The sequence below is a fragment of the Pararge aegeria genome (assembly GCF_905163445.1).
Source record: "Pararge aegeria chromosome W unlocalized genomic scaffold, ilParAegt1.1 SUPER_W_unloc_1, whole genome shotgun sequence".
In the NCBI taxonomy this organism is placed as follows: domain Eukaryota; kingdom Metazoa; phylum Arthropoda; class Insecta; order Lepidoptera; family Nymphalidae; genus Pararge; species Pararge aegeria.
Window position 1 is genome coordinate 257,980 of NW_024396987.1, and position 72,089 is coordinate 330,068.

The window sequence follows — 72,089 nt, forward strand, 5'->3', positions numbered from 1 at the left end:
TTAAGTTAGCCAGGAAAGAATATGGAACGCCATCTTCCCCTGGAGCTGTATCTTTCAGACCATTGAGAGCAATTTGAAGCTCAGAAAAGGAAAAGGGGGCATCCATTTCATCCGTAGCTGGAGCTGGCGTAGTAGTTAGAAATGAGTCCACATAGGGAACATAAGGTGGAGCTAATTTGTCTGCAAAGTTGTTAAGCCAGTCAGAAGGATTATTTGAGGAAGGATCAACGTGGCTCAGGGAGCGACGGAATCTCCTCATATTTTCCCACACAATGGTGGAGGGTGAACGAGGGCTAAGCGATTCACAGAACTGCGTCCAACTTGCTCTTTTCTTTTTGAAGACTAATCTTTTAATTTTAGCATCCAGTTTTTGGTAACTATTAAAGTTATCCTGAGTCATGCAGGCGGAGTATAATTCTTCTGCAGCAGATCTTTTACCAAATAAATCGCTGCATTCATCATCCCACCAAGGAGAGGAAAGCAGCGGATTTTTCACAGGGTGTTTTTTTGGAATATGGGAATCAGCCGAAGATATAAGAGATTTTAAAAAGAGATCATAGCATACCAGAATGTTTCCATCACTTTCCAAATCGGGCAGAGTGTCTACAATGCAATCAACGGATAGGGCATAATCTTCCCAATTTGCTTTTTTAAGTTTATACTTTAAAAGGGGATCATAGTTAGGGGTAGGTAAGGATTTATTATTTAATGTAACAATTATAGGAAAATGATCACTGCCACAGGTTGACTGTAGCACGTTCCAAGTCAGGCGCGATGCTAGGTTAGCGGAACATAGGGTGAGATCAACCGCTGATTTAGGGTTCTGATTGGGGTATACCCTTCGAGTAGGAGAACCGTCATTGAGGATGCAAAGACTGACATCATCAAGTAAATCAATCAGCAATGGAGAAAACCCGTCACTAGCATGGCACCCCCACATAGTGTGGTGGGTGTTAAAATCACCCATGGCTATGATAGGGCTGGGAAGGGACGACAAGATTGCTTGTAATTCGGGAATAATAGAAGATGAGGGATGAGGAATATACAGAGATACAAAAGATATGTCTAGGGTACGGACAGCAACAGCATTGATCTGTTGGCTGTGGGAAGGAAGAGCGATTTGGGTGTAGGGGAGGGAGTGCCGTAGAAATACAGCACTGCCTGCATACCCATCACTCCTGTCATCCCTCAAACAGGAGAAGCCCGGCACCCGTAATCGTGAACCAGGCCTCAACCATGTCTCCGAGATGGCAAGAATGGTGGGATTATGAAGGTTAATCAGAGAGATTAACTCATGTTTCTTGGGACGTAAACTTTTACAGTTCCACTGTAGCAGGGTTATTGGGCCCATTTTGGAGTAGTTTAAAAAGTTGGCTTAAGTTTTTGGCAACGTTGGGCTGTAAGGGAATTTCACTACATGGAGCGACAATACTAAGTAGAAATTCGGAGATAAATTCAAGCATTTTACCTTGGGAGGGAGGGTTCTCAACATTGTTGTTGAGAGCGCATCCATTAGGAAGGGATGAGGAGTAATCACCGACAATAGTCTGAACAGCTTTTTTGTCGTAGCCCTTTGCTAGAGGAGCTCGGGGACGAGGAGAGCGGAAAACTGTTTGCCGGTAGGAGGTTTTGGTGGAAGTTACATTAGTAGGAGTAAACATATCTTTTGTTATCTCAGCATATGACCTTCGGACAGGAGGAAACTGAGATGATGCTTTAATGTAAGATTTATTATTCTGAGACATGACCATTTTAATAGATTGCTGCCTGGAGAATTCTGGGCAGTCTTTATCAGTAGCAAAATGACTACCAGAGCAGTGTAAACATGTAGATAATTCCTTGATGACCAAACATGAGCCACCTGTATGGGGCTGAGCACATCTGTAGCATCTGGGCTTAGATCTGCAGATTGTTTTAATGTGGCCAAAACGGCAGCAGTTCTGGCACTGTATTGTTGGAAGTTTCTTTGTTTCCACTGGCAGTGAGGTGTGGTATGAATATACCTTAGCAGGAAGCATTTGCCCCCTGAAGGTTAGGACAACAGATTGGGTAGGCACCCAAGTGATGACACCCTCTGTGACAGATTTTCTGTTCAGTCGCCTTGATTTCAGAACCTCACCACAGCCAGGCGGGAGCTCTAGCGAATCAACAAGCTCGTCCATCGACCAGTTCACGGGAACTCCTTTCACCAGCCCCATTCTGGTTATGTTGTATGTGGGAATTATAGCTCTATATTTGCATAACTTCAAAACTGGACTAACCAGAAAGTTGTTGGCAGCTTGGGCAGAAGTAAACTCTACAGTAATTTTGTTGCGGCCTATATTTTTGACGCCGTCGTGGATAATTGAACCAATTTTGTGTTTGTGCAAGAATTGACCGAAATTTATAGCCCGTAATGACGCTCCAGAGGATGGGTCCTCCACTTCCCGTGAGACTTGGACGATAAAAGGCCCATTATCATCGTCATAGTATGACTTGGCGCCTTCGGTGAAGGAAGGATGTATGTAAAGGCTTTGAACGGACGGGTTTACCTGAGTAGGATCAGTTATAGTTTTTTTGGCCGCATATACGTTGGTATCCTCTCCTTGTCGTTTGCGAGACGAGGCTGATGCCCCCGGGTCGGGCGGCTCAGGAGGTGTATCTAGATCCATTTTACTGGAAACACTATAACTACAGACACATAATAAATATTTAACCAACACCAAATAGGGTTAGATTTATACGAATATCACCAATGACAACTATTTCTGCTGCTGTGTAAATTCACATAAAACACCGAAATTACACCGGAATCTCACTAACACGTGTGCACAAATTGACAGGCCGTTTCTCCCTTTCCAACAATCGGCGTAAATCTTGCAATCACTGCTGTCAAACGTCACTTTTCCATACAATAAGTAAACAAAGTGTCACTGTCGCAAGATACGTAATCACCCTGCAGATCGTTCTCTAACTTTTCGAAACTATACAACTTAGCAATAAAATATCGAATAGTAACCGTGTATTCAATGAAAAAGCACACTTCATGAGATGGAAAAGTAGATTTTGATAAGGTCTATTTAAAATTGATTGACAGAATCTACATTGGTAAAATGTTAAATCGTGCGCCCTGAATTTAAGGGCGCACGATTTAACATGAAATGAATATTTCGGCAGAGCAGGTCGAGAGCCCACATTTTATACCCATGGACTCTGAATCTACCCACCGTGGCACTAAGCGAACTATTCCTTTAAATGACACTTATAAAACGGGTTCTCTCCCTAAAAAAACTATTACAGATCCTGGCTCAACAGCTCCCTCTATGCAATCTGTTTACCTGCATCCCTCTCTCTCTGATTGTCCAAAAAAATACTTTAATGATGATAAAGGCCCATATATAGTATACGTCTCGCGTGAAGTCGCTGACCCTTCAGCCAGCGCTTCTATGAGAGCAATTAAATTTGGTCAGTTTCTACACAAGAACAAAATCACGTCAGTACTCAATGATGGTGTGAAAAGTGTTGGAAGAAATAAAATATCAGTGGAGTTCTCATCTGGGCAGGCGGCCAATGAATTTATAGATAACCCTATACTTGATACTTCTAACTTTACAGCTTTTATCCCCACATTTAATATTACCCGTATGGGATTAGTAAGAGGAGTTCCCACTGATTGGCACCTGGATGAGTTTATTGACTCTCTAGAACTCCCCGCAGGTTGTGGGGAGATTCTTAAAGCTCGTCGTCTTAATCGTAAGGTAACAACCGATAGCGTGGTGACCTGGATTCCAACACAGTCTGTCGTTCTGACTTTTAGAGGGCAAACCCTCCCACCCAAGATTTTTTCTTATCACACTTCTCTCCCTATCCATACTTACAGACTCCCTACTATCCAATGTTTAAATTGCTGTCGATTTGGGCACATCAAGGACCAATGTAGATCGAAACCGCGTTGTTTCAAATGCTCCCAAACCCACTCAGGTGAATCTTGTGAGATAGAAACTGAAAACTCGACTTGCCTTCTGTGCTCTGGCAAACATATGGCCACAAACAAAAGCTGCCCAGAACACTCCCGGCAGCAATCAATAAAAATGTTAATGTCAGAGGAAAACTTATCGTATCAGGATGCCTCTGCTAGATTCCCTCCAGTGCGACGCTCTTATGCTGACATGACAAAAGAGTTATTCACTAAACCCACTTACTTCCCAGTCTTTTCTATTCCCAATTCTAATAGGGTACACTATCCCCAAACGCCAAGAAATTCTTACAGGCAAACAATTTTCCGTACTCCTCGTCCCAGGCTTCAACCAACAAAGGGCTACGATCGTCAAGCACACCATGACATCATCCGGAACTGCCCCACATCTTTTCCCAATGGTAGTGCTTTAAATATTGAGCACGACTACGCTTTGCCACCCGATGATAGAAGTATACCTTCCCTCACCAATTCATTAAACAACATTCTTGAAAATATAAATCAACATCCCCTACCGCCCAACGTTGCACAAATTATTATCAAAATCGCATCTCTTCTCAACAATGGCGTCCATGGAGATAATTCAATGGAATAGTCAAAGTATACGCCGCAAAAAACATGAGCTTTTTCATATTATCAATGAACATAAACCCGCTGTACTTGCAATCTCTGAGACATGGCTCTTGCCGGATTCTCGCTTCAGAGTTCCAGGTTATGCTTGCCTTAGGGATGACAGAGATGATGGATATGCAGGTAGTACCCTCTTTCTTAAGCGCTCTCTTGCATATACCTGTCTTACCTTACCGGCTCACTCACGTCAGTTTAACGCTGTGGCTGTGAGAGCACTTGAAGTATCTTTTCTATCAATTTATATCCCTCACCCTAATCATTCTATTATTTCTGAACTTAAATCAGTTATTTCTTCTCTTCCTCCTCCAATACTCGTGATGGGGGATTTCAACTCCCATCACACAATCTGGGGTTCCCACTTCTCAGATAACTTTTCGACTCTCTTGTTAGATATTCTGGATGAATTAAGTTTGTGTATACTCAATGACGGTTCTCCAACAAGGAGAGTATACCCTCACCAAAATCCTAAGTCTGCCGTCGATCTAACTCTCTGTTCTCCCTCTTTAGCATCTCTTACTTCCTGGAGAACTCTCCCAAGTTGCCATGGAAGTGATCATTTCCCAGTAACAATATCTATAGCCCAAAAAACTATTCCTCTGTTCAACCCCAATCCGCTCCTCAAACACAAACTTAACAGAGCGAACTGGTCTTCATTCGCAGCATCGGTTGATATTAAAATTGATAGTTTACCAGAATCTGTAGACGAAGAGAATATAGTGTTTTATTATGAGAACTTTATAAAAATTTTAAAAGATACAGCCGACGTCCACATACCTCTCAAAAGGGCTAAACGTGATTTTATATTATCCCCTCCTTGGTGGGACGAGGAGTGTACCAACATAATACATAAACGTAAAGATGCAGAAATGTCTTATAAGATCTCGATGACACACGAAAATTTCCTGGAATACCAACGAGCAGATGCTAAGGTCAAAAGGGTGACTTCCAAAAAGAAAAAAACAGGGTGGACAACTTTTTGTGAATCTTTGGATCCTCGATCCCCATCTACCCTGGTATGGGATAGAATGAAAAGATTCCGGCAATCGGTATCCTCCAACGACCCAACTTCAAACAACCCTGCCGTTTGGCTAGAGGCCTTTGCAGATAAACTTGCCCCTCCCTTTGTTCCTTGTGAAAACATTCATTCTTATCCTAGTTTACTTCTTCTTCAGATCCTATGGATGCTCCATTTAGTTTCTCCGAGCTACAGTGTGCTCTTTCAGACCTGAAGGACTCTTCCCCAGGGGGAGAAGGGATCCCATATTCTTTCATTGTTAAGCTTAATGATAAAGCAAAAATCTGCTTTCTCAACATGTTAAACTGGTTTCTAAATACAGGAATCATCCCAGGACCTTGGAAAACTCAAATAATAATTCCCATAAGGAAACCCGGTAAAGACCCGTTAGATCCTAATTCGTATCGCCCCATCGCTCTTTCCTCCTCTTTGACTAAAATTATGGAGCATTTGATAAAAAACCGTCTTGAATGGATTTTGGAAAGCAAAGGGTTGCTTGCCAAATCCCAGTTTGGTTTTCGCAACTTGGCACAACCGACAGCCTTGGTATCCTCTCTACAGATATTCAATTAGCCCTATCTAAGCGAGAGTACCTTGTGGGTGTATTCCTGGATATTTCAGCAGCTTATGATAACGTTCTTCTCCCGATACTCAGGCAAAAATTGCAACAGCTGAGCATCCCGCCGAGACTGACACAGATCATATTTAATCTGCTTTCATCCAGAACTATTCTGGTACGAACACATTCCCTAAATCTTTCCCCTAGAGTTGTTTGGAAAGGCTTACCTCAGGGTTCGGTTCTGAGCCCACTTCTCTACAATATCTATACCGTCGATCTCGAACTGTCAGTGGAGAGTTTTTGCAAAGTCTTGCAATATGCTGATGACATTGCTATTTACGCCAACGGCTCATCCGTGGATGAAATTTCTCCTCGCTTGAATTCGGCTTTGCATTATCTAAGTCAGTGGTTGTCAGATCATGGGCTTTCATTATCTATCGATAAGTGCAAGACCGTCATTTTTTCTAGAAAAAGACAAATTCCAGTTCCAAATATCTTCTTCGATGATCATCGCATTGCTCTTGCTCACAAAACCAAATTTCTCGGAGTAATTTTTGACTCTAGACTCAATGGCGTAGCTCACTCTGAACATATTATCCGTAAGTGTGAAAGCTCCCTAAACATCCTTAGAGCTCTATCAGGAGTCTGGTGGGGTGGTCATCCTTATACGCTAAAGCTCTTATATAATGCTATAGTCCGCAGCCATATGGACTACGGGCTGTTTATATTGGGTCCCTTAAATAAATCTGCCACTGAAAAACTCAACAAATTACAATTTAAATGCCTGAGGATTATCCTCGGTGCAATAAAATCTTCTCCCACCAATGTACTACAGGTTGAATGTGTTGACCCACCTATTCTTATACGTACACAATATCTCAGTGATCGTTTTATTTGCAGGACTTTGCAACTCTCCTCCCATCCTCTCCTTGATTGCCTACAAAAACTGTCTTCTGTCCTAAGATCCGATCAAAATCTCCCCTGTCTTCTAATGAGTTACCGTAAGTTCACTCGTTTACCACATCCATTCCACTCTTCTCCTAAGCTTCCATTATACTCAACCCCCTTCCCAGGGCTGACCTACGTTCCACAGATTGAAAGTTTAGGATTAAGTAAAGATACGGTCGAAGCTGATGCTAAGTTTAACGAAATTTTCCAAAATAATTGGTCTGATTGTTTGGCGATATTCACAGATGCTTCAAAATTGTCTATTAACGGTTTTGTTGGTATAGCATGCTGGATCCCAAAGTATAAAATATGTCTACAATACAAGTGCCCCCCAGAAACATCGGTATTCACTGGAGAATCTATTGCTATTTTGGAAGCCATCCTTTTTATAGAGTCCCACAATATACAAAACTCCATTATATTGACTGACTCCTTAAGTTGCCTTCAAGCACTCAAAGGAAATCCTTTCCGTAGTAGAGCACTTGTTTCTTCAGTCTTCAAAATCCGGGAAACCTTATTCCTTTGCCATAAAAAAGGACTCTCTATCAAATTGGCTTGGATCCCCGGTCACACTGGAATTAAAGGAAATGAAAGAGCGGACGCTTTCGCAAAACTTGCTATTGAGTCAGGCTCCCTAACCCAATTTAAGAACCACACCCAAGATCTTTGCGCTCTTGCTAAAATTTATCTTTCTGACTCTTGGAAATCAAGTTGGAACCTATCAAATTCGGTCAAAGGTAAATACTACGCTACGTTGCAACCGGAAATCCCCCGTCGACCCTGGTTTTTCTATCACCGAAATATGGTTCGGTGGGTTGCCTCAACTATAACTCGTCTGCGGATCGGACACGCTTGCACTCCAGTACACTTAGCTAAATTAAGAATTGGAGATCACTCAATGTGTGAATGCGGTCTGGATGAAGGTTCAACCTCTCATATACTCTTCTCTTGCCCTAAACTCCTACATACACTTTATGATGTTCTTCCCCCCAAGATCCCTCGTCCTATAAGTGTACAATGTCTATTAATCCTTGTGTTTAGTCCGTATGTTAAATTCTTATGCAGATACATTAAACGTAACAACATTAAACTGTAAATACACTAATCTATTACATTCAGTACATTTTATGCATAACAACACATATATTTTTTGTCTATAATTTAAAAAAAAAGAAAAAAAAAAAATATATATATATATAAATATCTATAGTATATTGTAATGTTAGATATTAACAGTTACTAAAACGCTACCCTGCTATTGTTTTGCGAACTAAAATAGTCTCAAGACATTTTCACCATCCTCCTTTGTGTTTTCTTCAAGCTACCCTCCCGTCATTGGCGAAGTAAACTGTGCCGTTCCGGCATGACAAAAAGCCATTAACTCAAAGAAGAAGAAGATATCCACCGTGGATATATTGTCCACCCGTGTGCCCATGCTCGGGGGGTGGATATAAATGCGTGAGGGGATAAACGTTATATCCTTTCCCCGTGGAGAAGTGTCCCCCGCCCATGCTAGCCCTGCAGGCTTTAATAATTACAATCTTTCTTCACCTTTTTTAGAGCCAAACTGATACAAAATTGTAAACAATATTTACAAATCAAATGCGTATTACGTGTGAATTATGGGTGAATATTACAAGCAGTGAGTACAGATTTTGGTCCATAGATATAGACGGCATGAGCATGACCTAAAAAAGCAATGCAATGCATTATTTTGTACTCTTTTTACTTATGGGTTTGATATGTTGCCAGAAAGAGACACTAGCACAATGTTGTTTTCGTAATTATGTAGGTTTTCATACGGTTCGATGTTGCTAGGGATGGGTGGGAGTCGATGAGGTTTGTCAAATGAAATCTAAACACGGTCGATGGGTAGTTTGCTGTATTTTTTCTGTAGGGATTAATCTCGAAACATTCTCTTCTGTTTACTCTTCATCACATAATTCCTAAGAAACCTGCATGATCATCTACATTAACAAACCAAAAGCGGCCCGCTATAGATAGGTACATGTCACCCTTAGAAGGGCTCAGGCCGTAGTCCATCACGCTGGCCATGTGCGGATTGGTAGACTTCACATACTTTTGAGGATATTGTGAAGAACTCAGAGGCACGCCGGTTTTCACAGGATCTAATCCGTTGTTTATAACAGCTATTCTTTTAATACTTAAAAAGGTTATAAGTAACAAAAACCATCCAATTGTTATAATCGATAGTGCTGATATCAAAATAGCAAATAACACAATGGCCTTTCAAAACATATTAGACATTTTAAAATAAAAACTTAACTAAACCATGAAAACAGTAAAGAATGGACTGAAATTCATAGAGAACTTGAAGAATGGAACGGTAGTCACCGTGCGGACTTAAATATTTTTGAAAGTATAATAAAACAATTGAAAACGGCACTGTATGAAATGTATCCAGAAACTGCGCAAAAATTAAAAGAAAACATAAATATAATTTTATCCTCAATACGATAAATCATAATCTTTTTTTCATTTTTGTACCTTTAACGAAAAAGCGCGGACGGAGGAGTATGAAATTTCCCACACTTGTAGTTTATATGGAGGAGTGCAGAATGCTAATATTTTGTTTAAATTATTAATAAAAATAGGCATTGAGTTGATAAAAAAACATTACACACTACCATGTATTTGATACATACATAATATATACACACATATACTCTTTTTAAACCATTTTTTGGATTATAGTTTGTATGAAAAAAGGAGATAAACAGTTTAGCCTTAGCAGAATCTGTCATTTAAAGAAGAAATAATGTTTAAAAATAGAACCTAATGTTCAAACTTATAATTTAAATTAATTATAGATGAATTTTGACTAATGGGTCAATAGGTGGACCACTTGTATAAATAAAAAAGAATCGGCAAAATATATATACGCGCATAACTTCCGAACGACTGGAATATTTTTTTTAATTCTTTTATTTATATCCAGTATTTATTGTCATTACAAGGTTTATATAAAAGAAACATGAGCAAGTGGATAAGAGAGAACAATGATAATTGTGTTGATCCATGCTAATATGTTTTTTGCACTAATATGTCTGTTTGTTTGTTTGTTACCTATGTAATGGTATATGGTATACCATTTTGCATACATGTAGCATGTTGCATCCTGGAGATGTCTTTAATATTTATAAGTTTAAAATTTAAAGATTTTTAACTAATTTCATGTAACGATTTTATGAATTCGCACGTTAAAATGGATTTCACTCGCATCAACTTACATCTTAAGGGTCTACTTTACCCGTCTTTGTGGGTAGTTAGGGTAAGGTACTAAAGAGCTGATCTTATATTGCAAGTAGGAACTTGTAAACTGTTTAAAAAATACTTAATTTTGTCTTGGAAAAACACAACATACACAACAACAAATTAGTTCAGCCGAATAAATATAGTTTTTATATCCTCTCTGAGCGTCTACGTTATATTAATCTGGCAACATAGTTATTTGGAGGCAAAAGTTTTCCAACAATGTGGCATTTGAAATAGGGATTCGAATCTGTCTGAAAAGTTAAATTTGAAATCGATTCAAATTGATCTTTTCGAGTTTTATTTCGAATTTAAATAACAAAGTAAACCACAATAGATACTATAATAATCTATTTAATCATTTGCAACTTAATAATGTATTACATTTACAGTATCAGGTTAAAAAAAAAATCCAGACGCTAGAATTCTGGATTGTGTTTTTAGGCTTTGTTTGTCCAAGATCCTAAACACGGTGGTTTCTTTCTGTACAATTTACTTTGATTTACACTGCAATATGTAGCTTACTTCATTATACGGTTCCTTTTTTTGTTATTATAATATATAGCAGAGTATAAACTATTTGTACGTATCAAACAGATTCTTTGTGGTTTTAATATTTCCTTTATTTATACTTTATTACATAGATATTGACAACTTTTATTTTTGCTATAAACATAAAATTATGTAATTGCTTGCATTTTTTTCCGACCGACACGCTTGCTTGATTATAAGAAAAAAAACTTTTTTCCAATATATAAGTCAATCTATCAAAATATATATGTCTGGCATCGCATAAAACACAAATTGAATGATGAAACAATATCAACCAGTGCAATACTTCGCAGAAGATTAGCAGGAACTAGACATCCTCCACAAGGAAAAAGCCCAATTTTCGCAGCCACTACGGGACACTTTTTATATTTCCGATCGTATCAGAATCGTATCTCTATTTTATAGGTGTATCATAAATGATAGATGAATTCACTGAATCGAAATTTGTCGTCTCTTCGTCAAGAAGCCGATTCTTCGATTAATCGATCTCAGGGCCCTCATCCCTATTTTGTGATTTATCTTATGTTAGAAATTTAGTTTGCAAAATGGCAACATTGTTTATGGCGTCTAAGCGGCAACTTGTTCTATGTTTGTGATAATTTACTTTAGTTAATGAGAAAATGGATGGTTTCACCAATTCCAAAATAGAGAAACAGACGATATACGAGATATACCGAGCATGTCGGCTTTGCGGCGCGGGTGCTGGCTACAAAATGCCAATAATAAAAAATGTCGTGGACTTGGATAGCGGGGAAGTGGAGTTGAAGCAAAAAGTCCGTGAGTGTGTTCAAATCGAGGTGATTATCACGTTTTTAACTAAATATTACCGGCTTAAGTGCTTCAAGACTTTTGAATAACATTACGTTTACAACTTGGTTCATAGCGAAAACTACCAAAGCAATATTTGTTTTGATACGCTGCGAGTGTCTTATTTTTAACCTCATCTCCTTGGTTTCCGAAAATCCATAGCGAGGATTACAGAGCAGTGTGTGGTGAAATAAGATTACTGGTTCCCGTTTTGTAATTACTTCAATAAAAATTCCAATAGGTTATAGGAGTAACATTGTGTTGGGGGTTCATCGTCATTATTATCAACTCATTATAGGACCACTGCAGGGCATCGGTCACTCAGTATGAGAAGGGCTTGCCAGTAGTCCAGTACGCCGGCCAAGTGCAGATCGGTATTCACACTCCCTCGATAACGTTACGAAAATATCTTAGGCATTTCGTCGCGATGTTTTCCTTCTTATATATACATCTAAAAATTACAGAATTAGAGAAGAAAAGGAAATAATTAACACTAGACAATATCAAATTAAAATGCAATACAATTAAGATGGCATGTCATAAATATTAAGAAAATAAATACAATAAATAATGGTGATAGCAGGACTTCGACTTCACTTTCGAAGGGCCCAGCCTCAGCACGCACCTCTAACTTTTCTAACTTACGTGCGGTTTCAGTAAAAATATCACTTGATTCAACAGGAAACATAAATTGTGGGGAAACCTTCATACCTGAGAGTTAGCCATAATTTTTTCGAAAGTGTGCGTAGTCCACCAATCCGCACTGGGCCAGCGTGGTGGACTAGTCTGAACCCCTTCTCATTGTGGGAGGAGACCCGTGCCCTGTAGTGGGCTGGTAATGGGTTGATATGATGATGACTTTTCGCTTTATGTTTGTATATGTAAAACCACTTGGTGTTTCCAAAATGGGTTATTTAACTTCCTAGCAATTGTTTGCAAAACACTGTTGCTGGAGATTGCTGCTGTAGCACATCCTGCACATCAAAGATCTCCCTTCCTTATTATACCATAAAAGTCATTTACTTGAGCATGCAAACCTCTGTGATGCACTGCACCAGCCTAGCAGGTTAACAAATGTGTTATAGAAACTTTACAGTAATATAAGTAAAATTAAATGTACTACGACAATGCACACATCTGGACCTAAAGTGAGCATATCTTGTGTTATAAATACTAAGGTGAGTAAATGGATAAACACCCAGGCATTGAAAAACTTTCATGTTCATCACACAAACATTTTCCAGTTGTGGGAATCGTACCCACAACCATGGACTCAGAAAGCAGGGTGTGCACTTTTCCAACTGCCGTCAATATGTACAATATAACACTTTTATTAAATTCATAATCAGTGTTATTTATGGCCGGTTAACAGGTTTGATTGATGTGCCCCTGCTTATAAAACTGTAACATAAACCTTATAAAATATTAACCCACACTACCTATATTTGTGTTCTTGTTGTTGTAGCTATAGCTAACAAAGGAAAAGTCTCTCCAAAATGTTATAAAAGTAATACAAAGCGCAGCCGAACCAACACTACACTGTTTTTTCTACTACTCGGACACTGGCAGAATTACTGTGGTCAAACCCACAGTACAAAGAGCCATAAAAATAGAAGAAGAAGGGAGGTATTCAAAAGTGACAGTAGAATTTTTTTTTTCATCGTTTCAGGTGCATCAAGATGACAAAATGCCCCCGCTAATATGCGAGCTGTGCGTGGACAAGGTCAATGACTTCTACGAGTTTCTGGAGATGTGCCGACAAACTAACAAACGGACTAGGCTCCGTCTTGGCTTGCCACCTCAGACATTGCCTAGAGGAGCGGTAAGATTTTTTTAAATTATAATCCATATTTCAAATTCAAATATTCTTAATTCACAGGTGCATGGTGTCAACAGTTATAAATATTATAGATATATATAATAGAAGAAGGATTATCATTTCGATAATATCTTAAAAAGAAACCCATGCTTCTTTATTAAATATTTTTTTTTTCTTATTTTCACTATTCTCTCTCTCTATGGTCGTTCCTTCATCACTGAAGATCGTGGTCCTGGTGAGATCTCAACTTCGTGTTGGTAAACTGTCTCCATCGACTTATGTTGGAGGCCATTTTTGCGATTTGATAGAAGCGGCCTGAATTTGATTTTTTCAGCTGGTCTGCCCATCTGGTTGGGGACCGGCCTCTAGGTCTTTTGCCTTCGGTGTTGCCCGTAACTATAATTTTTTCCAGGCTATCATTCCCCCGCCGCATTATGTGCCCGAAATAGGAAAGCAAACGTTGGTAACATATAGACGAAAGTCGAACACGAACTCCTAGCTGCGCCAGGATAGACACATTTGTGCGCTTGGCTGTCCAGGGTATTCTCAACATGCGCCTCCAACACCACATCTCGAACGCGTCTATCCTTTGCCTTTCTCTTGCTTTGATGGTCCACGTTTCAACACCGTACATGAATATAGGGAAAATCAAGGCACGGACCAAGCGGCTCTTAGTGTTGAATGTTATGCCTCGATTTTTCCATATACTGCCAAGCCGTATCATAGCACTTTTCGCCATTGCTATGCGTCTCTTTATCTCCGGCACACAACTACCATCGTTGCATATTTGGGAGCCTAGATAGATGTAATCCTCCACGATGTCTACGGATGGTATAGTGTCGAGTAGATTTCCGGAGCGGTCAACTATCATTAACTTGGGGAGTAAGGGGAAGAGTGACGATAACACCTAAAATAAAATAAAATAAAATAAAAATAGCCTTTATTCTCTGACTAAATACATTTTTGCTTATACACTACTAGTTACTAAATCTATTATTTAATTAAGTTCTATTTATTCCTAAAAAAAATTGTAACACCAGCGCGCTTAGTCAGGCTGTCCTTGGACATAGGCCTCCTCTAGAATACTCCAGTGTGTTCTGTCTCTGGCTATTCTGCGCCATCCTTTTGGCAGGTCATCTTCCCACCTTTTTTGTGGCCGTCCTTTTTTCCTCTTGCCATCTCTAGGGTACTAAGATATAATTTCTTTAGTCCATTTTTCTTTCGAGGATCTAACTACATGGCCAGTCCAGCGCCATTTTAGCCTCTTAATCTTTCTGGGGACATCCGTTACTCCTGTGGCCTTCCTAATTTTCCTTATGCTCCACTTGTCTTTCAGCTTAATATTCAACATGCTCCTTTCCATTCTATGTTGGCATACTTTGAGCTTCTGTTGGTGAGCTTTCGTTAATCCCCAGGTTTGACATCCATAAGTGAGGATTGGGAGAATACACATGTTATATGTATATAACTATATGTTATGTACCTTGGATTTGGTTGGCATTGGAATATCTTTGCTTTTTAGTACTTCTTTGAGTGACCAGTATCGAGCCCAGCTGTTGTTCACTCGCCTTTGCAATTCCTTGTCCATCTGCATGTTTGGTGAGATTATTTGTCCTATATAGACATATTCGTCCACATATTCTATCTCTTGGTTGTTTACTTTTATAGTTTGTTTATGCCTATTTGTCATAACCTTCGTTTTGGAAGTGTTGATGGTGAGACCTGCTTTCCGGCTTTCTGATGCTAGTTGGTTTAGCCTTTCTTGTAGAGTGTCTGGGTCATCGGTAAATAGCACTAAGTCGTCTGCGAATCTCAGGTGTGTCAGTTTGCATCCATTTATATTAATTCCTAACTCTTCCCACTGTAGATTTCTAAAAATTTCTTCTAGCACAGCTAAGAAGAGTTTAGGAGACAAAGGATCTCCTTGCCTTACTCCTTTCTTTATTTTGAACTCCTCTCCAATTCTTTCCAACTTCACTTTTGCTGTGCTGTTGCTGTATATATTTCTAATGAGTCTGATATATTTATTTTCTATTCCTTGACTGGCAAGGGCTTTATATATGTAGTTGTGAGAAAGGGAATCGAATGCCTTATTGTAGTCTATAAATGATATATAGTATGATTTACCATACTCATTATATTTTTCAACAACTTGTTTCACTACATGTATGTGGTCTACTGTTGAAAAATCAGCTCTAAAACCCGCCTGTTCTCTAGGCTGTTCTTCGTCTAACCTTTTAGTGAGCCGGTCTAAGATGATTTTAGAAAATATTTTATAAATTGTTGTCATTAGCCTTATTGGTCTATAGTTGTCCATATTGTCTCTGTCCCCTTTTTTGTGAATTAGCACTACAGTTGACCTGGTCCATTGTTCTGGAACAACTTCCTTGTCCAAGATGTTATTGAATAGGTTAGTCAGTGGGCCAAGCAAAATGTCTAATATCCCCTTTAGCAGCTCGCCGGTCACTCCGTCCTCACCAGGGGCTTTATAGTTTTTTTGAGATAGAATGGCTTTCATGGTTTCGCCTTCTAATATGTGTGGGACTTCCTCCACGTTTGGGCCCTGGGCCGATATTGATAACTCTGTTGAGTTATAAAGATCCCTGAAGAAGTCGGTGGCGATTTTGCAGATCAATGCTCTTTTTGACGTTTCCATTTCCTTGTTTCCTTTGTCTTTACCCTTCATTTTTGGTATCCAAGACGAATGATTTTTAAGTTTATTCATTGCTCTCTTGATTCCTCCTGTTTTTTCGATTTCAAAATGAATTCTGTTGAGACGTGTCTTTTTTTTTATGGTGTCTTATACTTGATGTGATCTTTTTACTAATTTCTTCTATCTTTTTGATGTTCTTTTTTCTATCTGTTAACAATTTTGTTCTTTCGTTTATTAATATCCTTGCGTTATGTCCTATTCTGTCCTTATTTGTCCGTTTCATGTTATGTGTTAATTCAATTCTTAGTTTGGTTAGTATTTTTTCAAGTTCATTGTATTTTTCTTGGATGGAATAGTTCGATTTAAGGTTGTCTAGTTGTTCTTTAGCTTTATTTCGTATATTTTCTGGGATTGGAATAGGTATTTGATCCGATATGTTTTTTATGTGTTTTCTTGTTTTCCGCTTGTTAGTAATTTTTAAGATGGCTCTAACCATCCTATGATTTGTACTAAAATTGAGTTGATTTATAATGCTAACATCATTAAATAAATTAGGCTTGTTAGTTAATATAAAATCTATTTCATTTTTATGTTTTCCATCCGGTGAGATCCATGTCCATTTCCTGTTTATTTTTTTCTTGTAGTAGGTGTTCATTATTCTTAGATTTGATTCCAGAGCAAGATCGATTAATTTTTGTCCGTTTTTATTACGCTTGCCTTGGCTATAGAGACCAATGACATTGTTTTCTCCTTCTTGCTGGCAACCTATTTGGCTGTTGAAATCTCCCATTATAATTTTGTTTTTGTTGCTTTCTTCAATGGTGTCCAGTAGCGATGCATAAAATAAATCTTTATCTTCTTCCTTGGCTTGTTCTGTGGGTGCACACACTTGTATAATAGACCATGGATCTTTTCCTTCTTGTAAAGCAAGATCTAAAACGGCAATTCTTTCTGATTTACTTCTAAATTGTATAATTGATTCTTTTAGTTCCTTTTTGACCATAAAACCTACTCCATGTAGTCCTTTAGTTTCCCCTTTATAGTAAAATATATAATCCTTATACTCTCGCACTTCTTCTCCTAACCGTCGAAGTTCGCTCAATCCTAATATATCCCAGTTTATTTTTTCTAGTGCATTCTCTAGTTCTGCAAGTTTGTGATCTGTTCGAAGAGTTCTTGTATTTAAAGTTGCTATAATTAGTTTAGTTTTATCTTTTCCTTTTATGGCGTTCAATATAAAATTGGGTAAAAGTTTAGGTTTAAATGAATTTTCAAATTTTCCTAATTTTTGTAAGCATTCCAGAGGGTGTTGGTCGGAAATCCCAAGGTGACCAGCCTGATTGGGATCATTTATTGTTGTTTTGTTTTTTGACGTGACAACGTCTTATAAATTGGTTTGCCGGGTGACACTTCAAGAAACTGCGTTACGCTCCGCTCACGTTATGCGCTCACAATGAGAGCGAGTGAGAGGCACGCGTCCCTTCCACTCGGGCATGGTTAGCCCGCCTAAGAGCGAGAGAGACAGACATAAAAAGTGAAAGGCACGCGTCCCTTTGTAGTAAACGCTGTTTCATTGTACGCAAATGTATTGCAAGTTATTGTATGTATATTTGTATATAAATACGTATGTATGTGTAAAGGTAAAAATAAAATTTTGTTAATATGAAATTCAGTGCGAGATTCTTTGTATAAATTAATGTTTTAAATATAATTCTTTGTATAAATAAATGTTTTAAATTGTTACTATTATTTCATCCTTCTTCCTACTATACGAATGAATATTCACATTAAAATTATTTTACCACTCAAAGTCGTTGTCACGTAAAACTTTCGCCCGTATACCGACTTTACAGGCAACCAATTTTTTTTCTTCTGTTTCTGACTTTTTAGTTTTCCGTTTGCGGTTGGTGTTACTTAGTTGCTAATTCTTGCTGCTGGTTCCACTAAATGAGAGCGATCTCGCTTTGTCAAAATAGTGAACTCTGCCCATTTTAGTCTTGTTGATGTTCAGTTTCTCTTCATTAGGTAAGTTTGGCGATGTTGTAGGTGGCCTTTTCCGTTTTTCTTTGTTTTCTTTTATTATTAGTCGATCGTAGGAGATAAACCCTTCTTTGCCTTTTTCTAGTTCTTCTTTTAGTTTATTCTTTAATTCTTTCCTTTTTAATAGTACTTCTTTGGGATAATCTTCTGTTACATATATATTTTCTGGAAGATGCTTTTTATTCCTTAGAAGTTCCATTTTCCGCCAGTACAATGTGAGTGACATGCATATAGGACGTGTTTTACCATCATTCTTTTTCCCTATTCTTTGAACGTTACTTATCTCCCACTTATTCCAAGCTTCTATCCCTGTCTTCTCACTAACAACGTTCAGGGTTGTTATGACACAATTTAGTAGGTCAGTTAAAGTAGTTTCGGTTTCTTTAACACCATGGATAATTACATAAATTAAATTAAACATTAGAAGTAAGAATAAACTTACAGTGCAATATACTAGGTTACATAAAATTCATAATTCGTTTAAAGGAAATTGCATACAATTCTACAATAAACTACCAATTGACATCTTGGAGATGTCTCTTAAAAAGTTCAAAGTTTGTATTAAACGTAAGCTTATAGAAAAGTCCTATTATAGTATAAAGGACTACGTAAACGATAAAAAAGCTTGGGTGTAAATTATTGCTCTAACCAGGTTGCTCTTCTAATAATTTAAAATTACATTGTGAGATGGCGATAACAAAAAAAAAAAAAAAAAAAAACACCCGGCTAAGTTTGTTGTGGGCTTCTTCTTAGACCGGGACGCGTTTGGAACCCTCGTAGCTTTAGTTTTAAGTTTACGAATGTGGTTATCGCCATCATCTCACTACCGTGTAATTCTTATGTACGCATCAAAAGTGCCACCTGTGGGCCTACTTGAATAAAGATATTTTTGACTTTGACTTTGACTTTGACATTATTTTTCCTTGATTGTCTTTCCAAGTGCTGTGTTTTGGCTTTCAGTGTTTCTACCTCCAGTTTCAACCCAACTATGTCTTTCACAAGAGGTTTTAGTTTTTCATCCATGGTTACATTCATACATTGATTTATATTAGCCGTTTGTTGACTCATCTCCTCCTTCATTTTATTCCATAATAGTTGAAATTGGGGGTCCATTGCTAATTAAAAACTACCAAATTAGTAGTAGTTTATTTATATCTGAGCAATGGCAACACTACCTCTGGATGTCAAGTGTCGTGTTATGTCACTGTCAGAAATGTCAAGTAAGTGTATTCAAAATGAAATTGCCGGTAAAATGGATTCTAACCTCGGAATTGTTTGACGATAACACCTAGTCAACCCCAAATGTCAACCTCACCTGCTCGTGGTGCTCCCTGCTAGACAACAGACGAGGCTCTGGCGACCGATCAGTGGCGGGATATCCATACTCCCGTCCGGGAAACTGGATGGAAGAGGCTGCAGTGGCCTTGGAGCTATAAATAACTCCTAAAATGTCTGGTGCAGAAGGCAACGGGAAACCACTGCACTATGTTCCCAAGAGAGAAATGGTAGATCGAGACTCAATGGTGATTTTGTCGGACGATCCGGCTAACGCCCGGCGCCACCTACCCGGGATAGGTGGTGTGAAATATGCTACCGGCCACGTAGGTGTGACTCACCAGGCACCACATGGAAATTATGCACCTGGTGCAGATAGCTCTGATAAGATCCTAGCCAGACACCCACAACGCATTGGAACATGGAATGTCCGGGGTCTTAATCAAGATGGAAAGCTACAAATCATAGAAAGAGAAATGAAGAGGAAGGGAATACATCTGCTTGGCTTAAGCGAGACTAAATGGAAAAAATCTGGCCATTTCGTATCCGATCTGGGAAACAAAATATACTTCTCGGGGCCTGAAGAGGAAAGTTCTAGAGGGGTTGCTTTTAGTGTACCTCAGAAATTAGACAGGTGTGTAATGGGATATAAAGCAGTTAACGACCGGGTAATCACTCTCAAGCTAAAGGCATCCCCATGCCATATTAACATTGTACAGGTATACGCTCCAACTGCACAGTCTTCTGAAGAAGACATCGAACAATTTTACATCTCACTGGTTCAGACTTTGGAGAATATTCCCCAGAGAGAGGTGACACTGGTTATAGGAGATTTAAATGCCAAGGTCGGTAGAACGAGTGATGATGCCCATCTCAGACATCTTGTTGGAAGGTTTGGAATAGGCGAAAGAAACGAAAGAGGAGAGCGTTTGTTACAATTTTGCAATGAACAGAACCTTGTTATCACAAACACATGTTTCGAGCACCACATTCGCCGACTGTACACGTGGATTTCTCCGGGTAACAGATATAGAAATCAAATAGAACTACATCTTGATACAAAAACGATGGCGGTCGTCAATAGTCAACACAACCACTTTTCCGGGAGCAGACTGTGGAAGTGACCATCAGCTTCTTGTAACCACACTAAAATTACGGTTTAAAAGAGTGCAAAAACCAACTCGAGTATCGGATCTCCGAAGAGTGAATACGATTGGGTTCAAACAAGCCGTAAGTAATAAAATCATGAACCTTCCACAAGATGATATGCTCAACCCAAATCTCTCATGGAATCGTCTGAAAAAAGTGATAGTAGAATGTGCAGCGTTTTTGTCGAAGGGATAAGACTAACCAAATCAATAAAATATGTGCAGAGTTGGAACGACATTCTGTGAAGAACGAAACCAAAGACCTTTTTCAGAAAGTGAAAGACCTAACAAGAACTCGCACGGTCAAAATATCCGCGGTTAGGGATGAGGGGGGTGTTTTGGTAACGGAGACCAAACAAGTTTTGGAGCGTTGGAAGCAATACTGTTCAGCTTTGTATGAACATGACTTCGCAGATGAACGAACACAAGACTGGAATTCGGAAGATCTGGAACCGGACATATTACGATCGGAGGTAGAACTGGCAATGTCATCGCTGAAGATAGGCAAATCCCCAGGAAACGACGCCATTCCAGCGGAGCTTATTAAAAGCATAGGTTCAGCAGGCATTAATATCATCACTGCCATCTGTAACTCAGTTTGGAGGACATTGGCCTCGGGATTGGACCGAATCCGTCTTTGTGCCGCTGCACAAGAAAGGTTCAACTACTGAGTGTAGTAACTATAGGACGATAGCTTTAATTTCACATGCAAGCAAGATCCTTCTACATGTGATCAACAAGCGCCTCAAAACCTTTTTAGATCGACAGATTCCGGAGGAACAGGCAGGATTTGTAAAAGGGAAAGGCAATAGAGAACAAATCCTTAATATACGTTAGATCATAGAAAAAAGTCGGGAGTTTAATAACCCCGTTGTATTCTGTTTCATAGATTATGCGAAGGCTTTTGACTGCGTCATATGGAGTAAATTGTGGTCAGTGCTGGAAAAGATGGGAGTACCAAAACACCTTATCATTCTTATTCGAAATCTCTACTGCAACAACCGTTCTTTTGTGAGAATTGATACTGAATGTTCGGATGTATTCTCTACAAAAAAAGGCGTACGACAGGGCTGCATTCTTTCTCCAATGCTATTTAACGTGTACGGTGAATATATCATCCGTAAAGCACTGGAAACGTGGAAAGGGGGTTTCCCACTGGGTGGGAAGCGAATATGTAACCTTAGGTACGCTGATGATACAATTCTCGTTACCACCTCAATGAAGGATATGAAAGAGCTCTTGCAAAGACTTGAAGTGGAGAGTTTGGAGCTTGGTCTGTGCATCAATAAGAGCAAGACCAAGTTAATTTTCACTATTATTCATTTATTATTAGAATTTTTTTCCCAAAAAAAACGTCTCTTTTAGTTTTTTTTTATCTATTATATATATTTATTTACTTATTGCAGTCAAGGGCTCACTTTCTATTTAAACTTTATCCTTCACTTTCCAGCCTGATGCAGGTGACTGCATATTAGGAGTTACTGAGCCAATCTTCGTAGATAACGAGGACTCCAATGAGCCTATTCTGAGGTCCAAAAGTAAATCTGTAAAGAGTGTCAAAGTCAAGAAGGAACCAGAGAGCCGAGAATCCCGAAATAAGGTACTATTTTGGAAGCCCGATTGGTGCAACGGGCAGCGACCCTGCTTTCTAACTCCAAGGCTGTGGGTGCGATTGCCCACAACTAGAAAGTGTTTTTGCGAAATCCATTCTCTGGGTGTTTATATAAAACGTGTAATTTAAAACCGAAATAGTACTTCAGAGACTTTAGAGGTACATTATTTACTGCCTAAACAGACTTATATGTGAAACCGAAATGTAAATAGGTTTTGAGTAAACCATTGCCATCGTTTTTAATGGTAGAAATCAGATACAGCCTGAACATCACATGTATAAGTAATATCAAGTGACTCCTGACACTTTCTTAGGTACGCGTCGCGTAGCGTGGGTACAATGCCCCTTTCGGTCGATTATCTTCAATAGGGTTGTCACTTAAAATGCTTTGATGAAAAAAAAATATAGTGATTGTTTATCGACCACAACATAACAACAATGTTAAACGTCTCCTCCTGCCTGATGCTCTGTTCCCGTGCCCATTCATTTTTATATTTATTGTATAGTAATAATTGATGGACCGAGTGAAGGGGCAACAAGGCAACATTAATCAGGGCGTTCAAGGTGAAACTTCAGCTTTGCGACTTGTGGAAGGTGCCTCTACGGAATCTCGTAGCAGTTAACGCAGCGTTTGTAGACGCCCGAAGAAGTGGATGGATGACATCAACCGAGTCGCTAGAAGCCTCTGGCCCAAGCGGCACAAGACCATTGTTCCTGGAACTGTCTACAAAAGACCTATGTCCAGATTATACCGAGATGAAGCCGGCAAGAAACTCAGCAGTTGCTCTTTTCCAACATCAACTATTTCCAACATTAACATAACTATATCAGGAAGTCCTAGGTTCAAATCCGTGTAGCAATTTTGGGAATTTATTATTTCTGAAATTTCCCTGGTCTGGTCTGGTGGGAGGGCCGTGGCTGGTTATCACCCTAGCGACAAAGACAAACTAACATACTCCCTAACAGGTTAGCCCGCTACCATCTTAGACTGCATCATCACTACCAGATTGCTGTCAAGGGCTAACCTGTAGTGGAAAAAAAAAAACAAAGTTCGTTGGCAGCTTTGTCGATGCTCCTAAACTATCTCCCATGAGGCATGCATTAAAATTGGTTGGCGATGATGATAAGCGCCGTGCACGTATATGCGCGAAAGCATTACCTACCCAAATTTTTTATGTTACTCGTATAGTAGGAGGAATCTTCAGTTTTATGTCATATTCCTGCTTTATGCGTATGCGTTATGCGATATTAAGTTCTTTTTTTTTATTGTATGATATTTCTATTTTCATGTTTTGCGGAAGAAGGATGGAAAAGAGCATAAGAGTGAGAAGGAAAAGGTGAGCGATTTTTTATATTTACACATTAGTCATTATGCGAAAGAAAGAAAGAGAAAGGGTTTATTTAAAAACCACATAGACTTTATAAATTTAAAATGCATATAAAAATTTTCGGAACCGACAGGATTTGAACCTGCGACTTTCGGGCAATCGCGGCCTGAGCGCTTTCACCAATTAAGCTACGCCTCTCCTACCATCGATGCCGAAATTAGTATATGCCTTTCACATCAGTCTTATAGCGACTGTAGCGTCATCTAGTAGGAAACGTTGCAGTTTCGATCTACATTTCAAAGGTCCATATTACAATGAGACACGTTTGAAACAAGAGATGACACATTGCTTTTTTTTTTTTTTTACCAATGTAGGTAAAAACACTAATAAAAATTATAAAAACCACATAGACATTACCAGACGGCCGCTTGGCGCAGTGGACAGCAACCCTGCTTTCTGAGTCGAAAGGCCGTGGGTTCGATTCCCACTACTGGAAAATGTTTGTGTGATGAACAGGAATTTTGTACAGTGCCTGGGTGTTTTTATGTATTTTATAGGTATTTATGAATATTATTCATTAAAAAAAAATTCATCAGCTATCTCAGTACCCATAACACAAGCTACGCTTACTTTGGGGCTAGATGGCGATGTGTGTATTGTCGTAGTATATTTATTTATTTTTACTACAAAAAGGAAACGTAGATTAATAATTGCGTGTGTGGTCCCAAAATGGTATACACTCAGCATTTACTACACCTGTGTTATTTCAAGCTTCCACCAAGAAGCAGTCGTGGCCGAGCGGTTAAGGCGTCTGACTAGAAATCAGATTCCCTCTGGGAGCGTAGGTTCGAATCCTACCGACTGCGTTTGTTTTTCAATTTATTCTGTAACGGGAAAAAAATTTAATAAAGTATACTACACAACTAGCATGGGGCAGGAGACAATTATCTCTCCGGGGAAAGGATAAAAAATTATCTTCTCCCACAGCTTTATCAACTCTCAGAGCACTGGAAATAATATCCAAATAATATATGTCTAATAATAAACGGGGGTAAACTTGTCCTATAACAAATAAAAAAAAAAAAAACATAAGTCGCATCCCTTCTCCTTTTTTTAAGTCGGTTAGAATGTATGTTACGGACACGGTGCACTTTTTTTTTACTCCCAGGTTTTTTTTTTTGTATTACACTACAAGTTAAACCGTGACTGCAATTTCACCTGGTGTTAAGTGATGATGCGGTCTAAGATAGTAGCGGGCTAACCTGTTAGGGAGTATGGTAGTGACCAATCGGTGGACCGACCAAATAGTGATAAATCGGCCCAATCGGTCTCTACACGACATCGCACCGGAACACTAAATCGCTTAGCGCGTCTTTGTAGGTCCCTGGTTTTCCCACTTCCTGGATTTTTACATCATTAACAATGACACTGTTTCTTTTTATGCGCTCTGGAAGGAGAGAGATGAACGTAGGAGTGAAAGAGACAAGGTTAGTAGTTAAATGAAATACACTTATGCCAGTTTTGACTAAACCTAGGAATCGTCTAAATCGAATGCCCAATGATTAAGGCGATGCCTATCCCTACTAATATTATAAATGTGAATGTAAGTTTGTTTGTTACGCTTTCACGCAAAAACTACTTAACCAATCCTCATGAAACTTTGTACACATATTCTTGGAAGTGTTAGAAGTAATATAGGATACTTTTTATCCCGACTTTTAGCTCGGTTCCTTTGGGAGAGGGGATGAAGTGTTTTACGATTTTACCCCACAACTCCGACAAATTATAACCGATTTAAATAATTATTTTTGTACTATAGAGTTATAATGTGTTTAATTTTGCCCAAACTTTCTGCACATCTGATGAATGTGGTTGGAGATAGAGGACAAAACTCCTCAGCGGACAGCAGCAAACCCCTCATTTAAGGCTTAGCGATACTGAATACTTTAATTTTTTTTAGAACTACAACTAAATTGAATGCCACATCAAAAAACAAAATCAAACGCAGACGAAGTCGCGGGCAACAGCTAGTACTATATATAAGTAGATTTTAACATAATTTACAAGCATAATAAAGAAGCTACTTCAAATGCCATCACTCAAAGACAGGTAGTAGTCCTTCACACAACTCTTTAATTTCGGAAGGGAATTACTTACAAGGATTTCAGCAGGCGGATTGTTCCAGAGCATAATTGTCTTAAAGGTGAAAGAAATACCGAAGAACTTCGTTCGTCGTAGAAATAAGTTAGATCAATTCATACTGATAAACTGATTTTATGTTGTTTTAAATGAGTCGGGAGTTTTCATTCGCAAGTGTACTTCGGAAATTATCTGGTGTAACTGTTTCTTTTACAGTTCCTGCATAGTAGAGTCATAAAGAAGGAGGGTGGTCATGACAGCATAGAGCCCCGGACCCTTCGCCGCAGGGCCGCGAGTCCGCCTTCCATCCCACCAGACAGTCCCGCGCGTTTGCTGAGAGGCACAAAGCGACATCACGATGATGACGTTTCACTTAGCAGCATACAGGTTTGTTAAATACAAAAACTCAGTATGGGACCTACGATGACACAGACAAACATACACTTTTGTTTTAATTTCACTACAAGTTAAACCTTGACTGCAATCTAACGCACTAATTCGCTTCACACGCTCGCACGTACGCACGCACGCACGCACGCACGCACGCACGCACGCACGCGCGCACTTCCATTGTAAGAAATCCGGAGGTATCTTTGCATCTCATACAAGATTGAGGTGATATTCATGACATAGTAGTTCGATACACCTCAATCTTTTGGCTGTGAATCAAATATAATTCTAATTATTTCTTGAAAATCATTAATTAATTAAATAAGAATTATTTGCATATGCGTTCAAATGCTAATAAATTTAGGTTAATATCTTGAACATATGAAGTTATAGTCAAAAGTTTCATTATTATTTACCCACGTTATAAAACTACTGTAACACTTATTTTTATCCCAGTAGCCTTAGTACAATATTTGCTCGCTTCCAATCGAGGAGGTTTTCGAGTGCGGAAATACTTAAAAATCAGAGTAAAATGGATCTTATTAGCATTGCATTGAAGCTCAAATTTAAAAATTTGCGTACAATACTTTAGCTCGAGCTTTGACAGAACGTTTGTTAAATAAAAATCAGAAGTACAGGATTTGCGACTCTAAAACGAGTGGCATTAGGTCCATTTTACTTTGACGCTGCAGAGTTTAATACTCAAAAACGACCCATCGTTTCATCACATCAACCCATTACACCGGCCCAATACAGAAGGTATCCTCCTACAATGAGAAGGCGTTAAGGCCGTCGTCCACCACGCTGGACTCCACGCTCCATTGAGGACATTATGTAGAACTCTGAGGCATGCAGGATTCCTCACGATGTTTCCCTTCACCATTGAAGCATGTGATATTTGAATTACTTAAAACGCACATTTGGGGGATCGCCCAAATCCCCCAAAAGTGAAGTCGAGCACCTACCCAATGCGCTATCACCGCTTTGCTCCTCATTTGCGAGCAGGCAAATATTGTACTAAGGCTGCAGGAAAGAAAAGAGTTCCGACGGGATTCGTAAAAAAACCGTAACAAACGCGGACGAAAACCGCGGGCGGCAACTAGTTGATAACAATGCACAATTCAAAAATTAATTTATTTCAAGTAGACCTAGGTTTTATAAGCACTTTCGAAACGTCAAGTCAGTCTGTTTGTTGTGACTCTACCACCGGTTCGGAAGGCAGATTCCACTGAGAAGAGCCGGCAAGAAACTCAGCAGATTGCTCTTTTCCAACACACTGTCATTAAAATTGTTTTTTTTTTCATTTGTCTTTTTACAGAAATCTAAAAGATCCGATGAAACAACTCCCAGGTCCATATTGAAGCGAGACAGAGAATCTGTTAAGGTAATTTTTTTATTTACTATTGGTCCAGTCCAGTCCAGTCCAGTTAAGTCCAGTCCAGTCCAGCCCATTCCAGTCCAGTCCAGTCCAGTCCAGTCTTAGTACAAGAGTAACTCGCGCAAACGATGATTCGTTTTCGAGTTTGGAATTACTTGAACATGGGAGTAAAATGGATCTTACGTGGTACAGTCCACGGGTGTGAAGTGACACTTGCGCGGGGCGTTTTCAATGTTCTTGGGACACAATGCACTGCTTGCCTCCCTCATTGCTGAATGAGGGTTCTGTATGTTTCCAATTCTGTGGTGTATTGTATTTAAGCTTTAATTTGCCTAAAATTCGTTACCTCGGATTTATTATAGAACGTTTGTAAAACAAAAATCTAAAGTACAGGATTTGCGACTCTAAAGCGAGTGGCATTAGGTCCATTTTTCTTTGACGATGAAAAGATTGATATGCGAAAACGACTACGATTGCGAGGGTACAAATCTTTTGATATTGGTTTTGCCGAGTGGCGCAGTTGGTAGCGACCCTGCTTTCTGAGTCCAAGGCCGTGGGTTTGATTCCCACAACTGGAAAATGTTTGTGTGATGAACATGAATGTTTTTCAGTGTCTGGGTGTTTATCTTTATATTATAAGTATTTATGTATATTTTTCATAAAAATATTCATCAGTTATCTTAGTACCCATAACACAAGCTACGCTTACTTTGGGGCTAGATGGCGATGTGTGCGTTGCCGTAGTATATATATTTATTTATTTATTTATTTAATGGTACTGTAATGAGCCGGTTATCGGTTCATATGATGATGAAGATCTGATTGATGGTGTCCATTTATTTGTTACAGTCCGTAGACTCAACAAAAGTGACAAGGTCGCGCGAGAAAGAAAACGAGAAATTGTTCAACAGCAAGAAAGTCAAGTGAGCTGCCATATTTCTTTTACCCTTATTTATTTATTTAGTACGATGAATTTTTTAATGACAAGGTTGCTTGGAAGCATCCGGCTCCGCTTTCAGCTCTCACAAGATAGAAAGATGAATGTTAAAATGCAAAATGTAAATTGTTGATGTTGGAAAAGAGCAACTGCTGAGTTTCTTGCCAGCTTCTTCTCGGTAGAATCTGCCTTCCGAACCGGTGATAGAATCACTACAAACAGACAGACTTGACGTTTCAAAAGCGCTTATATTAGGCCTACTTGAAATAAATGAATTTTGAATTTGAAATTTGAAAAATTTACAATTAACCCACAAAGGACAGGACGTGCACAAAGACAACTTATCTCTAAATAAATTTCTTCAAGACATCCTCTAATGTGAGCAAAAAATGAAAAGCTGAGTAGGTACTTAAAGAAACTACTGATACGAATAGAATACATAGATACAATGCATACTATATGTATGAAATACAGAATGAAAAATATACTAATAAACCAACAGAGAGAGATAGCCGGTGGTAGAGTCACTACAAACATACATACTTGCCGTTTCAAAAGTGCTTATAAAGTAGGCCTACTTTATATAAATGTTTTTTTTTTAATTTTGAATTATACAACGTGTAACCGAATTGCGAAATACCGTTGAAGGGTGCATAAGTATATCTCATAAGGAATCACCCTGTAATAATATTAAATCAAAAGAAGCACTGTTATTTTTCCATACAATCGAATTCAAAACATTCTTGTGACAACCCTAGTAAAGATAGAAGTCCGACACGCACATAGTATCTACGCTCAGTGGCGTGCATAGAGGGTATGCACAGGGTATGCAGATGATATAAAATGAAGAAAATCTCCGATAAGAGTTATAAAGTACTTAAGGATAGGCATTGTAAGAGTTATAAAAACCCTACTCTTAAGTATTTATCGCTCCTACTGGGGATTTTCTTCATTTTATATCATCTGCATACGCTGTGCATACCCTGTGTGCACGCCACTGTCTACGCTACGCGACGCGTACCTACTAAAGTGACATGTGTCTCTCCATTTTATTTTTTCATGTGATGTCAGGGCTGTTTCTGATTTCTTTCAGTAAAAACTATGGCAGCGGTTTACTCAAAAACAACTAACTTGATTGAATTTCCTTAGGCGTCAAGTTGTAAGTTCTACAACATGATTCCTAAGTAAATTCTAGACCTACCGATGCATAATTTTAAAAATGTGTAAAAACACATCTAATACAGCGAGGTTACTACACATGTAATGAATTTCCTATTGAAATCAAATTAAATAAATAAAAACAATTTGCTTTAATCGAAGCATGTCCAAAATTAAATGACCGAATTTATGATATAACAACATGCTGATACTGTCAACACTGACCCGACGGCCGATTGGCGCAGTTTGCAGCGACCCTGCTTTCTGAGTCCATGGCCGTGGGTTCGATTCCCACAACTGGAAAATGTTTGTGTGATGAGCATGAATGTTTTTCAGTGTCTGGTTGTTTTCAGTGTCCATCTGAAATTTTTGTTTGTCAATTTGTCCCCATTAACAAAATGATCCGCAATTTATTGAATCTATTAGTTACAAAAAATTTGATAAATGATGAACGGCTCAACCGATTTTGTGCAAACTTCACACAAACCATCTATTTAATAGTCCGAACAAAGCCTAAACATTTATTTAGATTGGAGGGGCGTGTAAATAACTCCTCCAGGGGGAATTGTATTCGGAAGACAAATTTGAATATGGCGGAGTGATGACGAACGCAATAGAAAGATTCCCAAGTATTTATCTATACAAATTACACACGATTCACGAGTCACCTTATTTACTCGTTCTCAGGGGTGATCTTTCTTCAGAGCGAATCAGTCTCACAGCACTAACACCTTCAAAGATTGTCGCGGCGCGGGGTTGTTCTCCTTAATTAGAGAGGGCAGCAATATCGTCTTGCTCAGAGCGGAGTTCAAAGACAACTGAATCACCTAAAACGGCGATGCGTAGACGCATAGATCACGGGCATAGTGATGACCCGTAATTAGCGAAAATGAGTCTTATAAAGTACGCAGTAAGCGTTTACGTGTAAATTGCATACAAACAAAATACGAGGGAAACTCGCTGTAACATAGATTTTTATATTTATAGATTAGCATTCGACACTACTTCTCTTTATAAACTATGCAACTATAAGGGATAAGGGATAAGTTTTTGCTTCACGTATTCATATACAGATAATATTCATAAAAATTTTCGTCAGCTTTCTTAGTAACCGTAGCGCAAGCTACGCTTACTTTGGGGCTAGATGGCGTTGTCTCTATTGTCGTAGTATATTTGTTTACTTAATTAACAGGATCGTGATAAACAAGATGAGCTTATTGCCCAAACCGCCGAGCCCCAAACCCCAACCGAAACCGTCGCCACACAGTATGCTAAAGTGTAAGGTGTGCAAAAGTACCTTCGATAACAGCAGGTCGCTCAGCAATCACATGAAGTCGCATCCACACAGCAAGTGAGTATACCTTGACCTGCCGAGGTCACACCCCATATGCATTGATATATAGTGAGTATTCATTGACCTGCCACCTTTGTCTGTGGCTGTAGCTGTGGCTGCGGCTGTGAGGTCACAGTGTGACCCCATGTGATTTGTCTTGTGGTGTCAGATCACATGGGGTCACACTGTGACCTCACAGCCACAGCCACAGCCACAGACCAAGGTGGCAGGTCAATGAATACTCACTATATATCAAAGCATATGAAGTTGCATCCAATCCTTTAGTGAGTATATGTTGACCTATGTGAGTATTGGGTGTCCTAAGAAGTGGTGACAGACCAGTGGGTAGGACTTCGACTTCACTTTCTTGGGAGCGAGTTCGAATCCCAGCACCTTTAACTTTTCTGAGTTATGTGGGTTTTAAGTAATTAAATTATCACTTGCTTCAACGGTGAAGGATAACATCCTGAGGAAACCTGCACGTGCAACCTGCACTGAGGGTTCTACATAACGTTCTCAGAGGTGTGTGGAGTCCACCAATCCGCACTGGACCAGCGTGGTGGGCTACGGGCCCTAACCCCTCTCACTGTGGGAGGAGACCCGTGCCCTGTAGTAGGCCGGTAATGTGTTTATGTGATGACTTTTGCCCTCGGCTTCGCCCACGTTCAATTCAATTTTAGATTTAGTAAGTTTATCTACCATGGTTATTTGACAAAAAATGTCTTGCTGCTAAAAGACAAATATGGACGTAAATAAATTACTTAAAAAATCAGAAATTTTCATATAAATTTTCATCCCCTATGGAATTTTCTAAAATTTGCGAAAAAAGTATTTCATTATTTTTTAATCAAAAACCTAAAATCAAAGTTTCATTGATGTAACTTGAAAAATAAATCGATAAATGATTTTATACAAACTTTCATCCCCCATTTAACCCTCTTAGGGTTGGAATTTTCGAAAATCCTTTCTTAACGGATGCCTATGTTGTAATAACTATCTGTGTGCAAAATTTCTGCCCGATCCGTCAAGTGGTTAGAGCTGTGCGTTGATAGATCAGTCAGTCAGTCAGTCAGTCACCTATGCCTTTTATATATATATAGATGAATATGATGATAGGGTGTATTCAATTTGGTTTTTAACTGGAATACCAACTGAATTCCTACCTTATGAAGAAAAAGACGGCTGACTGGCGCAGTGGGCAGCGACCCTGCTCTCTGAGTCCAAGGCCGTGGGTTCGATTCCCACAACTGGTAGCGACTGTATATTATAAGTATTTATGTATATTATTCATATAAATATTCATCAGTCATCTTAGTACCCATAACACAAGCTACGCTTACTTTGGGGCTAGACGCCGATGTGTGCGTTGTCGTAGTATATATATATATATTTATTTATTTAACTAGGAAAAATAAGTTTATTATCGTTTTTTTACAGGCCAGTCGAACGTAAAGCCTCCCCGCCACCGCCGCCCAGAAAGGAATTAAAAAAAATCGAATGCAAGCAATGCAAACGGGAGTTCAACGCCAGGAGCCTTATGAAAATTCACAGGTGCAATGCAAATGCTGGTGAGTTCATAGAAGCTTCTACAAGGTCAGCACTTGACTATAAATCTAATAAATGAATTTATTTCAGGCTACAAAAGTCCATGTTTTAGTAATCCATATATATAAAAGAGAAATTGTGTGGGTATGTTCCGTATAGGCTCCGAAACGGCTGGACCGATTTCAATGAACATTTCAGGGAATCTCCGGATTGACCTGGCGAGTAATCCTGTAAAGTTTGGTGACGATCGGAGCACTCCTATTATTGAACTGTCAAACTGTCAAATACAGCTTTTATTTACTATGATGATATTCTATTGTTGGGTGTACATGGGTGTAGATAATGATCTTCACCCGCTCGAGAAGAGAATAGAAGATAATGAATACGGAGAGAAATAAATGATTTAATACTTAGACTTAAATTAAAAATTTAATGATGTAAGTTTATTGTTTAAATCAAAATAATGCAAAATCTAGCCCGGCGAAGCGGGCTGGGTACGCTAGTTCACAATAAACTTAATATCTATGTTAGTTAATTTTATAAATTTAAAATGCATATAAATTTTTTCCGAACCGACAGGATTTGAACCTGCGACTCTCTGGCAATCGCGGCCTGAGCGCTTTCTCAAACTAAGCTACGACTCTCCTACCGTCGATGCCGAAATTAGTATATGCCTTTCACATCAGTCTTATAGCGACTGTAGCGCCATCTAGTAGGAAACGTTGCAGTTTCGATCTACTTTTTCAAAGGTCCATATTACAATGTTGTTAGATGTCAGATATTTTATGGGTATATATATGTACAGATATGTACAGATATATATGTACAGATATATATGTACCACCTAACTATTTTCTGTAACTGTTTTTTATCTTTGCCATTGGTTGGCTGGAAGAAACCGCTATGTAGCGATAAGGCAGCCAAATTGTATACGTACAGTAATTTTATAAAGTGGGGAAATAACCAAACTTTTGATAACTATACCTACCTTGGACCTACCAATGCATAAGTTTAAAGTTCTTTAAACTTCTTTAATGAATTTCTTAATGACAAGGTTGCTTGGAAGCATCCGGCTCCGCTTTCATCTCTCACAAGATAGAAAAATGAATTTTGAAATGTAAAATGTAAATTGTTAATGTTGGAAAAGAGCAACTGCTGAGTTTCTTGCCGGCTTCTTCTCGGTAGAATCTGCCTTTCGAACCGGTGGTAGAGTCACTACAAACAGACAGACTTGACGTTTCAAAAGTGCTTATATTAGGCCTACTTGAAATAAATGAATTTTGAATTTTTTTTTTTTTTTTAAATTAATATTTGCCAGATTGTCATTGAGTTGGTGGGTGTTTTGATATAATTACGACTGCATTATCGATGCACCTCAGTCCTACATGAACTCGAGCGATGCATAGATACCTCACGGTGTCTTAGTCGTTTATCATTTGTTTTGCTATACTTTTCTTTTTGTTTTTGTGGTGTGCAATAAAAGTATATTCATTCATTCATTCATTCATTCATACTGCCTAAGTTTATAATGTGACACGTGTATTTCTGACTGAAATTTCTAAATTATCTACTAAACATTCAAAAATCTAATGTGGCACTATCTTACAATAATAACTACTAAAAACTAAAAATTATTATCTGACTAAAATACTTTTCCATTACTACTTCTCTTAACACTGTTATATATTATATACTGTTGTGGGTACATTAGTATCCGGAACATTAAGCTGAGTCAGTACCTTTTTATTGGCACAACACATCATAGCTATTTATAATTAAGTACAAAATTTTTAAGTTACTCCGTATGTAAGTCTGTTTGTGTTGTTCTGGTAAATAAACAAATTCTATTCTATTCTAAATTCTGCCGCTCCAATCCATTTGAAATATCACAGCAGTGACTCACATACCCGCAGTCCAATCCGCCAGCAATCTTCGTGATGCTGTTGGTGCTCCCCCGCAACCTTCACACCAGGCAATATGTTGGCTTCCATCCAACATTTCCAATGTGTTACTAATAATCTATTTTTATTCACAGTTAAAACCGCAGCCAAGGCCGAGCTAGTGCAGAGGCCTGTGTCGAAACCCGTGCGTATTTCCACGCCCAAGAGAAGAAGTCAAGGTATTTATATAAAGAACAAAGAAAAAAAAAAACCCGGCCATGTTTGTTGTGTGCTTCTTCTTAGAGCAGGGCGTTCGTTTGGAACCCTCGTAGCTTTAGTTTTAAGTTGACGGATTTAGTTATCGCCATCAACTCACTTCTATGTCATATTTTACATGTAATGTACGCAACAAAAGTGCAAATTCAAATTCAAATTCAAATGTTTTATTCATGTAGACCTTGTCACAGGCACTTATAAAGCGTTCATACATTTAACATGTTACACTAATGTTAGTGATGGTGATAGCACTTCCGAGAACTTAGTAGAAGACTTTCGACTAATTCACTTTTCAAGAAATAAAATCAAAATCGTTCGGGAAATACGATGCCACAGACAGACACACACACCCGTTAACCCCTGACGTATCTGCATCGGAGGTTAAAACGTAGGACTGTAGGTGGGTAGGACTTTGACGTCACTTTCGGGGGCCCCAGTCGCAATCCCAGCACGCCTCTAACTTTTCGTGAGTTATGTGCGTTTTAAGCAATCATCAGCACCATTGAAGCAAGTGATGATTTACATAACTTTCTTCATCGGTGAAGGAAAACGTCGTGAGGAAACCTGCATGCCTAAGAGTTCTCCATAATGTTCTCAAAGGTGTGTGGAGTCCACCAATCGCACTACGTCCTTCACCCCTTCTCGTCATCGCAGGAGACCAGGGCACGCTGTAGTGGGACATTAATGGGCTGTTATGATGAAATATTCCATTATTATATATCCTAATATTTATATCTTTAATGACGGCCGATTGGCGCAGTGAGCAGCGACCCTGCTTTCTAAGCCAAGGCCGTGGGTTCGATTGCCACAACTGGACAATATTTGTGTGATGAACATGAATGTTTTTCAGTGTCTGGGTGTTTATCTATATATTAAAAGTATTTATGTAAATTATCCATATTAAAATTATTCATCAGTCACCTTAGTACTCATAACACAAGCTACGCTTACTTTGGGGCTAGATGGCGATGTGTGTATTGTCGTAGTATATTTATTTAATTATTTATTTTGACGGCCGATTGGCGCAGTTTGCAGCGACCCTGCTTTCTGAGTCCAAGGCCGTGGGTTCGATTCCCACAACTGGACAATATTTGTGTGATGAACATGAATGTTTTTCAGTGTCTGGGTGTTTATCTATATATTAAAAGTATTTATGTATATTATTCATATTATAATTATGTTTTTTCCTTTTACGCCATTGGTTGCCTGGAAGAAATCGCTATGTAGCGATAAGGCCTCCAAATTGTACTCTCTTGATATGTATTTATATCTCTCTGTAACTACTTTTTTTTCTTTGGTGTACAATAAAAGTGTATTCATTCATTCTATTATTCATCAGTCATCTTAGTACCCATAACACGAGCTACGCTTACTTTGGGGCTAGATGGCGATGTGTGTATTGTCGTAGTAACTTATTTATTTATATCTATTACTTACAGAAATAGATCCGAAACTACTGAAGCAATTGCGGCCATTACAAGTGAGAATCTCGAAATGCGACCCGCTGCTTGAGAACAAGATCGGAGGCCACTACGACGCTGCAGACGTAGACTACGTGAGTATATACCTATCACTTACACTTACCGAAAAAAATAAGCTATAAGGTTTGACAGTGTACACATTCAATTGTCAAAGTGTGCGATCTCATTCCGGTGATTTAATTGTATAAAAATCTCAAATTCAAAGTCTATTAGTATTCCAAGTTTAATTATGTTTATTATATTTTTTTGTGATATTTATATAAATTTTATATATTTAGAAATGCGTTATAATAAAACTTTCGATGTATTAAATACCTTTTTTTCTATTGTTAGTGTCGTGTTTTTCTATAAATGTAGAATAGCGCGTGAGATAAAATTTTTGAAAAGATTTTTATCTTGTTTAACGCCAAAGAAGTATAGTTATACTTCTTACGCGTGTACATAAGTACACACTCGTTTTTTTTTTCGTCAGGACAAAACGGAAGCGTAAGCGTATCTTCCCACCGGAACTGTGCATTTTTTTATAAACTATCCTATGCAAAAAATCACCTCCATCCGTTGCTCTGTTGCTACGTTATTGACGCATAAACAGACATACTTTCGCATTTATAATATTAGTATGGACCATGGGAGCATGGATATAGTACATTTAATCTAGTAAAAGCAAAAGAAAGTATAGACCCAGTACCCTAGCAGTAGTAGCACATAATTTGATAGTTTTTTTTTTTTTAATTCACAGGACTATGGACTGGACAAAAGCTGCGTCTACCCATATATCTACACTTTCAGACATCTACGCATCAAGTCTGAGCCCAGCTACATGGTCAACATACAGGACGAAATCAAAAAAGCGTGTGACTTGGACGAGAGCTACGTCCACTGGGATTCGGACGAGACTGACAGCGATCTAGACCTTTCCGATGCGAAAAAAGTCGATACACTAACGTCGCTATCGATAAAAACTCTATTCTCACCAAAACTAATTGGAAAAGTACCTAAAAGACGCAAAAAGGTGAAAGTCGATAAAGCATTTGATTCAATACTGAATTCCACTAGTGATTTCGATACGGACATGCGTTTAGGTATCGATAACATTATCAACAGTTTAGGAGACGAAAAAGACAAAAGTGTTTTAGACACTGACAATAGTGCTGCGTCGGATAAAGTCGATAGAACAGACAACGATTCATTGTTCGGTGACGATAACTCCCCGGCCATAACCAACGATGATTTTGATTCACTTTTCAGTAAAGATGCTAGTAAAACATGCAATGATTCCACAGCTGATAATAAAAGTGAAGACAGTGTAGACATTACAAGTTATGCATCGAAATTACCATTAGACTCGGACGATAAAGTCGAGAAAAGCGATATAGTATCAAGTAAAGAACAATGTTCTAAAACATTAGAGAATAAGGATATTAATGAATCTGTTAGTGTTAGTGAAACCAATAAAACAAAAGATTCAGACGAATCAGGTGTATGTGAAGAAGGAAGTGAAAATTGTGTAAATGATGTTAATAAAGCGACAAAAGATGTAAGTAAATCAAGCGATTTGAATTTAGATAATAATATAGATTTAAAACTTAGTGTAGATTTTAACGCTGAAGAAAATGGAGAAGTTAATAGAGATAAAGTTGTTAAAGATGATCATACTACAGATATCGGTGATGCAGAAAAAGATAGTAAAGACGAGACAGCGGAAGCAAATAATGATAAAACTCGCGTAAACGGACAGTCTGACTTAACAGAAGCGTTCAGTATGGACGATTTAGAGAATGTGAGTGATACCGAAATAGAAGACAGTAGGTTAATGGCAGCCCTGGATAAACAAATAGATGAAAATTAAACGAATTAACGTGATGTACAAAATTATATCGAACACAGTTTCCGCGACAGTGAAATCTACATTAACGAAAGTGCTTTTATTATCTACGTTCAAAAAAACATTAAAAATTGTGGATTAATAGTGTGAATTCGATGGGATATTGCAGTATTTATAGTAATAGAAACCCATCAATGCCTTAACACATATAACTGAAGCGAATGAAAAAATTACGCAATGACAACCAAAACATCGGCTGATCATATTTAAGTTCAATAGGATCACAGATGGCTAAGGCAAAATGGTCATAGATCATATAGAAACAAGTTAATACCATGTCGCCGCCCGCGGCTTTGCCTAAGTTTGACAATTCTATAAACCATTAGCATCTTATATTGAATCCTTAAGAGCCATTGTGTCAGTATAAAATATGTACAAATTTGAACCTTAAGATAATGTAAATAAGTTGTATTTCACTCTGACCACGGATCTATTGAGTTGAAATGTTAATTGCACAATAATACCTTGAAAATTCCTATTTCCAAGACCTGTTACTTAATGGTTAAAGTACATAATTGCATGCATAGCGAGTTGTAATGTTGTGCTGAAATCCATTATCAATATGTTGTAATGTTATTTTAATTAGGGAACATCCCGCTTCTGAAGAAAATTGTGTTCATACTTATATAGCTATCTCGCTCGATTTGAATGCGCGCTGTCCCTTTCGCCAGAGCCTGTTATCCAGAAATCAGATTGGATTAGATTTTATTGTATGTGAAGTGTGAAAAAAATTATAAAATACAGGGGTAATGCTTTATTTGTTTTGGGCGCCCCTAAACCTTTTGCTGCACTCCGGATTTGAGATGCAAAACCCTCGCGAGATGACCTCCCTCTCACTAGAGCCCTTTATACGCTATGCACGTTTAAACCATGGAGTACATATTTTACTGATGCCAGGTGTGAAAGAAGAGTATGGGCACCTCTAAACCTCTCGATATGCTATATCCGGATTTTAGATGCAAAACATTCGCTGCTCTAGGATGTTTTTTTAAAAATATATACGCTCAGGATTTATCCCGGCGCCCATAAAACAAGGCATTACCGTTGTGTTGAATTATACGCTATAATGTATTTTATGATTAAAGAGTTTATTAGAAAGGTTTTGTTTGAAAAACCTGTTTAAAACGCTGTGCGTAGTAATCTTATCGAAATTGTCGGTTTATATAAAACGTTTTTTAAAATATTTTATGTCATACACACATCTTATACACATATGTTATGGGCACTAAGATGAAAAATTGTTTTGAACAATAAACATAAATACTTATAATATAAAAATAAACACCCAGACACTGAAACACATTCATGTTTATCACAAATTCCAGTTGTGGGAATCGAACTCACAGACTTGCACTCAGAAAGCAAGGTCGCCCACTGCGCCAATCGGCCTTCAAAATAATACAACGTGTAACGGAATTAAGAAATACTGTTGAAGGTTGCATGAGTATATTTCATAAGAAATCACCCTGTAAAAGTATTAATTCATAAAAAAGCATATTTTTTTTCTATACAAAAAAAAAATCGAAACATTCTAAATGTTAACTTATTGAACATAAAAGACCGATACGTGCATAGTACCTATTCTACGCGATGCGTACCTAATAAAGTGTCACTAGATACTTGATTTGAATTTTGTATGTGATGTTAGGACTGTATTAGATTTCTTTCAGTAAAAACTGGTTTTGCTTAATTTTTGTCGCAAGCCTGAGCTAGCCCTGCTGTCTATGCTAGAAGCATTACGCGCTTGGAGTCATACATTACTGTTTTCCACAACAGTGTACACTAGTTGTTTCAGAGCGTAAGAGGCAATGTAGTTTAAAAAATCAAAATAAATAATCATAAAAAAATATTCTAAAACAATACACACATCGCCATCTAGCCCCAAAGTAAGCGTAGCTTGCGTTATGGGTACTAAGATGACTGATGAATATTTTTATGAATAATATACATAAATACTTATAATATACAGATAAACACCCAGACACTGAAAAACATTCATGTTCATCACACAAACATTTTCCAGTTGTGGAAATCGAACCCTCGTTTTTCTAATATAAAATTCCAATTGGTGTACTCAGAGTAACGTACGCGGCGACAAATTTCTAGTTGGTTTTCATTAAGATTTCTATATTATAACAATCTGTTGTGAATGAAGTCTGACAGTGATTGTAATCAAATTTGAGTTTTAAAACAAAGTTGATAAGTTACATTATACTATACCTTTCGGTTATTGTTACTCTCAGCGTTTTAAATAGTTTTACCATATATATATATATATACACGGTGACTTTTTTTCGTCTTACAATATTGACCCAGCTAATGCGTCCATTGTCTACTATTCATTGGCAAGAAATAATAAACATTTTAATTCTAGTTTGGTGTATAAGAAGCATTCTATATCGAGTGTTAGCGGCGCGTTGTCGTGCCATGCAGTAGAAATAAAATCCACAATTCACACAAGGCAGCAGTAAAACTTTTGGAAAGTAGACGACCTCCCCGGCGCAACGGTGAGCGCTGTGAATTCGGGAATTTATAATTTCTGAATTTTAGCTGGTCTGGTCTGGTAGGAGGTTGGGCCGTGGCTAGTTACCACCCTACTGACAAAGACGTGCCGTTAAGCGATTTAGTGTTCCCGTGCGATGTCGCGTAGATATCAATTAGGGGTATGACCACCATGCTTTCTAACAGGTTAGCCTGCTACCATCTTAGACTGCATAATCACTTACCACCGGGTGAGATTGCAATCAAGGGCTAACTTGTAGTGGAATTAAATATATATATACATATTAGGGTGGCGCAAAAAACAGACTAATTTTTTTTTTTAGTCTCACGTCAAAAAATATCGGTTTTCGATGTTGTCTGTTTTCGACGGTGGCTGTCCTTTGGAGACAGCTCAAAAAAAATTATTAAAAGGTCGCGGTTTTTTTCTTGTTACGGTATATTTTTATAGACCAAAAAAAAATTAATTCCTGAAGGTTTCAATTAAAAATTCAAATTTTAAAAGGTCGCTCAGATTTTTTTTTAATTTGCTAGTTCGTTACTTTGTATTTTGTATAGCGACCTTTTAATATTCAAATTAAAATTCCGTACATTTTTTCCTTTTATTTAATGAAGTTAACTACTAATATTATAAATGTGAAAATGTGGATGTTTGTTACTCAATCACGCAAAAAATGCTGAACGGATTTGGATGAAATTTGGCATGCGTGGAGCCTTTGTCACAGAAATTCAGAAATTATGAATTCCCGAATTGCCCCGGCCGGAAATTAAAGGGAGGCCGTCTATCTCGCCGACTAAATCCTTTACATTTATGTGTTTGTTTCTTTAACGTAACGAATCGCAGCGATTCAAAAAAAGTTTCCATAAAAAAAAATTGTACTTAATTTGATCAGCGGCTTCTGAATTTCTTAATACTGTAATAATATTTATTTCTTATCACTAGTCAGTGTAAAGTAAACTTTAATTATTTTGAATATTGCTCAGAATTACTGTAGATTGGATAGATTAAAAAGGGCATTGAATGTTCGACTCAAAAAAAATCACTGGGTATATAAATGTATGCATATTGTTTTTTTTTGTTTGTTTGCAATATAAGGATGCATTTTTATTGGTCGACAGGAAAGTGAGAACACATCGATTCGTGATTTTTATTGGTCGCTACCTAATCATGAAAATTAAGCTTATTTGCTTTTTTTTGTTATTCTATTATTTATTTATAATTAAGAGGGGAAAATCCTCATGGACATGGATTGTGTCGGACTTCTACCGGCTAAAAATCCATCCTGCCTTCTACAGGTTAGTGTACCTGCTTTTTGGCCTACCACTTACGTCATTGTCCATTTACCTCCCCCCCTCTTTCGTCACTTTCCTTTGCTTTTATTATCTCTTCCATGTATATTTTTATACATTACCATTTCTCTGACGCCTCCAGCTTTATGGAGGTTAGTTTTTCTGTCTTCATTTCTTGCCGGCTCTTCTCAGTGGAATCTGCCTTCCGAACCGGTGGTAGAGTCACTACAAACAGACTTGACGTTTCATAAGTGCTTATTAATTAGGCCTACTTGAAATAAATGAATTTTGAATTTTATTTCACTTCCTATTTACTTCTTCACATTCTCCCTTTCTTTTTTAAATCGTGGCCAGTGAAAATCAGTCGAACATCTGCCTGGTCAGAGTTTGGTGGTTTTATTACGGTCAGATAATTTCTCTTGTCATCATCTTAACAGCGGGGAAGTCCGTCAATCGTAATATCCAGCGGCCAGCTTGTCACTGTCATAACTGCGGGGATTTCCCGTAGGTGGAACGACCAATAAGAATGCGTCCTTTTATTTTGTTAGGTAAGTTATGTTTTTTTTTAAAAAGGATGTGCATTTCGAGACAGTTTTACTGATACTATAATATCTATTTATCTAGATAGAAAATATACGTAGGGTTCAATAAAAACAAATCAAAGGTCCCGGCCTTGCAGTTCCCATCATTAAAACTAACAACTTTTGTTTTGCGCCTTTACAAAATTTAGTATTCATTTATTACATACAAAAGAAATTATCATCGTATCAACCCTTTACCGGCCCACTAAAGGGCACGGGTCTATTCCCACAATGAGAAGAGCTTACTTACTAGTGGAATTTAAAAAAAAAAAGGCATAGTTTTATGAGCTACATGGGCTACTTTTTATCCAAGCTACTAAAAATGCAAGCAAGCCAGCAAGCGAGAGCGCAAGCGTATCTTCTAACAGGAACTTTGCATTTTTCCATGATAAAAAGTAGCCCATACCACTCTCCGGCCCATAAACTATCTCTATGCAGAAATTCACTTACATCCGTTGCTCTGTTGCTGCGTTTATGATGGACGGACAAACACACTTTCGCATTTATAATATTAGTGAATAGTAAGTTGTTTGTTTGTCATGCCTTCACGCCCCAACTATGTAATCAATCGATTTGATTTATGGTATATAGTTAGTTGAAAGAACGGAGAGAAACAAAGACTGTTATTTATACCAGCAGGGCTAGCACGGGCAGGAGATATAAATTATATCCCCCGATTATATCCTCTATCAAGGGATATAATTATCTTTTCCCCTTGCCAGAGCACGGCAACAGGGGAGAGGATAAATTTATCCCCGTTTGACATTTCTCGTGGATATATATCCCCCGCCCATAGCATGGGAAGAAATGAAAGGGGAAAGACTATCCTTTTTTGACATTTGAAAGAGACAATTTTATCCCCGTCCTTAGACGTGGGTTTAAAATTCTGTTAACGAATTAAAGTCAAAAAAACATGTCTCGTGCTTTCTGGGGCTCTTATTATTCAAGTGAAATGGAGAAATCTGAACGAAAATTACACCGGCGATCTATACGTGACGCCAGTAATCCGTTCGAATTTCCCGATGCAGAGTTCCAACACTTGTTTCGGATGGGTAAAAATTGTGTGCTGTACTCGTGCGAGGACCTTAAAGAGGCACTAACCACTAAATGCTGTCGATGGACTACCAGTGCACATAAAAGTAAGTTGTTATTAAGTACCTAAAATCACCTTGTGCAAAGACATCATCTATATATGAACGTAGGTTTAAAAAAAAGCATGGCTAATCACTTTTTGTCTAGGTTCTCACATCTTTAAGGCTATTAGCGGACGGTAGTTATCAGCGGGGACAGGTCAAGACCATGGCTGTTGCTCAAACAACAGTCAGCAAATAACTGACCCAAATTACTGGAGCTATTGTCAGTATGTGAGTATATATAGGTACTTACTTCCTAATAATTCTCATTAGTAAATATAAATCCCATCCTGTTCAAAGTGCAGTGATGTGATAACTAGTTTTCACTTTATAGCCGAGTGCCCCTTGTACGTGTTGGTAAGATGGGAACTACAAGGTAAGGATAGAATAAGTGAAGAAGACCTACCAAACCTCACCTTAGGGGATATTGTTAGGTTCACCACAGAGACTGGTAGGTTTCAGGGGGGACCCTGCCGGGACACCAGTAAAACCTGTGTCTCAAACATGGGGAATAGGGTGGAATGGTCCTTACATAGGACTGATCACCCGTCTGGCAATGGCAGACATCCCCTCATCAAATATAGATATACTTACTTTAATAATAAAATTATTAGTCAGTACTTAGTACTTCAGTATAAGTACATAGCAAAGATATTCAATGCTAGGTACTTTAATTATTTTTCATTTCATTTTAGACTAATGCCAAAGTAGATATTATTCCCAGGAACAGACTCTGGAGATCCACGATAGATGTTCAACTGGTAAAGACAAATTATGTAGATCTAGAGTTTATCAAAAACTTAAACAATCAAGTAAGTTAATAATTTTAAAATATGTTTTACAGATTGTGGTGTGTGTCCATGACCAATTCATATTTATTAACTCTAAAGTAAAATATGAAAAGATACAGCTGTATGAAAGTAGAATCGGACAGTACTACATCTTATGTATGTTTTAAATAAAATGTGCAAACTTTCAAAACTTTACTTATTGTTGCCATTAACTAGTATAAAAGGGAAACAATGCAAATCAAAAATAGTTACACACCTACCTATATCATTATATTATACTCCTCATAATTACCTAGAAATTACATGCCTAGGATTCTGCTGCATATGTTGTATACGACTAGTCTGGTAAATTATTTATATGAATATACAAAAAACAATGTCTCATTATAATAAAATTGTTTATTTGAGGAATTAGTACAAAAACTTGGCAGTAGATACTGTATTTAGTAATGAAATATAAGAAAATACAAAAAAAAATGTCTGATAAATTATTTAACATGGGCATGGGTTAATCATCACGTCCAAATTACAATGTAGGATTGTGCATATATTTCTATTCAACATTTTATTAAAATCTTGGAGAAAATCTGAAAAAGCAAAACAAGTAGGAATTAATTTACATGTTTAAATAACAAAGTAGAATTTTATTGGGGACTCAGGCTATGCTCTAGAGCCTTGGATGATGACTCCGGATTTAGAAGCTGCACCAAATAGTTCTGCAGAGAAGTACACAAACTGGCACTGCCAAGTAAGAAACTGTGTGGAAAGGGCCAATAGGTACCTCAAAGACACATTTCGCAGCTTGGGGATTGACTGGGTGCTTCTTTACAGTCCCGAAAAAGCATCTCCACTTATATATGCCTGCATAACACTTTATAATATTATGCATCATTATAGGCGTGTATTGTAAATATATACTTTAAATAATATTTAAGTTCCCATAACTTATTATTATTGGGCACATTAATGTTTGGTAATATTATAAAATTATATCTTATAATAATGGTTCCTTATAAATCATTGATCCTGCATTTTCACATACAATTTGCCCTACTAATTTGGGTCAACAGTATTGAGCATAATATAATTTGTATATTTCAGAACTCTAATGGAGCAAATGACAGTAAATTTTGTAAATACGAGCGAAGAACGATATCAGACATCCAAATATGGATCAAACAAGATTGTTAACAGTTGCTCGACAAAAAAGAGAAAGATTTATAAATACATATTTTAATTAATAAAATTTCTAAATTAACCTTTTCATCCTTTTTAATTTATTTTTGTGTGATAAATGAGCATCCTGCATTCTTCCATCTATACCTACTCTGGAAAATAAATAAATTCTTCACTTGGTTGACTTTACAGCAACATGTATACTATGTATATGTTGCCTGTGGTGCTGCGTCCCCGTGCTGTTGCAGCTTTTTTAATGTCCTGCCACGTCTTGATCTGAATAAACACAAATTTGTCAACTAATGGGCCATAGAAAAAGGCAAGCACAACTTTAAATAAAATAGTACAAGATCAATAATTTGATATGTAAACAGGATTGGATCTTGATGATTAACGTCTCTGTTTACTTTCACTGTAAAACATTCATTCATTAGGTACGCTTCTAAATCAATAGGTAGTCACTTTGGCAAACATTTTATAATAGAAGACTTACTTTTTAGCACTCATTTTATTTTCTCGAAAGGTAGGTTTTATACCACTTTGAAAAATCCAGAATAAATAATATAAACAAACAGCCGCAGACGAGGAACATTTATAGATAAAAAAAACAATAAAAAACTTAGACAACTAAAACAAAACAGAAAACGAAAAATTTATTTGTCAAAACCATGAGCACAGATTAGAATAATTAATTTGTGACATTTACCGGGGGTTCGTCTTTCCCCTATTATATCCACCGTGGATATATTGTCCACCCGTGTGCCCATGCTCGGGGGGTGGATATAAATGCGTGAGGGGATAAACGTTATATCCTTTCCCCGTGGAGAAGTGTCCCCCGCCCATGCTAGCCCTGCAGGACAATAGACGGTACCTAAGGGATTTGTAAAAAACGTAATAAACGCGGGCAACTGCTGTTATCTTTTATATTTATTCTGATATTATTATATATACAACGTGTAACGGAATTACGAAATAATATTGAAGTATACATAAGTATATTTCACAAGGAATCACCCTGTAGAAATATTCAATCAAAAACATTACTTGTTGTAGATAAAAGCCCAAAACGCGCATAGTACCTACGCTATGCGACGCGTACCTAATAAAGTGAGAATCACATGATTTTAATTTGGCATGTGATGTTAGGACTGTATCAGATTTCTTTCAGTAAAAACTATGGCAGTGGTTTACTCAAAAACTATTAGGTTTTCGGTTTCACAGATAAGTCACAGAGACTGTACATAATGTACCTCTCAGCCTATGGAGATATATATTTTCTGATGCTATATGGATATGTATACAATTATTGAAAGATTGCCCGTTTTGAATCGAGCCGTAATGGATAACGGTATTATGTTATAAATGGGAGCCGTCAGTCATTAAATTGCGGTGAACTATAGTCGGAAAAATGTAATAGGCCCGTTTTAACATTTGTGCAAGACCATAGAATGTAACTTGGAACGAAACTGAAAGAAACAAAAAAATAAAAATCAATTACATACAGTGTTTTAAAAAATACGTAAATTTTTTTGGGACGTTAAATAATATGAAAGAATATATCGCGAGTATTCTTTTTGCGCTTACTTCATAGTAGCATGCAATTTATAATTGTTGCGAAACGTTTCGAAAACAGTTACGTTCTCAGTCTTTTTTTTTATACTAGAGCTGTAACCATTTTTTTACTGAATATCGAAATTAAATATTGTGTAGTTATCTTTACTGCAAAGAATGAGCTTGGTTCTCAAAATGGGTTCTAAATAATTGGTCTGAGATGATGTATCTGACCAAGCGGCACATGACTGAAGCGTCCCCGCGCGCACTGCGCAGTTTTTCGTTCCTCATCTTGTAAAGTTGACTGTGCGCTCGTTTAAGTTTTATATATATTGTTTACTATTACGTTAACTATGGCTCTTCTATTTTAGACATTAATTTAAACATAGTGATTTGACTCGATTTTTGTGTTTGTTGTTATATAGTACTAACTCTGTTTCAACATGTTGAAAAGTGGACGTATAATCAACAGCCAGTCACGCGTATTGGTTGTGAAGTTAAAGGAATACTTTGAACGAACGAACACTTTACAATACATAATAATATCAATCAAGTACTGATACAAACTTGAATTGATTTATCGTGAGTATCGAGTACAGTCTTATGGTTCCATAACTAGTTACGTCGCGATGACAAATGTCAAAACGGGCCTATTACATTTTTACGACTATAACTAGTCTTCAATAAACTTACATTTCCTTGAAGTTGTATAGTAGAAAAGTATCGGAGATTTCAATCGTAGATATTCGTTTGAGAACATTATGGTGAACCCTTAGGCATGCAGGTTTCCTCACGACGTTTTCTCTCACCACCAACCGTTGATAGCCTAGAGTTTAAAGCTTCGGTCGATACCCGTTACCTGTTTCTTTCGCAGCTGTGTGCGTTTTCTATAAGAAATTAAAAAAGAAATTGCTTTATCTGTGGAGGTGAACATAGATATCAGTTATGGAGGGTAGAGGTAAGGAGAGTCATCTTATATGGGAGAAAAGTTGAAAAAGTGTCCAGTTGTATGCGCTAAATAACAGTTCAAAAATCCTCCACAATGGCGCTGGTGGATGCACAGGGTATGGTATGAATGTAGCAATCGTAGATGAATTGAAGTATGCCGAGTTAAAAAAAATTATGTCATTATCGACTAAAGTAGTTAATTATTGAGAATTTCAACAACTTACGTTCTCCATACTTACGTTGTACAAAATATTGTGGTAAATATAACCTGACTTTCTTGTTTATTTTTCAAGCCTACTCTAACAATATTTGGCGCTTCTTTTAAGAGTTACCTTGATGCAAATGTGGCGCCATCCTAATTTAATACATTTTGACGACACTTTTTCATATACACAGATGATCCTCCTTACCTCTACCCTCCATAATATCAGTGCATATCTACAATTAATTTTTTTTATCTGTTATATAATTCGCAGTTACGTATTGACGGTGCACAATATATTATTTAGTTCTAGTATTTTAAGATTTAAGATCGACGTGTTATAGAAAACATATTAGTTTTAGTTAAATAATAGTTAAATTTTTATTTAAGATTAGCGGAACTACATTATGTTATAATAAATTGTAAATACAAAAAATATTATACTTTACTATTTTGGATGTGTGTGTTTTATTTCTACTTCGTTTCCTGAGTTCTGAGTGTGAGAATTTCTATCGAGAAACTGCTATCTATATGGTGTCGAAAGAGCGACATCTAGTGACAGTACGGTTACCGAGTATTGTAATTAAATTTCACGCGATTGAATAAGTAAATATTATACTAATATGTAAAGCTGAAGAGTTTGTTTGTCGGTTTACTTGAACGCGATAATCTCCTACTTATAGTCCGATTTGAAAAATTATTTCAGTGTTGGAAAGCCCATTTATCGAAGAAGGCTATAGGCTAAATGTCATCACGCTAAAATCAATCAATGAAGATTTTTTTCTTTTGAGAGCTTCGCTGCGTGCGCTGCGTAAACGGTTACAGTTTCGATAAAATAATTTATGAAAAAGTAGTTCCCTTTAATAAACAACGACCAAAACGGAGATTTTTTTCATTTTATATCATCTGCATACCCCGTGCATACCCTCTGTGCACTCCACTGCGCAGTGGGCAGCAAGACTGCAGGTTCGATTCCCACAACAGGGAAATGTTTGTGTGATGAGCATCACTGTTTTTCAGTGTCTGGGTGTTTATCTGTTTATTATAAGTATTTGTGTATATTATTCATAAAAATATTCATCAGTCATCTTAGTACCCATAACACAAGCTACGCTTACTTTGGGGCTAGATGGCGATGTGTGCCGTATTATTATTCACTATATTAATACAGTAACAGAATGTCTGCCTGTTACACCAGACAGAAAGGGTGTACAGCTCAGCATTTGTCATGCATTATAGGTACACGAATGACGCTGATTTTCAGCTGAGACCCGAGTATATTAATAGTAAATGAAATAGGAAAAAAAAATTAAATAAAGATGAATGAGGCATTTTCTCGCGTAATTATTCGGTATAGCGATGGATTGCACGTGAATAGGGCTTAAAAAAACTAAATGGATATTAGCTAACCGATAGTAGGTATTTACCATAGAATTATTTCATCAAAATCGGTTTCTAATTGGCGGGGTAATCGAGTAAGAAATATACAAAAAAAAACATACAGAATTTAATTTCAATAAGGATTTATTTGCTACACGTTCGAAATAATTGAAATCATGTTCTTGCTAATTTCCCATGTTCATGTGCAAATTAGTTTTTGCATTTCATCACTAAATTAGTTTGAGTTGGAAAATTGGCTTTTCAGTCGGAGTTTTCGTGTGTTTAGATGTGACCATGTTGCTGAAATTAATTTTGGTTTTTTGTAAGTATATTATAATATTTATACACAGTGGCGTGCGTGGTATGCAGATGATATAAAATGAAGAGAATGTCCAGTACGAGTAATAAATACTTAAGGGTAGGCTTTTTATAACTCTTAAAATGACTATCCTTAGGTATTGTAAAACTCGTACTGGAGATTTTCCTTATTTTATATCATCTGCATACCCTCTATGCACGCACTGTTTATAGATATTTAGATTCAATTTAATGTGCCTGTTATCTTCCCAGAGAAAACGGTGCGTTACACGTTTTCATTACTATTTATTTGACGGCCGATTGGCGCAGTGGGCAGCGACCCTGCTTGCTGAGCCAAGGCCGTGGGTTCGATTCCCACAACTGGACAATGTTTGTGTGATGAACATGAATATTTTTCAGTGTCTGGGTGTTTAGCTATATATTATAAGTATTTATGTATAATATTTAAATAATTATTCATCAGTCATCTTATCACCCATAACACAAGCTACGCTTATTGTCCTAGTATATTTATTTTATTTATTACGTGTCGATTACTAGCGTTCCCAGAAGCCGAGTTGACGAAACTTAGTTCCGAAAATATTGATTATCATTATCGAATTATTACCAGTTTACTACAGGGTACGGTTCTCCTCTGAGAATGAAAAGTTTTAGGCCGCAGTCCACCACGCTGGCCATGTGCGGAATGGTGGACATGCTGGTTCCGTCACGATGTTTTCCTTCACTGTTAAAGCAAACGTCGAAGCCCTAACCATAGCGGCTAGGACTTCGACTATGTATGCTCATATTCATTAAATAAACGTATTTCTATTTCATTATGACAGCCAAGAGATTTGTCTCGCTCGGCGCGGCGTGCTCAGAATGTGAATGATTGTATTATAGTCATACGAAGGAGCCCGGCGACCGACTGGATCTTATCGGCGAAATTATCTATTGAAGCTTTTATCGCAGCTTGTGTATTAAACTAGATATTGCCTGTAACTTGGGTCCGATTATATCGTTGAAACTAAACGCGATTAAGTATGCTAAACTCAGTTTACTGGGTTCAAGGCTGCAGTTCAATTATATGAACGTATAGAAAAAGATGGTTTTATTTAACTGGGTGTCTAAAGCATACGTTAGAATCAGACTTTAGTCTGCGTGAATTTGCTATTTTGAAATAGTTCAATAATTAATAAATATCACGTTAGCACTTTTGAAATGTCCAGTATGTCTGTAGTGACTCTACCACCAGTTCAGAATATGATGTTTAAAAAATTGCAACACCTAACTTTTATTGTTAGGTGTATATTTTGTTTATGTATTCGTATGTAGTTATTTGAATGTAGGTTTATAATAATTTTACACCACCTATTTGTTCTCGCTCTTGTTGTCTCCTAATCCTAATCGCTTTTAAGCGATAAGGCCGCCTTTTGTATTCTACCCCAGTTTTTTGAGTTTCTCTCTATTCGTCCTTTATTTTCCTAACTGTGTAGTGGTGTACATAAAGAGTTTAAATAAATAAATAAAATTGTTGATGTTGGAATAGAGGAACTTCTGAGTTTCTTGCCGGCTTCTTCTCGGTTGGATCTACCTTCTTCACCGGTGGTAGAGATACAAATGGACGGACTTGATCTTTCAAAAGTGCTAGAGTAAGCCAATTTTAAATAAATGTTTTTTGAATGTAATTCTAATCAACTTTTACAGGTTTCATACAAAATGCAACTTCCATTCCACATAAACACAATAAAGAATTCCAACTAAGACGTTACAATAAAAATAGTGTCAAATTAAACTACGATAAACATGAAAAACCATTTCTAGAATACATAAAAGACGATTCCTCGGCTCTTAGTAGCGAATCTAGACGGTTGTTTGATTGGATAAAGAATGTGCTTAACAGAAATGCTACTATTGCAACCAAAAATCATAAATTACCTTCTTATGAAGAAGCACTGAACGAAAGAATAAGGTTCAGAAAAATAGAGACGAACTTAACTGAAACTTTAACTAAACTGTCAGATGTCCTAACACAAATACTAAACATAGTTAAATATACTCGATACCACCATTTTGATGACATTCGTGAACTCTTACACGCGAAACACGAGGCAAAGAATGTAATAACAGAGAGATTTAAGAGAGATTTGAATTGTTCTAGTATTAAATCTACAGAATTAGACAATGTTGCTAAAACTCCAAGTAACACAACTAAAAAAGATACAGGTAAATCAAATAATGTTACACATAACTTTGTAGAACCTGATGATTTGAATAAGCAAGACAACATAACTAAAATAGAGACAAATAATAATATGCCGATAAAATATGAAAATAAATCCATGGGTAACTTAAATAATTCTCATTCAAATTTAAAAACACAGGATAATTTAACTAATGTAAATGACTTCGCAACAACAAAAATAGATAGCAATCAATTGAATATTAACAAAAATAGTACGAAGAAAAATAAATTTCATAATTCAACGTCTCACTTAGATAATCGAAATGTTCAAGAAACCAGAGTAAAAAGAGATACTGCACAAGTAAATAAAATAGTGTCTAAAACGACTGCAGAATCAGAAAATAAAACAGTTGAAGTTAAAAAGGATAACTCTAGTGTTACAGTAGAAAGCGATAGTACGACTGAAGCAGATATCGCAATAAGTGGCAGAAGGTCTATGATATCAATAAAACCGACAAACGACGAAGTTAAGAATCATTTATTCAGGTACATAAACGAAGCGTTCTCGGATATAACCAAAAAGATCGATTCCCTAAAACAGATTAAGCAAATGTTTTACAATGACATCAGATACCAAATTGGTTATATAATATCGAGTATCGATACTCTACAAGTTAATATGGGTAATATGAAAAGGGATATGAATAAAAACAAATACGTTTGGGACGATAAAAAGATTTTAAATTTGTACGATACAGTTAAAATTTCCAATAACGCTGTAACTGATTTGCTCGAAATATTGAAGAGTTACGTTGAAAGAAGTTTAAATTAGATTTTTGTTATAATGAATGTTACTTTACAATAACAATTATAACAATAATCATAATAATAACACAAGTATTTATTTCGCACATGATGTGTGGCACATCCATACTAATTTTATACGTAGTTTGAAAGAGTGCTTGTTTGTTTGCTTGCTTGTTACCTATTTTCAGCTCTATCGATATATCCCTCTTCCCCTGGATTTTTGAAAGTAGTGGACGTGTATATGAATTTAATTTGCTTCGTTATAAACTAAAATTAAATTAAAATTCAAATAATAAAGTAAAATTATACCAGGAGTGCATAAAATCAAAGAGTGATTGTTAATCTACAATACAGAACAAGGGCGGACCATAAGTAAGTCGCCATTACTATTCCCTCACCTATCAGCGCGTGCGCAAGTTTGTTGGCCTCTCCTCTTATAACGAGATTGGACCTTCTTCATGCAATAGGTCACACCCACTAACTTGTGGGCTACGCCTCTGACTATATGATTATCAAACAACAGGCCACACCCCCTATCAGGCTGTGACTTCAACCAGCCTTTTGATTTATGCTTCCCTGGTACATGAGAAATGGATACCACATTAGATAGATCCATCTCGGACTCTGATATTCACATATCGGGTACACAATCCGCCATTACACCACCCAATTTCATATCTATGCGAAATAAACGGAAAAGAGAAGAAGATATCTCCCAAGAGTTTAACAATTTTAAGGAGGAAGTGAGGAAAATGATCTCAACTTTAATGTCAAATCAAGAAAGTGAGTTTAAGAAAAATGCAACTACCCTCAAAGAAATTTTACGAACTAATACTAACATTGAGAACTCGGTGGCATTTCTTTCTGCACATAACGAAGAGTATAGGAAAAAGATAGAAAGCTTAGAAGGACAAATAAAGGAGGACAAGAAGTATATTACTATTCTAGAGGATAAAATAGAAGAAGTGCAGAGAGATACCCGCAAAACAAACTTTGAGATGAAAAACGTACCTAAGAAAAACAATGAAACTAAAGAGGACTTAATGGATATGATATTAAGCCTGTCTAACAACATTGACTGTAAAATCAATAAATCTGATATAAGAGATATATACAGAATTCGTTCAAAAAAAGAGGGTGTCCAAAATACACCAATTATTGTAGAAACGTCTTCTACTATATTAAAAACTGAGATTCTTAAGATGAGTAAGTCTTATAATATCAAACACAAATCAAAGTTATGTGCCAAGCATCTGGGGTTCCGTACCTGTGAAGACACACCTATTTTCATTTCGGAACAGCTTACGTCTAAAGCGGCCCGTTTATATTTTCTGGCACGCGATCTTGTTAAATCAAAAGCTTACAAATTCTGCTGGACGGCCTATGGCAAGGTATATTTAAGAAAAGATGAGGGTTCCCACATTATCCTAATCACGAATGAACCCCAAATTCACAAGCTATTGCAAGAAAAATGACTATTCTCTAAAATGGCCATACTCTTTAATCTCACTTTGTCATTGCATGCTGACTTCTATAATATTTATTTAGTCTTTGCAAACAGTTTTGTTTATTGTTATTGCACTTGTATTTTACTGTTTAGTCTACCTGTAAGCGATTCATTATTCATTTTGCTTGAGCTCACACAAAAATCTACACACACAATACGTGGCACAATATACATACTACACAAATACTCATACTCATTAAATAATGTTATCACTCCTCACATATATAAGTCAGGCATACAAATAACTTATAAATGTTGCACTGTGTCTATCATTAAATCTTACTGGTTATTTATCGATATACCCTTAGGTATCAACTTAATTTATCACCTTGTATTCATAAGTCAGGCCTCAGTATGAATTTTAATTCTCTTGTCACTTTAAACGAAATAGACCAGTCTATGGCTCCATTATCACAGCAATGTGATATTGAGGAGCTTAACCAAATAAAGACTATTAAAAAAAATGATCTAAAAGTAGTTTCACAGAATATACGCAGTATTTATTCAAATCTGGATGATCTTCAAATTTCATTATCTCAACTAAAGTTTCATATAGATGTTTTAGTCCTGACAGAATGTCGACTAAATCCTCTAAAAATCATTCCATCCCTCAATAATTACAACTCATTCAACACTAAACACCACCTTAATCAAAACGATGGTGTAGTTATCTATGTTAGAAATACTCTTTTGGCTAGTGCTAAGGAGGTAATATTAGAACATGCATCGTGTTTGCAATTAGAAATTAACGATTATATTATTTTAGGAATCTACCGGTCTCCATCAAATACCAATGCAAATAACTATATAAACTCGCTTAGTGGATATCTTGATTCTATCAAATCACATAAAAATATTATAATTACGGGAGATATAAATATAAACCTTATACCTAAAGATAACGAATCTAATAATGAATCCAATAATAGGGTCAACTACCTAAACATGCTCTCTATGTATGGCCTACTCCCAGGTCATTCCCTTCCAACTCGAGGTAGTAACTGCCTTGATCATTTCATATTAAAATTAGAGAAAAAGAACGTATCTCCTTTCATATCAGTTCTCAACACTTCGATTACCGATCACTACATGATATTTTTATGCATAGCTAAATTGCATAGTAACCACAAGTGCCCAAAAACCAAGCTCTTCGTAGACTATGACAAAGCTATAAGAATATTTATGGAACAAAATTTGGATACATTGCTTTACTCTGAAGATCCTAAGTTGGTAGTTAAAGAACTTGTAAAGAAATTGACTGACTCACTGAAAGAGAGCTCGACTGTTATGTACCTCCCTAAAAATAAACGCAATATCAAACCTTGGATGACATCTGGCCTCCTACGATGTATAAGAAACAGGAATAATATGCAAAAAAGGCTAAGGGCCGATCCTGATAATGAAATATTAAAAATCAGCTTTAAGCGGTATCGTAACTACTGTAACAGCCTGATTAAAAAGATAAAACGGAATTATGATAGACAACAATTAGTTCTTTCTGTAAATAATAGCAAAGTACTTTGGAGTAAAATTAAATCTATAGCTAATTTAAATAAAACTAGAACTCAAAGTTTGAATCTTTTAAATATAAATCCCTCTCCAGTTTACTCTGTTAATTATGTAAGTGGCTACTTTGCTAGTGTTGGAAGGAAACTAGCAGAGGATATTATGTTGAATGCCCCCAAAACTGAAGATCCCTTACTATTTGTTGATAGTCAATTATCTTCATTTGTTCTCCTGGATACTGATCTATATGAAACTGAAAATGTTATTTTGAATCTTAAATCTGACAGTGCGCCAGGCTGGGACAATATTCCAACCAAATTTCTTAAATTAGCCATACACATAGTCGCACCAATAATTTGTCATCTAGCTAATCTCTGTTTCAAAGTAGGAGTTTTTCCTTTTATACTGAAACAGTCTATCGTTACACCTGTGTTCAAAAGTGGAAATAGTGAAGATATTAATAACTACAGACCGATTTCTGTTTTACCATCCATTGCGAAAGTATTGGAAAAATTAATAAATTCTAGATTGGTTAGTTACCTTGATAAATTTAAAATTCTCTCTAACTCACAATACGGTTTTAGACACGGAAAATCCACAGAGGATGCCGTATTAGCGTTAACGTCACTAATTTCAGAACAGTTAGACAAAGGAAAAAAATGTTTAACTGTCTTTTTAGACATTAAAAAGGCGTTTGATACCGTCTCCGTACCTCTGCTTATACAAAAACTTGAAAGAATTGGAATTAGAGGCACAGCACTGCTGTTACTCAAAGATTATCTACACGATAGAACTCAGCGTGTCAAAATTGGAGATTACATTAGTGAGGACTCTAAACTAACATTTGGTGTGCCTCAAGGAAGTTTATTGGGACCAACTTTATTTCTAATATACATTAATGATCTATGCAATTTAAAACTTGACGGAGGCCATGTGTTCTCGTATGCCGATGACACTGCTTTAGTTTTTTCAAGCACATCATGGAACTCTGTTAAATTGATGGCTGAATCAGGCCTATCAAAAATCTCTCTTTGGCTAAAGTCTAATCTTTTAACGCTAAATACTGAAAAATCAAACTATATTTGCTTTACAATCAATTCAAAAACACAACCTCACAATAATTTCCTTGTTAAAATTCATGAATGTAGTAATCTAAATTCTAGTAATTGTAATTGTCCTGTAATTAACAAAGTAAAAACAAACAAATATCTAGGTGTAATGTTAGATTGGCGACTCTCATGGCACCCTCATGTCGAATTTGTGAATGGAAGAATAAGGAAGCTTGTCTGGATTTTTAAAACGCTGAGACACGTAACAACAAAAAAATTATTGACTCAGATTTACGTAACATTGGGTCAATCCATTTTGGGATATTGCATTTCAACATGGGGTGCTGCTTCAAAAACAAAGTTTCTAGAAGTTGAAAGAGGTCAAAGGTCTTTACTAAAAGTTATGTTTTTCAAACCATACAGATTTTCAACTGTAGACCTATATAACCATTGTGAGTTACTAACGGTTAGAAAATTATATTTACTTTCATCATTACTAAGAGTACATAAATATTTACCTTACAATACTGGCAAACTTAAAACGAGGAGAAGAAATATGGTTTTACACTCAATTCCAAGTAGGACTAAATTTGCTTCCCAACAATTTACCAGGAAATCGACTTATCTCTACAACATAATTAACAGTAAGTTAAATATTTATCCATTAGCACTTCATAATTGCAAAAAAGTGCTTACTGAGTGGTTGCATAAATTGAACTATTATGAAACGGAGGATTTGATGCAACAAATGAACGTATGAATTTTGCATCCCATACATTGTCATGAAAAGACACACAAGCACACGTTTATAACTTATACATCCATTCGTTTACACATACACTCACTTACACACATACGCACATAAACACAAACACACACACACACACACACACACACACACACACACACACACTAACGCACCTCAAGTAGACACACATGTTGTAATTATCTTTGGTTTACCTTTATAATTTTGAATTATACTTAATTTTGATTTATATAACTTTGATCTACTTATTTATTTCAATTTGTATATGATGTTATGGAAGAGCGGGGCCGCCTGCCACAAGTGCTAGTAGTAATACTAGTAACTTACTAGGATGACCCCAATTTCAATGTATTATTTTGCTGTACGAAACGAAATAAATATTTTTAATTTAATTTAATTTAATGAAATTTGGCACAGAGGATCCGACAGAGGATATGGGATTCATAATATTTCTTTCGTAAAATACTAAAACTCATAAAAAATTTCGAAATTCATTTATTTCAGTCAGTCTGTTTGTAGTGACTCTATCACCAATCGCAGTAGGTATATTAAACTTATGTTTGGCTGTAGTAATTAAGTACATCCCGAAGATTGACAATACTTGCACGCCGCAACTCTCCATGAGTATACGAAGATGGTGATAAAGACAAGCTGTTTATGTACAAACACATATGTGATGTGGTATGGATAAAATGAAACAACGAAACTCAAGTAAAAGGTTTTCATAGTGTTTTATTTTTTATCAGTCTGTAAGAATAAGATAATCGTATCAATATTATAGCTTAAAATAATGCGATGACCAAGAACTAACTTTTATTTATTATAATATATTTAACTATGCATTTCTGAACAAACTACACAGTTATAAATATCAATCCATAGTGTTTTATACACGTCAAGAAACGAAACAAAAGAACTGTTTGGTCATTTTAAATTATATAATCTGTACAAAAAACGTTAAAATTCATATTTTCGCACCTCGTCATATTTTAATAGTATATGTATTGCATAAAAACAATTTGTTTTTTTAATTTTTGTACTATCTACGAACATAAATGTATCCAACCCTTTTCCCTTTCGGAGGACAGAGTTCGAATTCCGGCACGAACCTCTAATTTTTCGGAGTTATTTGCATTTTTAATTTAAGGAATAAATTTTCACATGCCTTGACGGTAAACATCGGGATGAAGCCTGCGTCTCCATAATGTTCTCAAAGGCGTATGAATACTACCAACGCGCAATTGCACAGCGTGGTGGAATACGGCCCTTCTCATTGTAAGAGAAGACTAGTGTCGTAGTGGGTTAGACGGGTATAGAATATTATCTTCTTTGGAGCATTTGGGAATTTTAACGCCTTTTATATACTTATAAATACTTAAAATTATAGGCTTTTAACAGTCAGGTTTTAAAACAGGCTCTACTCATTGTACTTATTACTAAATAACAATAGTTACAGGCTCGAGAAGGCAAGAGCCCAGAGCCGTAGAGAAAGCCATTTAAAATAAATAAAAAAAACAGTAACACACATAAAAATAAAGTTTTACCTATATTTAACACTGGTTCTAAATTTAAATCCACCGGTCGTAATAATCAAAACTTTTCTACTATTTTGGTAGTTTCTACCTAATTTGTAGAGATTTTCTACCATTCAAGTAGCTTTTTAGACACACCTAGTCTAACCTAGTAAACTCGTGCGCTTTTGTCATTTTTAATCACTGACCTAAAAATGGCCCTTTGAACTAAGGATGTTAATTTTTACTATTAAAACTTGTGCAGCAGTTGTTTATACTTTAAAACGTTTTATAGAGAAGTTGGGTGTGACTGTAGAAACTTTTCATCTTTTCTTTAAATTGACCTATTACTTCATGAATATTACTATGAGTAGCACTGTACTACTAAAAACAGAACAGTGCTACTTTTAGTAGTTTTTGTCCTTCTAACATTTTTACTATAACCTATTAGAAGTATTTTGTGATTTTCTCAATGGCTGAAGAATTGAGTCAAGTACCACTGTCGCTGGATTTGCTTTGCTGCATCTGCGGACAAATAAAATAAATTTGATGTGAGGAAATAAATAAATAAATATATTAGGAACGTGCGTGGCGTGCATTTGGTTTCTTACTAGGTTATGCATACAGCAAGAAAATTGGATAAAGCGACAAAAATCCTCCTCTTATACCAGTTATATATAAAGTTTAGGGTATGCAGTGCTTTTGTGCATGTATGAAGTGCACGCCACTGATTAGGACCATCTAACTCCAAAGATCTATTACGGGTACTAATATGACTGATGAATATTTTTATGAATAATATACATAAATACAGATAAGAAAATCAATGAAAACCATTGAAACATTTTGGGAATCGAAACCACAGCTTGAATCCAGAAAGAAAGGTTGCTGCCCAATCGGCTGTAAAACCCGGCGACCGCTTTCATGTTTTTATTACTGCGAGTTACGACATTAATAAAGCAACCTGACATCCAATTCCAATAACGATCTTCATTTTTACATACAATTACGACGCTGTCGCTCTAACGGCGCGTTGTGACAAGTTTTTTGGAAACAGCATCAGGTTTATTAGTCATCATGTCGTAAAATGCGTGTGAATTCTACCTATCCGCACTTCGCCAGAGTGGTGTAATAAAGTCTAGATCCTTCTCAGTTCTTAAAGAACGCCGGTGCCCTTTAGTGTCCCGATAATGTAAAAAAAATAATAATTATGTCAAAGTCAAAGTCAAAAATATCTTTATTCAAGTAGGCCCCTTTGGCATAGGTGGCACTTTTGATGCGTACATTACATGAGAATTACACGGTATTGAGATGATAGCGATAAGCATATTCGTAAACTATATGTAGCGGTCTCCACATTACAGAACTAGATGGCGCCACACTATACAAGACATGGCTGTGCGGTGATATATCTTTGCCTTTTCCCTACAGGGAAGACGGGAGTTTAAAAAAAATTACAATGACACACTGTACTAATTTAGATCAAGCACTTTGTACGTCCTGCGAAGTGTTGCGATGGTTTCCACTTACCATCAAGGGCATTTGATTGGTCCGACGATAACGTTAAAAAAATACAATTCCGGAATTTGTGAATACTGAATTTTCTCTAGTCTGGTCTGGTGGGATCGCGGGAAGCGGAGGTGTGGTGACTCTGTATTCTGATCTTTCGTCACCACACGGCAGTTACATTATATTTAGGTGAGGTTTTGCAAACGAAAAAACCTCTTACCTCGGAAACATGTCTGTACATTTCAGTTCTGTCCATCCTGTTAATACTTCGTACATCATGATATCTATGGCCCGGTCAGCTGGCACCTCACCCGTCAGCATACGCAGCGCAAGCCTAGGAACATAAAGAAAAAGTAAATCCTGTGTGCAAGTAAAGTAGTAAGAAAAGTAGCCTACGAGTACTATCTAAGTGTGTCATCCCATACAATAATATAAATAAATAAATAAACACTCACCCATTAATCCTAGCCATTGTACCGTACGGTGCGTTCAACTTCGCCGTAGCCACCAAATTCTTGCAATACAACAACCAAACACAATCTAAATCGGTATAAATTGCATTCGTAGAGTTGGCAACACTGGAACTCGTACTGTCATTCTTATTGAATGACGTTTGGAGATGATTCAGCGCGTGTGTGTTGGCATCAATGTTGCGCGAAAGTTGATTTTGAATGTTGGCATTTAACGCTTCTCGATTTGACAGCTGGTTCAAAACCATCCTAAAAATAAAAACTTATTTTAAGATTATAATTTTTTATTTAAATTTATGTTCAATTTTTGATAGCTCTACAATATTTTAATATCGTATATGTATCTTTGGCATCTACACATTATATTTGGCTCAATATTGTTTTTGATTCCGATATAGTGGATATTGATTTTATCATTAAGCACTAGTCCACTGACATGGCTGTACGGTGATATTTAGTGGTTGAAATTTATTAATTATTTTACCTCTAATGTTCTTACCATAAATTGGGAAATGTTCTTAAACGTTTACCATAAAATGGGAAATATGGGAAAACTTTATGAGCTAGCAACATTACGCGAGTGCGAAGTGAGACGTGCGCGGGGCGTTGCACTGCACGCGATCATGCCAAAACGGGGGTTCTGTATGTTCCTTATTCTGTACCGGTCCTCTACCAACTGTCAACCCTACGAGATAGAGTACTGCGGAATTGTACGATTAATCTCTCCAAACTGCCCCATATTAGTATATAGATTGCGCCCGTGCGCCGCACCGGGTCGATAGTATCTATAAACTATTTTTCGTTCGTGCGATCTATAAAATGGGTCCGAGAGAGTCATTGAGAGATAAATTTAAAGATGTTAAAATAATGACAGTTTTTAGCCTATACATATTTGAAAATTTTATGTATGTTCACAAAAATATATCTAAACTTAAGAGAAAATGTGACTGCAATCATTTGAACATTAGAAGCAAAAATAAACTTGCAGTGCAATATACTAGACTACATAAAATAAGTAATTCATTTAAAGGAAATTTTATACAATTTTACAATAAACTACCAGTTGGAGATGTCTCTTAAAAAGTTCAAAGTTTGTATTCAACGTAAGCTTATAGAAAATTCCTATTATAGTATTAAGGACTACGTCAACGATAAAAATGCTTGGGTGTAAATTATTTAACCTCTAACCAGGTTGCTTGTTTAATAGTTTTAAATGACAATGTGAGATGGTGATAACACAAAAAAAACAACCGGCTAAGTTTGTTGTGGGATTCTTAGACCAGAGTGCGTTTGGAACCCTCGTAGCTTTAGTTTTAAGTTGACGAATTCAGTTATCGCCATCAACTCACTTCTATGTCATATTTTACATGTAATGTACGTATCAAAAGTGCCCTCTATGTGCCTATTTGAATAAAGAAATATTTGACTTTGACTTTGACTTTGATTTTAAGCTGTAGAAATCTCAGGTGGTAATATAAACTTACTTGGTGTTCTTGAAAGCTCTCCCGAGGTGTATAGCGGCGCGTGCAGTACTCATACCTATTTCCAGTACATTTTCTAGAAGATTCATTCCGAAGTCAGATTCCTCTGCCTCTTGGCGAAGGTTTTGTCTTCTTCTGAAACAACGGATCCATGAGTAGAGAAGCTTATACAATGAAGATGGAAACAACACTAAGGAACCAACCAATTGTCTAATAAAATTCATAATCGTATAACACGCAGTGGGACTTCGATTTCACACTCGTGGGGCCGAGTTATTCTCTTACTTTTAAACAATTAAAATCATTCAAAGGTAGAAAACATTGTAAGGAAACCTGCATGCCGTAGAGTTCTCCATAATATTCTTAAAGGTGTGTCAACCGATCCGCACTGGGCAAGCGTGGTGGACTACGGCCTTAATCCTTTCTCATTGTGGGAGACAACGGGTTATAACGTATCTCGCAGGCATGCGACATGCGTTAAACTAAATAAATAAACTACGACAATACACACATCGCCATCTAGCCCTAAAGTAAGCGTAGCTTGTGTTATGACTAATAAGATGTCTTATTTATATTTTTATTAGTATATACTTATAATATACAGATAAATAAATAAATAATTTATATACTACGACAACGCACACATCGCCATCTAGCCCCAAAGTAAGCGTAGCTTGTGTTATGGGTAGATGACTGATGAATATTTTTATGAATAATATACATAATCGTCATCATCACATCAACCGATAGACGTCCACTGCTGGACATAGGTCTTTTGTAGGGAGTTCCAAATTTCACTGTTCTGCGCCGCTTGGATCCAGCGGCTACTTGCGACGCGCTTAATGTCGTCTGTCCACCTCGTTGGGGGCCGACCAACGCTGCGCTTACCAGTTCGGGGCTGCCATTGCAGCACCTTGGGACCCCAACGTCCATCCTTTCTCCTATGTGCTATGTGCCCGGCCTATAGCCACTTCAGCTTCGCGACTCGTTGATCTATGTCGGTAACTCTGGTTCTTCTACGAATCTCCACATTTCTGATTCGATCGCGTAGAGATACTCCGAGCATAGCTCTCTCCATCGTCCGCTGAGTGACTCTGAGCCTTCTTATGAGGCAATAATATACATAAATATTTATAATACACAGATAAACACCCAGACACTGAACAACTTTAATGTAACACAAACATTTTCCAGTTTTAGGAATCAAACTCACGGCCTTGGACTTAGAAAGCTGTCCACTGCGCCAGTCGTCCGGCAAATCTTTGACGGCCGATTGGCGCAGTTTGCAGCGATCCTGCTTTCTGAGCCCCAGAACAAGAGACAAGAGTGATATACAAGGGTTGATATGATGATGCTGATGATGATGATAATGGGGCACAGCAGTGGCGTGCATTTCATACATGCACAAAAGCACTGCCTGCCCTATATTTTTTTATAACTCTTGTTAGAGGAGGAAAGGATGCCCTGGTAAGAAACTCTAGAAAGGATACTCACGAAAAACTGTCATATTGGTGATATATTTCGTTCCTCTTCACCTCAACCTTTGATGGCTCCATGAACAGTGCGTTGAATGCGAACACATCTGGATCTTTGAGCATTTTGTTACGAATTGATTCCTGGAAAGATTCACCTTTGGATTTAATAAATAATAATCACTCAGTGACTGAAGACCAAAGTCTTCGAAGTGCGTGTTGCCAGTGATCGCTTACAGATCTGAGACACGGTCGCTAACTATGGGCCTCATAAGAAGGTTCAGAGTCACTCAGCGGGCGATGGAAAAAGCTATGTTAGGAGTATCTCTACGTGATCAGAAATGAGGAGATCGGTAGAACAATTAGAGTTACCTAGTTATATTTATTTATTTATATCCACAAAACCTTTAATTTATGCAAATTAAGAAATTTCTGGGATATACTGCCGAAAATCATGGGACATTTTTGGAAATCCCAAAGGCCAAAGTATCAAGGCTAAGTTATCAAATGTTAACGTTACCAACCTGATTTTCCCACGCCATCAGCTGTATGTTATGTAGAAGCATAACATCTAGCGTTAAAATACCAAATGAGAGCAGATTCGTGCTGTTACTCAAAATGACTTTTCTACTTTGGTTCACGCTTGTGAAATTCTCTCCGTAATACAGCTTCCTGAGTTTGCTCATCACTATAGTCACATTTCCCTCAACCAGACTCTCGTTTAACGCTTGTAGTAACTGTCCAAATTCGTTATTGTTTGTTGAGTTACTGGAGTCCCTTTTATCAGTAGGTTTTCCTTCAAGGTCAGCGTCTGAGATAATCCAGTCGTGCAGCTCTTGAACCTTTTCTATTAAATAACTGGTCATTGAATTGCTTTGTATATAATCGTCATAAAGATTATCATCGTCGAAGTACTCTTCATAATTGCTATCCAGATCTTTCAGTCCAGCTATATAGCCATCAGAAGTAGTATAGAATGCCGTTTTTGCCTCCCTTCTGAAACCGGGCTAAGCCCGGTTTCCCTCATCCTGAAACCTCATCGAAAATTTTTTGAGGATTCTAATAAGATTCTTATTGGATTTTGATGAAAATCTAACTAATTCCAATTGCGTTATATAGGTCAAAATACTATCTCATAGCACTCATAAATGCGCCGACTCTACCTCACTACCTCAGGTTTTTACCTAAGTCCGTGGATTCTAATTCATATTGGAATATAGTTCCTGGATGAGTGTAATGCGTATTGGGATAAGTTCCAATACGCATTACACTATAGCAGATATAACTTTTTTTATTAACTTTACTATTTGATATAGGTATATTCGAATTCTAACAAGTTTCTAAAACCAAAGCTATTATTCTAATTATTATTAGATTTTCTCGTACTTTAAATTAGTAATTCAAATTATCGTAATTTCAATTAGTAAATTCATACTTTGATAAGATGAAACCAAAATATATAAACTTAACATATTTCAGCGTTATCAAAATAATTACGTTTTGATTAAGTTTATTAAGGTCTCAATATGTGATATTGATATTTTGTTAATATTATGTGCATATACTTAATGTATATGCACATAATATTTGGAAAATAAGAATATTTACAACTTATTAAAATAGACATATTAATTAAAGACAAGAACAAACTTGTATTATAAAAATGTGCGTATAAAACGTTTCACTCAACCATACAAGCCATAAGTTTATTCAGTGTCCGACTGTTAGTATCTAACCCAGTGTTTTAAAAGTCTTTAAGGCATAAGTTTATTCAGTGTCAGACTGTTAGTATCCAGCCCAGTGTTTTAAAAGTCTACTTATTAAACACTTACTAAGATCGACCAGTGGTGTGAAACAACATTTATTCATCATGGAGGTAAGAAGCACATACGTTTGTCTTTTTTTATCTATTCGTAACTTATAATTGAATCTTTACGATGTGGAACTGTTATGAATCTAATTAATATTTTGTTTTAATCGTGATCTCATATTTATTCTAGAATTCACCGAATGATGAATATAATTTAAAGCACTTCTATCCACTCGATATATCAGATGATCAAGATATGAGTGACAATAAAAAGACCGCAATGAGAAGGAGCAACAGTATAGATGCTTTTTTTGAAAAGCAAAAGAAAAAGAAGAGACAGTCAAAGTCTTCATGTGTAGCGCAAGCAAGTGACGGGGGCCTATCATATATCTCATCCAACGACGATGACAGTATCAGTGCAACACATCTAATCAAAATAGACATCTATGACATGAAGAGTCTTAAAGATGTTTCGCCTCTTGAATACTGGAAATATGCAGATTTGCGATTAAAGTACTACGTTGAATCTGCTGGTGATAAGCACTATCAAAGCATGCGAGATATTATATACAACATTACAAAGCAAATCGCTGGGAAGCATGACTGTAAAAAATACTTTATTGACAGAGATAACCAGAAACAATAAGTATTCTCTGAACCAGCGGTCGGTAAACATCACAAAGTAAAAAGACCCTCTATACGAACCCATGAAAACTTAAGTGCTTATTACCTGTATTTTAAAAATATTTTTCTTTATCTATTTGCTATCCCCACTGCTTCATGCAAGCGAAACTAATATATATAAAAAAATACAATTCCGGAATTTGTGAATACTGAATTTTCTCTAGTCTGGTCTGGTGGGATCGCGGGAAGCGGAGGTGTGGTGACTCTGTATTCTGATCTTTCGTCACCACACGGCAGTTACATTATATTTAGGTGAGGTTTTGCAAACGAAAAAACCTCTTACCTCGGAAACATGTCTGTACATTTCAGTTCTGTCCATCCTGTTAATACTTCGTACATCATGATATCTATGGCCCGGTCAGCTGGCACCTCACCCGTCAGCATACGCAGCGCAAGCCTAGGAACATAAAGAAAAAGTAAATCCTGTGTGCAAGTAAAGTAGTAAGAAAAGTAGCCTACGAGTACTATCTAAGTGTGTCATCCCATACAATAATATAAATAAATAAATAAACACTCACCCATTAATCCTAGCCATTGTACCGTACGGTGCGTTCAACTTCGCCGTAGCCACCAAATTCTTGCAATACAACAACCAAACACAATCTAAATCGGTATAAATTGCATTCGTAGAGTTGGCAACACTGGAACTCGTACTGTCATTCTTATTGAATGACGTTTGGAGATGATTCAGCGCGTGTGTGTTGGCATCAATGTTGCGCGAAAGTTGATTTTGAATGTTGGCATTTAACGCTTCTCGATTTGACAGCTGGTTCAAAACCATCCTGAAAATAAAAACTTATTTTAAGATTATAATTTTTTATTTAAATTTATGTTCAATTTTTGATAGCTCTACAATATTTTAATATCGTATATGTATCTTTGGCATCTACACATTATATTTGGCTCAATATTGTTTTTGATTCCGATATAGTGGATATTGATTTTATCATTAAGCACTAGTCCACTGACATGGCTGTACGGTGATATTTAGTGGTTGAAATTTATTAATTATTTTACCTCTAATGTTCTTACCATAAATTGGGAAATGTTCTTAAACGTTTACCATAAAATGGGAAATATGGGAAAACTTTATGAGCTAGCAACATTACGCGAGTGCGAAGTGAGACGTGCGCGGGGCGTTGCACTGCACGCGATCATGCCAAAACGGGGGTTCTGTATGTTCCTTATTCTGTACCGGTCCTCTACCAACTGTCAACCCTACGAGATAGAGTACTGCGGAATTGTACGATTAATCTCTCCAAACTGCCCCATATTAGTATATAGATTGCGCCCGTGCGCCGCACCGGGTCGATAGTATCTATAAACTATTTTTCGTTCGTGCGATCTATAAAATGGGTCCGAGAGAGTCATTGAGAGATAAATTTAAAGATGTTAAAATAATGACAGTTTTTAGCCTATACATATTTGAAAATTTTATGTATGTTCACAAAAATATATCTAAACTTAAGAGAAAATGTGACTGCAATCATTTGAACATTAGAAGCAAAAATAAACTTGCAGTGCAATATACTAGACTACATAAAATAAGTAATTCATTTAAAGGAAATTTTATACAATTTTACAATAAACTACCAGTTGGAGATGTCTCTTAAAAAGTTCAAAGTTTGTATTCAACGTAAGCTTATAGAAAATTCCTATTATAGTATTAAGGACTACGTCAACGATAAAAATGCTTGGGTGTAAATTATTTAACCTCTAACCAGGTTGCTTGTTTAATAGTTTTAAATGACAATGTGAGATGGTGATAACACAAAAAAAACAACCGGCTAAGTTTGTTGTGGGATTCTTAGACCAGAGTGCGTTTGGAACCCTCGTAGCTTTAGTTTTAAGTTGACGAATTCAGTTATCGCCATCAACTCACTTCTATGTCATATTTTACATGTAATGTACGTATCAAAAGTGCCCTCTATGTGCCTATTTGAATAAAGAAATATTTGACTTTGACTTTGACTTTGATTTTAAGCTGTAGAAATCTCAGGTGGTAATATAAACTTACTTGGTGTTCTTGAAAGCTCTCCCGAGGTGTATAGCGGCGCGTGCAGTACTCATACCTATTTCCAGTACATTTTCTAGAAGATTCATTCCGAAGTCAGATTCCTCTGCCTCTTGGCGAAGGTTTTGTCTTCTTCTGAAACAACGGATCCATGAGTAGAGAAGCTTATACAATGAAGATGGAAACAACACTAAGGAACCAACCAATTGTCTAATAAAATTCATAATCGTATAACACGCAGTGGGACTTCGATTTCACACTCGTGGGGCCGAGTTATTCTCTTACTTTTAAACAATTAAAATCATTCAAAGGTAGAAAACATTGTAAGGAAACCTGCATGCCGTAGAGTTCTCCATAATATTCTTAAAGGTGTGTCAACCGATCCGCACTGGGCAAGCGTGGTGGACTACGGCCTTAATCCTTTCTCATTGTGGGAGACAACGGGTTATAACGTATCTCGCAGGCATGCGACATGCGTTAAACTAAATAAATAAACTACGACAATACACACATCGCCATCTAGCCCTAAAGTAAGCGTAGCTTGTGTTATGACTAATAAGATGTCTTATTTATATTTTTATTAGTATATACTTATAATATACAGATAAATAAATAAATAATTTATATACTACGACAACGCACACATCGCCATCTAGCCCCAAAGTAAGCGTAGCTTGTGTTATGGGTAGATGACTGATGAATATTTTTATGAATAATATACATAATCGTCATCATCACATCAACCGATAGACGTCCACTGCTGGACATAGGTCTTTTGTAGGGAGTTCCAAATTTCACTGTTCTGCGCCGCTTGGATCCAGCGGCTACTTGCGACGCGCTTAATGTCGTCTGTCCACCTCGTTGGGGGCCGACCAACGCTGCGCTTACCAGTTCGGGGCTGCCATTGCAGCACCTTGGGACCCCAACGTCCATCCTTTCTCCTATGTGCTATGTGCCCGGCCTATAGCCACTTCAGCTTCGCGACTCGTTGATCTATGTCGGTAACTCTGGTTCTTCTACGAATCTCCACATTTCTGATTCGATCGCGTAGAGATACTCCGAGCATAGCTCTCTCCATCGTCCGCTGAGTGACTCTGAGCCTTCTTATGAGGCAATAATATACATAAATATTTATAATACACAGATAAACACCCAGACACTGAACAACTTTAATGTAACACAAACATTTTCCAGTTTTAGGAATCAAACTCACGGCCTTGGACTTAGAAAGCTGTCCACTGCGCCAGTCGTCCGGCAATTCTTTGACGGCCGATTGGCGCAGTTTGCAGCGATCCTGCTTTCTGAGCCCCAGAACAAGAGACAAGAGTGATATACAAGGGTTGATATGATGATGCTGATGATGATGATAATGGGGCACAGCAGTGGCGTGCATTTCATACATGCACAAAAGCACTGCCTGCCCTATATTTTTTTATAACTCTTGTTAGAGGAGGAAAGGATGCCCTGGTAAGAAACTCTAGAAAGGATACTCACGAAAAACTGTCATATTGGTGATATATTTCGTTCCTCTTCACCTCAACCTTTGATGGCTCCATGAACAGTGCGTTGAATGCGAACACATCTGGATCTTTGAGCATTTTGTTACGAATTGATTCCTGGAAAGATTCACCTTTGGATTTAATAAATAATAATCACTCAGTGACTGAAGACCAAAGTCTTCGAAGTGCGTGTTGCCAGTGATCGCTTACAGATCTGAGACACGGTCGCTAACTATGGGCCTCATAAGAAGGTTCAGAGTCACTCAGCGGGCGATGGAAAAAGCTATGTTAGGAGTATCTCTACGTGATCAGAAATGAGGAGATCGGTAGAACAATTAGAGTTACCTAGTTATATTTATTTATTTATATCCACAAAACCTTTAATTTATGCAAATTAAGAAATTTCTGGGATATACTGCCGAAAATCATGGGACATTTTTGGAAATCCCAAAGGCCAAAGTATCAAGGCTAAGTTATCAAATGTTAACGTTACCAACCTGATTTTCCCACGCCATCAGCTGTATGTTATGTAGAAGCATAACATCTAGCGTTAAAATACCAAATGAGAGCAGATTCGTGCTGTTACTCAAAATGACTTTTCTACTTTGGTTCACGCTTGTGAAATTCTCTCCGTAATACAGCTTCCTGAGTTTGCTCATCACTATAGTCACATTTCCCTCAACCAGACTCTCGTTTAACGCTTGTAGTAACTGTCCAAATTCGTTATTGTTTGTTGAGTTACTGGAGTCCCTTTTATCAGTAGGTTTTCCTTCAAGGTCAGCGTCTGAGATAATCCAGTCGTGCAGCTCTTGAACCTTTTCTATTAAATAACTGGTCATTGAATTGCTTTGTATATAATCGTCATAAAGATTATCATCGTCGAAGTACTCTTCATAATTGCTATCCAGATCTTTCAGTCCAGCTATATAGCCATCAGAAGTAGTATAGAATGCCGTTTTTGCCTCCCTTCTGAAACCGGGCTAAGCCCGGTTTCCCTCATCCTGAAACCTCATCGAAAATTTTTTGAGGATTCTAATAAGATTCTTATTGGATTTTGATGAAAATCTAACTAATTCCAATTGCGTTATATAGGTCAAAATACTATCTCATAGCACTCATAAATGCGCCGACTCTACCTCACTACCTCAGGTTTTTACCTAAGTCCGTGGATTCTAATTCATATTGGAATATAGTTCCTGGATGAGTGTAATGCGTATTGGGATAAGTTCCAATACGCATTACACTATAGCAGATATAACTTTTTTTATTAACTTTACTATTTGATATAGGTATATTCGAATTCTAACAAGTTTCTAAAACCAAAGCTATTATTCTAATTATTATTAGATTTTCTCGTACTTTAAATTAGTAATTCAAATTATCGTAATTTCAATTAGTAAATTCATACTTTGATAAGATGAAACCAAAATATATAAACTTAACATATTTCAGCGTTATCAAAATAATTACGTTTTGATTAAGTTTATTAAGGTCTCAATATGTGATATTGATATTTTGTTAATATTATGTGCATATACTTAATGTATATGCACATAATATTTGGAAAATAAGAATATTTACAACTTATTAAAATAGACATATTAATTAAAGACAAGAACAAACTTGTATTATAAAAATGTGCGTATAAAACGTTTCACTCAACCATACAAGCCATAAGTTTATTCAGTGTCCGACTGTTAGTATCTAACCCAGTGTTTTAAAAGTCTTTAAGGCATAAGTTTATTCAGTGTCAGACTGTTAGTATCCAGCCCAGTGTTTTAAAAGTCTACTTATTAAACACTTACTAAGATCGACCAGTGGTGTGAAACAACATTTATTCATCATGGAGGTAAGAAGCACATACGTTTGTCTTTTTTTATCTATTCGTAACTTATAATTGAATCTTTACGATGTGGAACTGTTATGAATCTAATTAATATTTTGTTTTAATCGTG

General features: G+C 36.9%; 3 protein-coding genes and 1 non-coding gene across 7 annotated transcripts; 3 read left to right on the forward strand and 1 right to left on the reverse strand.

Annotated features, from left to right (window-relative positions):
* Positions 1 to 11,487: 11,487 nt before the first annotated feature.
* Positions 11,488 to 38,372, forward strand: LOC120636779. Of its 4 annotated transcripts, XM_039908344.1 has the most exons (13): positions 11,488 to 11,729; positions 13,409 to 13,561; positions 22,125 to 22,274; positions 23,588 to 23,623; positions 25,069 to 25,101; positions 25,970 to 26,140; positions 27,462 to 27,527; positions 28,371 to 28,444; positions 30,809 to 30,967; positions 32,387 to 32,517; positions 34,530 to 34,613; positions 36,090 to 36,205; positions 36,871 to 38,372. In XM_039908344.1, exons 1-13 carry the CDS (start codon positions 11,553 to 11,555, stop codon positions 37,978 to 37,980), a joined length of 2,460 nt encoding a protein of 819 aa, XP_039764278.1. In that variant the 5' UTR covers positions 11,488 to 11,552; the 3' UTR covers positions 37,981 to 38,372. The 4 variants fall into 4 exon arrangements, with proteins under 4 accessions (XP_039764278.1, XP_039764280.1, XP_039764281.1 ...); XM_039908346.1 differs by lacking the exon at positions 25,069 to 25,101; XM_039908347.1 differs by lacking the exons at positions 23,588 to 23,623; positions 25,069 to 25,101.
* Positions 24,399 to 24,480, forward strand: Trnas-aga. The gene has a single exon. It is a non-coding gene; the product is annotated as a tRNA-Ser (tRNA).
* Positions 38,373 to 49,856: 11,484 nt separating the features above from the next.
* LOC120636743 (MATH and LRR domain-containing protein PFE0570w-like) lies at positions 49,857 to 52,881 on the forward strand. Its single transcript, XM_039908302.1, has 2 exons — positions 49,857 to 49,889; positions 51,572 to 52,881. Exons 1-2 carry the CDS (start codon positions 49,862 to 49,864, stop codon positions 52,879 to 52,881), a joined length of 1,338 nt encoding a protein of 445 aa, XP_039764236.1. The 5' UTR covers positions 49,857 to 49,861.
* Positions 52,882 to 59,511: 6,630 nt separating this feature from the next.
* Positions 59,512 to 71,373, reverse strand: LOC120636744. Its single transcript, XM_039908303.1, has 12 exons — positions 71,292 to 71,373; positions 70,632 to 71,056; positions 70,130 to 70,251; positions 68,639 to 68,770; positions 67,140 to 67,403; positions 66,905 to 67,018; positions 64,652 to 65,123; positions 64,150 to 64,271; positions 62,659 to 62,790; positions 61,160 to 61,423; positions 60,925 to 61,038; positions 59,512 to 59,720 (listed from the first exon to the last, which is right to left on the reverse strand). Exons 1-12 carry the CDS (start codon positions 71,371 to 71,373, stop codon positions 59,633 to 59,635), a joined length of 2,331 nt encoding a protein of 776 aa, XP_039764237.1. The 3' UTR covers positions 59,512 to 59,632.
* Positions 71,374 to 72,089: the final 716 nt, after the last annotated feature.

What these genes read in the sequence shown, in the direction of transcription:
- LOC120636779 (XM_039908344.1), top strand. Translation starts at nt 11,553, where the DNA reads ATGGATGGTTTCACCAATTCCAAAATAGAGAAACAGACGATATACGAG. An exon ending in AGACATTGCCTAGAGGAGCG is followed by an intron (nt 13,562 to 22,124) that starts GTAAGATTTTTT and finishes TTCACTTTCCAG; the next exon opens with CCTGATGCAGGTGACTGCAT. An exon ending in AAGTCGCATCCACACAGCAA is followed by an intron (nt 30,968 to 32,386) that starts GTGAGTATACCT and finishes GTTTTTTTACAG; the next exon opens with GCCAGTCGAACGTAAAGCCT.
- LOC120636743 (XM_039908302.1), top strand. Translation starts at nt 49,862, where the DNA reads ATGTTGCTGAAATTAATTTTGGTTTTTT. An exon ending in GAAATTAATTTTGGTTTTTT is followed by an intron (nt 49,890 to 51,571) that starts GTAAGTATATTA and finishes CAACTTTTACAG; the next exon opens with GTTTCATACAAAATGCAACT.
- LOC120636744 (XM_039908303.1), bottom strand. Translation starts at nt 71,373, where the DNA reads ATGCGTATTGGAACTTATCCCAATACGCATTACACTCATCCAGGAACT. An exon ending in AGAGCTTTCAAGAACACCAA is followed by an intron (nt 61,424 to 62,658) that starts GTAAGTTTATAT and finishes TTTTATTTTTAG; the next exon opens with GATGGTTTTGAACCAGCTGT. An exon ending in ACAATGGCTAGGATTAATGG is followed by an intron (nt 61,039 to 61,159) that starts GTGAGTGTTTAT and finishes TTATGTTCCTAG; the next exon opens with GCTTGCGCTGCGTATGCTGA.